At 40.7% G+C, this 72,089-nt stretch overlaps 1 protein-coding gene across 3 annotated transcripts; it reads left to right on the top strand.

Moving 5' to 3' along the window:
- Nucleotides 1-35,061: 35,061 nt before the first annotated feature.
- Nucleotides 35,062-71,471, top strand: OSTN (osteocrin). 3 transcript variants are annotated; one of them, XM_063441079.1, is made up of 5 exons: nt 35,062-35,142; nt 56,527-56,625; nt 58,099-58,316; nt 67,342-67,438; nt 70,852-71,471. In XM_063441079.1, the coding sequence occupies exons 2-4, from the start codon at nt 56,527-56,529 to the stop codon at nt 67,424-67,426; spliced, it is 402 nt and encodes a 133-aa protein (XP_063297149.1). In that variant the 5' UTR covers nt 35,062-35,142; the 3' UTR covers nt 67,427-67,438; nt 70,852-71,471. The 3 variants fall into 3 exon arrangements, with proteins under 3 accessions (XP_063297149.1, XP_063297150.1, XP_063297148.1); XM_063441080.1 differs by having other exon boundaries at nt 35,067-35,124; nt 58,138-58,316; XM_063441078.1 differs by having other exon boundaries at nt 35,067-35,124.
- The last annotated feature ends 618 nt before the right edge of the window (nt 71,472-72,089 follow it).

Genomic DNA, 72,089 nt, shown 5'->3' with positions numbered 1-72,089 from the left:
ATTGTCCGGGGCTCAGAACTTGCTGTATTTTGGTGACATTAGTCCCTCTGAGTCCCGATCTGTGATCCAATAAAGAATCTCTTCCTTCCTGAAGAAACCTGTGTCCATCTCTCTGTGCTTTGCTTCCGTCAGTTTCTCCGGTATCAGATACTCGCACTGAGATAAAAATATATGTATGTAGGCCCATGTGTGAATGTAGGTGTGTATTTTTGCAGAGTCACACAGTCCCAGTCCCACACACAAAGCTACAGACAGCCACACACAGGTACAGGCAGACATAGAAACATAGAATGTGACGGCAGATAAAAACCATTTGGCCCATCTAGTCTGACCAATTTTCTAAATACTTTCATTATTCCCTGGCCATATCTTATAGCTATGATAGCCTTATGCCTATCTCATGCATGCTTAAACTCCTTCACTGTGTTAACCTGTACCACTTCAGATATTATTTTTAAACCATTGCCCCTCTTATTTAAGGCTATGTCCTCTTGTTGTGGTAGTTTTTCTACTTTTCAATATAGTCTCCTCCTTTACTGTGTTGATTCCCTTTATGTATTTAAATGTTTCTATCATATCCCCTGTCTTGTCTTTCCTCCAAGCTATGCATGTTACACACACAGGCAGTCACAAACACAGTTAAAGGTAGACACACACACACACACACACACACACAAACTCAGTTATTTTCACTTGCCCATTTTTCCTGCTTCCAACACATGAAATGTAAAAACTGAATGTTCACTAGCTGCCTTATATATCCAACCCCTTGACAGGTGCGATTGTAACAATATAATCAAAGTTATTAACTTTAACCCCTTAAGGATGGCGGACGTGCTATGCCGTCGTTGGGGTCCTGGCTCTAAACACTGTCGGTCGGCATTGTACGTCCACGCCGTCCTATGTACTTACCAGCTCGCCAGCGATCGCGATGGGGGACTTTTTGGCATCCCAGGCAGTCCCCCTGCTACTGATCCGGCCCTTCTGGGTCATATGCGAGGACCTCACGATCACATGGATGGAATAGCTGTCCATAGCAGTGCCAGCAGGGGGAGTGCCTGGAATGACAGGTAGTACCCCTACTGCCTGAAATAAAATGAAATAAAGTTTTAAAACAGTTTAAAATTAAATAATATATATATGATTTAAGTATATATATATATATATATATATATATATATATATATACACATAACACATACATACACAGTCTAAGTGTATTTTAATATTAATATATGTTTAAACGCTACTCCCCCTTCTTACCTTCGCCATGGTGTTTCTGTTCACCCGTCTCCTCAGGAGCCTGTACTTCCGGTTCCGGCCTCCATTCTTATTTCCCGTCAGTTTCAGCATCCTCCATTCGTGGAAGTTTCAGTCGAACTGCAATCAGCGTTCACACAAGCGAAACAAACTATCACAGTAATCGGCGAGGATAGCCGCGTTTGGGCTATTCCCGCCGTTCGGGTATATCTCTCTATTCATGATCGAACAAACAGACACACGATTTACCAGACCTGCTATACCAGGTCCATTCGTTAGTTACATCAAACATGAATAATTTGTGCACTTTACTGATACATGATTTTGATTAGTGAATGGGAAGATCACTGTATAATACATTATACTGAAGAAAAAAAACAATACAGCTGGCAACTGTTATTAAGAGGGGGTTCTCTCATAGATATTCCAAAGTTAAGACTAGGTTTACTAATTATAATCGACAAGTTACTTATGGTAGTTATGCAAAGATACAGGTTATCTATTATCTGGTACGTTAACCTTAGTAATTCATCATTCTAATACTGTTATAATCATTAAGCATGTAGAAGGGATTCATATCAAGTTTTGGATGGCATTTTAAGGATATCCTTTCCTTTCTTGACATGCTACACCTCAATTTCAGATTTCCTGAAGGTCATTTTACCATATAAGCTGGGTTATTGGTTCATTATTTTCTCCTGTTTTTCTACGAGCTACAAAAAAAAGCCAAAAAACATTGCGTTCACATCTCTCTCTACTAACTGCCTCTACAAGGCCACGCTTCATCCATAACAGGTTTACCAGGATACGGGGGCTTGATTCCCGCCTTGCCTTGTTAGGCCATGGCTCCACTCAACAACTCCATCATACGTTATCCAAACTCACTATCTGTCAACTAAACAACTTGATTATTTTTTCACTGCTGGCATCAGGACTAACCACAAGCACATCTTGGTCATTCCACCCTCCTCTTTCCATCAGATACTACCACGCTTAAATAGCACAGCATCATCATGGAATCTCTGGACTTTCTAGCACGCTCGGGTGCGAGGTTACAATATTATCAGCACTATTATTAAGAAACTCCACAATACTATACTTAGATTTATCAATTTATTTTTTCTCTCCTTCCTTTCTCTCTACTTTTTTTTGTAAGTCTCATAGGGAACCTTTTGGTCACAAGAAATCACAATTTGTGATTGGCTAGGTACGTTGCATCCCCCCTTTATCAAGCCCCCGTCCATGGTCAGAGAACTGGCTGGCCTCACATTCACCCACCTTGCGGGTTTATATTTAGGGCCTCACCTGTCATGGCCACACGTTTTTGGATCTTTACTGTCACCGAAAGTCCAACACCCTGCCACCACACTATTGGCTCAAGCCCAATGGCAGGGCCTCACCTGTCACGGGGTAGATAGTTTTTTGCTTCTTCACTAGTTAGCCAGCCAGTTCTACGTAGCTCAATGGGGTGTCATTAATCAGACCATTGTTGTTATGTTGTTCTTTTCTTGCAGTATGTCCCAGGAAGCCAGCATAGGAGAAGAATCATCACCCCTAGCACACCCAATAGGCCTAGTACCCCTGTGAATTCCAAGAACCCTCCACGCCAGGCTCATTGAGATCCTGGACTATCCCCAGGATCTCAGCTAAATTGCGCCCGGAGGGAAATCCCCTTCCCAGCTACATCAAGGAAAGTGGAACTCTTCAAGCTGCTCACAGCTCATCCTGAGGATCCTGAGTTGGGTACCAGCTCACAGGGGCAAAACTCAAACATACAAGGAACTCTAAACACCATCTTGTCATCTCTTCAGTCCATAAATGACAGACTGGCAAAATTGGAAAATGCCAGCCTGACTCACATAGATCCTCCTCCCATTGGATCTACACAAGCACTCACACCTTCCAACACACAGGGTAAGACTCCTGCCTCACCTTTCACCCTCCCCCTCCACATACGTAGTTACCCCAGCTCATATGGTCCCCCAGCTCTACATAAGGACATTCTAGATGGTAAAAATGTAAACTTAGTCTCTTTGCTAATTGATTCCCAAGACGTTGTGGAAAACAGAGCATACAATTACGGTGATTTAGCTGTTGTAATGAAGGCTAGAGACCCATGACTCAACAAAAAAACTCAACATACTCGAGTTTGTCCTAGCCTTCGGTATTTACAGGGATGTTGTGTGCTCTGTTTATCCACAACACCAGGAAGAACTCATTTATACATTCCACAAGTACGGGGTTTTTATGTTTATGACTACCACAAGTCTGTGTTGGCAAAAGCAGCTGCAACCCTGGCCCAATTTAACATCCGCACTGACTGGAGCCTGTTGGACACAGAACTCTTTTGCAGGCATTTTGTAGGCTTGGTGCCACCGTCTTGTGCAGTCTGCTCATCCACCTCCCATACCACCAATTTGTGCACCTCTGAAGCCGATTCCCTCCTTATGCTCAAACCACCCACTCCCCGTAGGTACTTTATAATGTCCTCCTAAACAGTGGATGATCTTATTGGAAAGGATGTTCAAAAGGGTTTCATGATAGGCCCCTTTCCCTCCCCTACTTTTCCTCCAGCGCACAAATCCAATTGGGATAGCCAATAGTAAATACTCTAAAAAAAAAGTGTCTTATCATTGATCTGTCGGCTCCTCATTCGTCTACAAACCCATGCCTAAACTCCCTCATACTGTCCACCGAATTCTCTCTACACTATAACACCATGGATAATGATATACAGGCAACCTTGAGAGCTGGTAAAGCAGCAGGGCTCAGCAAGTCCAATATCACCAATGCTTTCACGTTGCTACCTATCCATCCCTCTTTATGGCATGTTCGTGGGGTCAAGTGGAGAGAGAAATATTACTTCGCTACCAGACTCACTTTCTGGGCAAAAAGTAGCCCCGAAATCTTTGACATGTTTGCCGAAACTCTCTGCTGGCTTCTCCTCAGCATCACTAGGTGCCCCATGGTGATACACTATGTAGATTACTTTTTAATGGTGGAAAGTAGCAATAACAATCCTCTAAGTCTAAAGAGCACCACAGCACTATTTGCAACTCTAGACGTTCACCTATGAAATCCACTGAACCCACCACCAGACTTAATTTTCTAGGTATCATGCTGGACCAATACCATGCAGTCAAGTCTCCCCGAGGATAAACTCCTATGCATCCGTGAAGACGTAAACAGGTTCCTACAACTAGGAACTTGCACACGGAAGGACCTACAATCTTTGTTAGGTTCATTAAACTTTGCCATGCGCATTGTCCCCCAGGGGAGATCATTTATTTCTAGGCGGCTACGCTTATTACCAGGTCTGCCCGATGGCAATACTGGTCATTTAGATCCTACGGCAAAGGCAGATCTGGTCATGTGGCAAGAGTTCCTCAAACACTGGAATGGGATTTCAATGTCCATTCCCCCGATATCTGACCAATCCCCAATCTTTTGGATGGATGCAGTCGCTATCACTGGGTTCGCAGCAATCTACAAAAATCACTGGTTGAGAGATTGCTGGCTGAAAGAGACACTCGATCTACCTTCCTTGCGCGAGACGTCTGCATTATTTGAAATTTACCCGATAGTAGCGGCTGCATTCACATGGGGTTACAGGGTTAAATATAGTACTAGTAAAATAAATTATCTGGACTTTCTACCTGGGTTATCAGGCAGGTCCTGCAAATTGTAATTATTAAAATTACTTAAATATATAAAAAAAATTACATATATATATATATATATATATATATATATATATACGTATGTATATGTATATATATATATAATTTTTAAAATTATATATATATATATATAGTGATATATATATATATATATATATTTATGTATATAGATATATATTATTTTGTTCTAAGTGTATTTTGATATGAATATATATATATATATATATATATTACTATCAAATTACAGTTAGAACAAAATTACACACACACATATATATATATATATAATTTAATTTTTTTATTTAATTTTTTTCATTTTTAAATGTATTTATATATGTATTTATTTTATATATATATTTAATTAATATCATAATATCATTCTACGTGTATTTTGATATTAATATATATATATATATATATATATATATATATATATTCGTCATAGCACGCCTGCTGTCCTTTAGGGGTTAACTGTCAGTTGTTTAAGTGTTGTGGCTGATCAGTGTAGATATAGGGCCTTTACCACTGTGTTCTGAAAATCTTTCATCCCTATATAGGTAAAACTGGTTGTAGTGACTTTATAAGTATTTTTTTTATTCTTAAAAAATATATATTGAAATCTTCCCAAAAATGCACGTTGTTTTTTGTGTCCTATCTTGTTGAGAGTGGCAGCAGATCTGGCTCTGAAAACAGATTAAGGATATATTTAGATATTTATTTCATTGTTGCGGTGTTTATCTTTTCTTTGTTCACGTTACTATATGTATTTGTTCATTTTAGTTTATGTTTCTTTTTTTTTTTTTTAAATGGTCATAATTTTTATAAGAATTCCAATTCTTAAAGGTTTGTCTTAAAATATGCTCTGCAAATTGTAGCTACAGTTGCACTTATACGAGTGCACATTAATAAAGTGAGCCATGACTGGCAGAATTTAAAATTTGCTAAATATATCTTGTTTAATTACCTAAAGGGTTACTCCAAGCACCATAACCACTTCAGTGCTTTAAAATGGTCATGGTGTTTTGTTCTGAGTTTCAGTAGAAAATGCTGCACATACAGAGATAATTAACTATGGTGTAAGTCCACCACCGACATTGTCATTAGATGCCCGTAATGAGAGCTAAGGGCTGCTAATGTTAATTCTGTGTTTAGATTTTAGATGTTTATCCTTCATCAGCAAAGAGGACAAATGGTGTCATGCCGCCACACCCTCCATGCTGCCCTAAAAAGGCCTCCTTCAAACATATCTCTATGACAATCCTCCGTCTTCAGCAAGGGGAAGAGGCATCATGGAAGGAAGATCAGGCTGCAGAACTTGACCACGGCGAGAGTATGTTTTCCATTTATTTACTTATTTTAAAGTTGGGAGGGGACCAAGCCAGAAAGGCTTACTCTACCCATGACCAGTGTTGTATTGTTATTTCGTTTGAGTAATCCTTCAATTAAGCTTAGTTTTTAAAATGTCAACTTGTCATTCTTTTATCTTACTACATGTCAAAAAGCGTTTAAATTGCTGCAAAAAGCAGTGATCTGAATGTTCTGGTAAATATAATTGTGCAGTAATGATTCCTTCCTTTCTTTCAGCTTAATCTGATACAGGTTGCAACCATGATTTATTGATGAGAACCCTGACATAACTGCATATTTTTAACAGGCATGCATGATTTAATCTAATTTACTGAGTTTGTAAGCACTACTTCCACTGGTAACAAATTCTAAACATTGAGCTTATATGGAAGGAATAAAAGAAGCAGTGTGTTTCATGGCATGGCACTGATTATTGATGAGAATTCTCCTCAGATGTACCTACATTTCAACCGTTTGCTTAAAGGGCTTGCTGCTGTTACACTGTAATCACCTGTAATACAATAAGTTCATGAAGTGCTTTAATCCAATGTTTGTCTTTGTTTATCTAAACACGTTACCTCATTGTTTAAATTATTTTACAGAAATGAAAAACAGAAACACGGATCATGATGACAGATGCCAACCAATTAGCCTTTCACAGTTCATTCACTAAACTCTAAGTTCTTTGAATAGAACTAAGATTTGAACATTATAACTTTGGATATTGACAGAAAGAAATTTGATTAACAATACATCACAATGTAGCTCAGTTAAAGGAACACTCCAATCCCATAACAACTTAGTTTCTTTGAAGTTGTAATGGTAGAAGGAGTGCCTAGGCCAGAAGTAGGCAACCTTTTAGTAGTACTGTGCAAAATCAAAACATGGAAGTCCCACGATGTGCCGGTCCTGCAGTTGTTTTGTAATGTTGTATTTGTGCGTATGTGGGATATTAGATTGTATAATGTTAATGAGTAGTTTGTGGTATTGTGTATGATACTTAAAATTGTGGGCTGCTTGTGCAAATGTCACATTGTGTGTTTGGTGGTGTGTGTATGTGTGGAGCTGCTTGTGGGGTTTTGTGCGTGTTTGTGGTTTGAGAATGGTGTTGTGTTTGTGTGGGCTGTTTGTATTATTTTTATGAGGGGAGGCCTATTCTGCATCTCTGTTTATATTTAGCAGTGTGTGGCTTCCCTGGGGTACAGTGGGGACCCGGCTGGCAAGGTACAGGTCAAGAGCAGGAGCTGCGAAAGCTATTTGATAACTATTACTAGTAACAGGGGCACTCTAGCGTTTGGAGTACAGGTTTGTATTCCTAACGCTATAGTGTTCCTTTTAACACTGCAAGTTGTAACCCGTCAGCACTGATTCCCTCAATCCTCCTCTTGCTACTGCTCAGTACAGGAATGTTTTGCCTTGGCAACCAGTGATAGCATAAGAGAGTTAGTTGGCACTCTCAGTCAGGGCTGGCCCGTCCAGAGATCGCGCTGGAGCCATGGCTCCAGGCGGCACTCTGACAGGGGCGGCATTTTGCCAGTCCTTGGCAGTGGTGCAATAGCACTGCACAGGTTGGGAACCTGTGTGAGGGTCCGTCGGGTGGCTCATGCCTTTAGGGCCACCGGATGCACGTTTGCAATGAGGGACCCAGTCGTGCGCTGCAGCGCTTTAACAGCGCAACCGGTTCCCTTCCTATCCGCATGGAGAGCGTATCGCTGTCACTTCCTCCCTGCTCACACAGAGCCAGCCGCGCGGGAGGAGGAGAGCAGTAAGGATGGGGCCGGATCAGCAGAGCAGGCCCCCAACTTCCACCAGCCACAGCCAGCAGAAGGTAAGAACCTGCTGGGTTGCTTAATTGTTTTAATGTGTGTTTATCTGGTGTGGATATCTGTGTGTTTGTATGTGTGTAGTGTGTGTTTGTATGTGGGTATCTGTGTATCTGTGTGTAATGTGTGTGTGTGTATCTGTATGTACATATGTATGTAGTGTGGGTATCTGTGTGTTTGTATGTGTGTAATGTTTGAAGTGTGCGTTTGTACTTGTGTCTCTGTGTATGTGTACTGTGTGTATTCTTTGTGTGTACTGTGTATGTGTAATGTGTGTCTGTATGTGTGTAGTGTGTAGTTTGTGTATACTGCATGTGTGTAATGTGTATCTGTGTGTATAGTGTGTGTATCTGTATGTCTGTGTATCTGCATGTGTGGCAATGTGTGTATCTGTATATGTCAGTGTCTGTATGTGTCTGTGTGTATGTCTGTATATCTGTGTATCTGCAGGCGTATCAGTGTGTCTGTACATCTGTATGTTTGTCAGTATCTGCATGTGTGTCTCTTTTTGATACATATACTGACACACATACAGTTGCACAGACATACTGATTCACATGCAGATATACAGACACACAAACACTTCCACACATGCAGATACATAGACAAACAGATACAATCACTGACACACATACAGATACAGACACACAGATACAAACACTGACACATATGCATATACACAGACATAGTGTATAGGTAAGTGTATTGGCTGCAGTGCACACACAGACACAAGCTACATCCCCAGCATACACACAGACACACACTACATCCCTAGCACACACAGACATATACTACAACCCCAGCACACACACAGACACACTACATCCCCAGCACACACACAGACAAACTACATCCCTAGCACACACACAGACACACACATCATCCCCAGCACACCCACATAGAGACACTACCACTGCAGAAGCATATATGGTTTTTTTTGGGGTGGGGGAAGGTAGGGGGGCAGCATTTCATACTTGAGTCCAGGCAGCACAATGTCTTGGGCCGGCCCTGCTCTCATCTGATTCTCTTAGCCCATCATCAGCAAACTGTTTTGTACTGTACAACAGTGAGCAGAGAGGAGACATGAGCAGAGATGATTAGCACTTTAGGTAGAAAACTTCAGGATTAAACCACTCAAAAACAGTTTGACCTTTAATGGTTAGACAAAGCCCAATGACTACAGCCTTCATAACAGTTCTATTGAGATTACATTTTTATTGGGGCTGGAGTCGGAAGGAATTGTTCCTTTAATTTAGGCTTAATTTCTAAGAAAATATTGAAATCTCAGTTCAAAGGATGCTATAGTGATGTAGCTACAGAATTTTAAAAAAAACTCTACCAGAAAGAGCTACTATTTGTTCATAACAGTTTAGGATTTATTAATTAATCTGAGAATGGTTATGGATTCAGAAATCAGGCTAAAATATCCAAGCTTGACTATAGATGGTTTGGAGATTTCTTTCCAAAACAACTAATTTGACTTACATTTTGCTTGCATCTCATTACCATTTACTTTTTGTTGAATACATTATCTTGAGGTATCACATTAGATGCTTCCAAAATAAATCATTTAGTCCAGCTCAACTCAATTCCTTTGATTTGACTTAATTTGAAGCATTAATTAGTGCGGGGGAAAGAAACAAACTCACAAAAAGCCCAAACACACTCCCCTCAATAAAAAAACCCATATCATTAGATTGAGCCTAGTAATATTTATTCAAGTATGCTTGTGTAGCTCAGTTGTTCTACATCCTAACCACTATTTAGGGGGTACAGGAGCAAGAACAATACAAAGTAAACAAATTCTAGCAATTCAATGACATGTTTTTTTTACACGTGAAAAGTGTTTACAGATGCAGCTCTGGGCAATTTGGCAAGTTGTCCAATAAGTAGCAACCTGTTTGTCTACTCATAATCATTCTAAGTATTTGTGTCACAAGTCATTTATGAGGAAAAATCAAATAAGAATAATAGAATACATTCTTCCAATGCTGGAATAAACAAGTTTGTGCAAAAGCAAATAAAAGACAAACAAGCTGGGATCATGAAAAATATCTATTCTAAGTAAAGCAAAACAATGAGTTCCATAGAGTTCCTTTGCCCAAATGAATATGGCAGTCTTGATGTTAGGCTCACATCACTTTTCTAGTGCTATTCTCTTCTTTGGTCCTGTAAAGATTGCCACTTGGATGCCAGAGCAATGTTGAATGAACCCTTTTCAGTAGTTATAGTTTTACAAATTAGAGCCATAATTCATTCATCTTCAACAATGTGTCATTTTTGGTGACATGTTTTTTTTTTGTGCCTTTGCCATCGATCTGACAGATCATCACTGACCCATATTTTAACCATGCTTCAGACTCAGGATTTGAACATCTGTTCCAAATACAACATCTGACAAGGACTATCGACAGCAAAGAGATAAACCTTGATGGAACGTGCCAGTTACGCATTAACCATATGCTGGGGATTGACACTCCAAATGCAACAACATATCCTAGAATGATGCTAACTTGGTAAATATGATGTCAATGTTATATAAACTCAATGTATTTCACTCTCTCATACACACATTTGGATTCATGTACCCTGCTATATAAACAATGAGCAAAGTATTTTGATATCTTTAGACATGCAAGACCAATTAAAAAGTTAATGTAAGCCACACCTAACTTTCTCCTCCCTCCGTCACTATAATGAGAGGTTTACTTTAGCAAGAATCCAAATCTCGAGTTAGAATGGTAGCTGACATTGGACTTTGAATCCACAACTTTGGTCCTGCTTTCCAGCAGTTGTTACTATGGACACGAGTTATTGGAACAAACAGAGGGGAAAGGAGATTCGGACATGAAGATAATTGCAGTGTTATACTAGAAATATCAGTGAAAAATAAACTAATTTAGAAATATGAGTATTTTGACTTGTGTTATATGCAGAGGCCAAAAAATATTAATGTATCTGTCCAAATGTTCCTTTGAAACCACTTTTAATTCCTGGAAGTCCTTTTCTAAAAAAGCAGAGTGGTTTGGGAATACAAAAAGTCAGTATACAAATCAGCATCTAAATCAGGAAAATAAATGTCAAAACTTGAGATTAGGAAAGAAAAGTCATGAACCACTGCCAGAGCAAAATTTCTGTGATATGACAAAGAAGAGGTATTCGATTTAATAAGTTCTTAATACAGTTAACATTTGGAACTCATAATTCTAGCCAATTAGCTCCATATTGCTAGAACCCACCACTTCCAATTAGGTAAAACATTAAAGAAATAACTTTATCACCTACATGTAATCTTGTTAGCAAAATAGTTTTGGTAGTAATATACAAAGACATTGTATACAAAAAGCTGTTTTAGGGTGTTGATAGCAGACAAGATTGTGAAATCAACTCCAAGAAAATAAATGCCCCAAAAAAGTGGACAGATGATCAATTCCACTTCCTGTCCAGAGGTTGAGACAGCACTGAATTTTACACCTTCTTTAGCTGTTTTTGCAGCTGTGCTATTAAGGCTGACTGGACTACAGAGGACACTGGCCAAGGCTGCTGATACTCATCTCTCCTCTGCTCAATAAGTCAAATTGTAAGTGCGCAAAACAGGTGCCCACTAATGGTCAGGTGACAGCTTGGGAAATATGGCCCTTTTAAATATGTGTTTATGGAAAGATTAGTACAAAACATAATTCTGACCCACTAGAAGTTGAAACATGATAGGTTTCCATTTTGCAGAGACATATATATGTGCTCCTGCTTGCCAGGTGGCTCTCGACTGAACTGTGCTTAGTGGGTTTCCAGCTAGGGGACCTCTAAAAAAGCCTTGTTGTTTGGTAGTTTCAAAAGGATTGCACTGGAGTACATTTGGCCAACAATCACTACATTAAATGGCACCATTCTATTAAAATTGTTTTTCTACAAGTCAAAATTGTCACAGTCATAGGTGTACATTTTGCCTGTTGTCAAAACAAAATACATACAATGAGAGAAGAAGGGCAAGATTTAACCCCTTAAGGACACATGACATGTGTGACATGTCATGATTCCCTTTTATTCCAGAAGTTTGGTCCTTAAGGGGATCATTGAAGATCAAGGAAAGTTACAATAGAACTGAATAGGTAAGCCAAAAAAGGGTTTAAGAGAACACTAAGAAGGGACTAAAGTTTAACTTTGGACCCTTTAGGTTACAAACAGATTTTGCCAGGACAAAAGGCCACTATGCTACTTGCTTATTAGACTGATGCCATCAACCAGGTCAGCCCAGCACATATCCCCTCCTCAAGACATATACAATAACTCCTGAAAACTGTTTCTGCACTTTATAAGACTTATTATATATATGGGATTAATATCCTTCTGGGCATAGTGATCAAGGAGTCCTTTTTACTTAGGCAGACCAAAAACATATGTGATAAGCAAAAACAGGGTATATGAAAACTTCACATGTGATTTAAAGGGAAAATAGAAGCACACAGGATAAAAGAAACAAAGAAAGAGAGGTAATATAGAAACAAAATCCTGTGCTGAAAATTAAAAGTTATCTTATTTGGGAATTTACATCAAAACATATATCATATTTGGTTGCCAGTGACTCTTTATGCGGCACGGTCACCCCAACTATCATAAAGATGGAAACTTTATGAAATACTCATTTTGACTGTGTTGGATTTTCACTGATATTCCAACCCAGTCACGAGCTATACTGAGATAAAATGGGGACTGACACTTCTAGACATTGGCAGAGCTAGATGTGTAAATCCCCCTTGTGTTTCCGTGCCCTCCGGCAATGGAAAAGACCCGTGAAGGACTATACCACAGATTTCTGGGAGCTAGCTGCTGATACCGGTTATAATGAGACTGGTCTTATAGACTGGGTCTGTCTGAGGCCTTGAAAGACGAACTGGCCAGATTTAGGATACCTACCTCTCTGAATGAACTGATCCTCCTGGTCACCCAATTAGACCGTCGCTATTGGCTCTCTTTATGGAGGGTCCAGCGGTGACCTCTTGTGTACTCGCCTGCCCCATGGTGCCCACGCAGTCCTCGTGGCAGTGTTGCGGTACTCGCTGCTCCTGGAGACCCCCCTCCCGGGTCTTTGGTGGCTTCTTCTGTCCCTCTCACTGCAGAGGTCCGCGGCGAGCACGCCGTCATGGCAAGATGGCGCCCGCCATGCGGAACCGCCGTTCTGCACAGGGAGAAGGAGGAGTGCTGCAGATCCATAGGGGAGGAACAGGTCAGGAACTATGGTGTAAAGCAAGATGGCGCCGAGTCCCTGACCTCTTTATATACCCCCTGTGTGCTCCACCTACTGGTGGGAGGTGGCCGGTCATGTGATCCCAGCCACCTATTTAAACCCAGCACACCTTCCAGTCAGTGCTTGGTTATTTTGCTTATCACTTTTTACCTGCCTATTGCCCTAATTTTCAGCTTATGTTCCTGGTTTCTGATCCATGATTCCCTGGATGATTGCTCCCGCCTGCTTCCTGACTCAACTCCAGATTGATTGACTACTTCTGCCTGCTGCCTGACTGCAATTTGTGTTTACTTTTCCTGCTTCTGCTTCCTGGAATTCTTATATTCATTAAAGGCCTCCACGCCACCACAGACCCTTTGGGACCCTGTCTCCACTTCCAGGTGCTCCTAAGGGTCGTGATAGTAAGGGAGTGCTGCTCCACTGCAATCGGGTTCCATCCGCTCCACGAAACCTCAGGTGGGCGTCCCCTTCTGCTGCCCCTTCTGCTGCCCGGGAAAAAGGACTGGACTACGTTCATTCATTACAGCCTGCGAACTACTCTTCACTCTGAAGCCACGTACCTATCCTAATGACTTTGTGAAGGTTCGTACTACCATTGCTCTACTATCTGGTCAACCCCAGACCTGGGCACACCAACTTTTGCATTCCAATAGCCCAATATTGGATTCATGGGATTAATTTGCTGCTAACTTGCTCTCATTACATGATGATCCTTTGAGACCTTCTGCTGCCCGCAGTACCCTCCGTGCCCTCCGGCAATGGAAAAGACCAGTGAAGGACTATACCACAGATTTCTGGGAGCTAGCTGCTGATACCGGTTATAATGAGACTGGTCTAATAGACTGGGTCTGTCTGAGGCCTTGAAAGACGAACTGGCCAGATTTAGGATACCTACCTCTCTGAATGAACTGATCCTCCTGGTCACCCAATTAGACCGCCGCTTCCGTGAATGGAGAAGCGAGAGACAAACTCCAGCTACTATCCGGCCTCTGGATTTATCTGGTTCTGTGGTTTCTTCTCCTTCTTCCTCCTCTGAAGAACCCATGCAAATAGGCATGATTCGCCGCCCCTTGACTGAAGAACGCAAGAGACGCCACTCTCAAGGACTCTGTCTCTACTGTGGAAAGTCTGATCATCAACTACGGTTCTTCCCATTCCAACCCAACACCTCACCTGGTAAGAATATCATAGCTCCTTCCTCTTGGACTGCTACTGTTCCACCAGCCTCCTCTTACCTCTCTGTTCCACTCTCTCTCTCCAGTGGGGAAATAAAGATCATCCAGTCACAGCCTTCAACGAATCAGGAGCCAGCGGCTGTTTTATAGATCAAACGCTGGTGCAGACCCATCATCTTCCCATGCGACAGAAGGCTCACCCCCTTTCACTATATGTTGTGGATGGTACTCTTATCAAAACAGGACCTGTACTGTACGAAACAGGTCCCATTGGCCTCCTCCTTGGCCAACATAAAGAGACTATTAATCTGGATATTTTGCCCTCACCCATGTTTCCACTCATTCTCGGTCTTCCATAGCTCCACACCCACAACTCGGTTCCAGGGCACTTTAACTTTTCCTTCCACCTTTTACATCACCACTTGCTTGAACAAAACACACATGCATCTGCTCACTATAACCACTGATCCTCCAGCCACTCTGCCATACAAATATAAAGAATTCCAAGACGTCTTCAGCAAAAGAAATGCAGAACAATTACCCCTGAGACGGCCATCCGACTGTCCGATCGAACTACTCCCTGGTGCACCCATTCCCTGTGGACGTATTTTCCCTCTCTCTGAAGCAGAGCTCAAACATCTGAATGAGTACATTTCTGAAAACCTGGCCAAAGGATTTATTAGACCCTCGTCCTCCCCAGCAGGAGCAGGTATTTTCTTTGTTGGCAAGAAAGATGGAGGCCTGCGTCCTTGTGTAGATTACCGTGCTCCAAACGATATTACTATTAAAAAACAATATCCTCTACCTCTGATACCCGAACTCCTAGACAGATTAAGGGAAGCAAAGATATTCACGAAATTAGATCTACGAGGTGCAAACAACCGGGTCCGTATCCGTAAAGGCAATGAATGGAAAACAGCCTTCAGAACACGGTATGGGCACTTTGAATATCTCATCATGCCCTTTGGGCTTTGCAATGCCTCAGCCACATTCCAGCATTTCCTGAATGACATCTTCCATGATGTACTAGATTCCTTCATCGTAATTTATTTAGACAACATCCTAGTTTTCTCCTCCTCTCCCGCTGAACACAACGAACATATGAGGAGGGTACTTCTCCGCCTTCATGAACATGGGCTATACGCTAAATTGGAGAAGTGTATTTTCGATTCAGAATCCGTAAAGTTCCTGGGATATGTAATTACCCCTGGGCAAATCCCCAATGGATCCTCGAAAAGTCACCGCTGTCTTAGATTGGCCAACACCTAAAGACAAGAAGTCCGTACAGCGATTCATGGGATTCACCAATTTCTACAGGCGTTTCATCAGAGGTTTTTCCCAAGTATGTTCTCCCATAACAGCCTTAACTAAAAAACAGGAACGGTTTACATGGACTACCCAAGCTCAAGATGCCTTTACAAAGTTAAAATAACTTTTTACCCAAGCACCTATCCTCATACAACCGGATACTACCAAGGCTTTCTTCCTTGAGGTAGACACCTCCGATATTGCCATTGGAGGAATTATTTCCCAAAGAAGCAAGAAAGATGACCAACTACACCCTGTGGCCTTTTACTCTTGCAAACTATTACCCACAGTAAAGAACTACGATGAAGGTGAGCAAGAACTTCTTGCTGTCAAAAGTACTTTAAAAGAATGGTACCACCTACTTGAGGGAACCCCTTTACCCATAACTGTATACACAGATCATCGCAACTTAGAATATCTCCGTGCTGCAAATAGATTACGTCCACACCAAGCCCGCTGGGCCTTATTTTTTTACTGATTCATCCCTCAGATTACCTACCACCCGGGATCAAAAAATAAAAAAGCTGACGCTCAGTCACGTGTTTATGAAAAAAAACAGACCCAACAGATCCTATCCAAGATACTATTTTGTCTTCACATCAGTTTCTAGCTATACAGATCTCACTCCCAGACCGTATACAAAATCTAGCAGTCCAACCACCTACTACTACTCCTCTGCTAATCCAGAAACATGGACTATGGTATCATGATGAACATCTGTATGTACCTCCCTCACTCCAGTCCGAGGTAATCAGCCAGTTCCATGACACCCTCTCAGCTGGTCACGGAGGGGTCTTCCAAACACTTAAAAACATTAGCCATTATTATTGGTGGCCTTCTATCAAGACAGACATCAGGGACTATGTTCTCTCGTGCAACATATGCACTCGATCAAAGACTCCAAAGACAAAACCAGTGGGTCTTTTACAACCACCTGCAATTCCTCAGGGACCATGGACTGACATAGCCATGGATTTCATCGTGGATCTACCTCTGTCACACAAACACAACACCATCATGGAGATCGTGGATAGATTCACAAAAATGGCACATTTCATTCCTTCCATCGGAATTCCATCCGCTGCCAAGACTGTCGCCTTATTCCTACAACATGTATTCCGTTAACATGGATTGCCTCAAACCATCATCACTGATCATGGTACCCAATTCACCTCCCGTTTCTGGACCCATTTTTGTTGTCACCTAAAGATTCAATGCTGTTTATCCTCAGCTTACCACCCTCAAACCAACGGCCAAACGGAACGCACCAATCAAACCTTAGAACAGTATCTTTGCTGTTTCACTATGCATCTCCAGGACGATTGGCTGTCTCTACTGCCCACCGCAGAATTCTCCTACAACAATCACATACATCACTCCATCAAGATGACACAGTTTTTTTGCCAACTATAGTCTTCATCCATGTGCCTTTCCTGAACTCCCTTGTCCCAACACAGTCCCCGATTTAGCCTCACGTCTAAACAGCAAAGACGTATGTTGCAACAAATCCTGAAATTAGCACAACAACGCTACAAAGGATATGCTGACAAAAGAAGTTACCCAAGATTTCCATACTGTGTGTGGGCATGTTATTGTGTGTGTGGGGGGTGTACTGTCTGTGTGTGTGTGTACTGTGGCTTTAGGATTTTTACCTTTTATAATGATAAAAATATATATATATATATAGATAGAGAGAGAGCACTAAGGGTGAGGGGAGAAGAGAGACCACTAAGGGTGTGGGGAGGAGAGACAATGAGGGGGGGGGGGAGAGACAACTAAGGGGGAGGAGGGAGAGGAGAGATTACTAATGGAAAGGGAGGGAAAAGAGGAGAGTACACTAATGAAGTGGGGGAGAGGAGCGATCACCAAGGGACAGGGGAGGAGAGCTCCATGGGGCAGGGGAGAGCTCTAAGGGGGGAGGGTAGGCATGGGGGGGAGCACCAAAGGTCAGGGGAGAGGAGAGAGCTCTAGGAGACAGGAGGGGGGAGCTCTAAGAGATGGGAGGGGAGAGCACTAAGGAACAGGAGGGGAGAGCACTACGGAAAAGGGGGTGGAGAGATCACTAAGGGACAGGGGAGATCACTAAGGAACAGTGGGTAAGGGGAGATCACTAAGGGACAGTAGGGCAGGGGAGAGCACTAAAGAACAGGAGGGGAGAGCTCTAAGGGGCAGGAGGGGAGAGCAGTAAGGTACAAGAGGGGAGAGAGGCTGAGGAAGGGGGCAGTGGCGTACATACCAGGGGGCCCGGCCGCCCCTGCGACCCGGTATGTACGCACTGGGCCAGCCTCTTCTCCTGGGGGGCCCAGGAGCCGGCCGCCTCCGGGCCCCCCGAGGCTGGCCCTGCTTACACCCGGCGGGCAGTCAGGCTGGCCAGTGCGCGAAGGAGCACTCTCCCCTGAGTGCTTTCTCTTCAGCTCCCTTGCGGACCGCAGTGATACCGGAGCCGGAAGATGACGTCATCTTCTGGCGCCGGTATCAGTACGCAGTGCGCGAGGGAGCTGAAGAGGAAGCACTCAGGGGAGAGTGCTCCCTCGCGCACCGGCCAGCCTGACTGGCCGCTGGGTGACCAGCCCCCCAGGAGCCCAGGAGCACCACTGGACCCCAGGGAATCCCCTCAGCACTCCAAAAGGTAAGGAGGCTGGGGGTATTAAATAAAAAAAAAATGTGTTAGTGTGTGTGTGTGTTACAGTGAGTGTTAGTGTTACTGTGTGTGTTAATGTGAGTGTTAGTGTGAGTGTTAGTGTGAGTGTTAGTGTGTGTGTTAGTGTGTGTGTTAGTGTTACTGTGTGTGTTAGTATTACTGTGAGTGTTAGTGTGTGTGTTAGTGTTATTGTGTGTGTTAGTGTTATTGTGTGTGTTAGTGTTACTGTGAGTGTTAGTGTGTGTGTTAGTGAGTGTGTCTGTTGAGTGTGTGTCTGCTAGTGAGTGTCAGTGAGTGTGTTACTGTGTGTGTCTGTTACTGAGTGTGTTTGTGTTAGTGAGTCTGTTTGATGTCTGTTAGTGAGTGTGTGTTTGTCAGTGAGAGTGTATGTTTTGTAAGTGAGTGTGTATGTATGTCTGTCGCTGAGTGTGTCTCTGTCAGTAAATGGGTGTGTCTGTTAGCTAGTGTGTATGCGTCTGTTCGTGAGAGTGTGTGTGTGTCTTCAGCACTTACCTTTCTCCAGCGCCGGACTCCCTTGGCGCTGGGGATCCCTCCGCCTCTCAGCTCCGAATGCGCATGCATGGCAAGAGCCGTGCGCGCATTCAAACCGCCCATAGGAAAGCATTACTCAATGCTTTCCTATGGATGTTCAGTGTCTTAGAATCGTGAAAGCTCCTCTAGCGGCTGTCAGTAAGACAGCCACTAGAGGCTGGATTAACCCTCAGTGAAACATAGCAGTTTCTCTGAAACTGCTATGCTTTCAGCTGCAGGGTTAAAATTAGAGGGACCTGACACCCAGACCACTTCATTGAGCTGATGTGATCTGGGTGTCTGTGGTGGTCCTTTAAGTGTGTGTGCATCTGCATGCACTGGTGTACATACCGCGGTCGCAGCCCTGCAACCCCTGCGACCAGGTGCCGGCGCCATGTGTTGCGGCCCCTGCATGCGCAGAGTGCTGGGGGGAGGGCCCACGGATCAATTTTCGCACCGGGGCCCCATAGGTCATGTGTACGCCACCGGAAGGGGGGAAAGAGAAGCACAAAGGGGCTGGTAGGACTCAGCCCCTATCCTAACACACAAACTCTCTCTTTCACACACACACAATGCTTCCCTATACATACACAGAAACACACAATGCATCCCTATACACACAGAAACACAGCATGGTTCCCTTACACAGAGAAACATACAATGCATCCATTACACACACACACACACACACACACACACACACACACACACACACACACACTACAACCCTTACACACAGAGACAATGCATCCATTGCACACATAAACACACAATGCATCCCTTACACACACACACACAAACAAACACACACTGCTTCTCTTACACACACACACAGAAACATAATGCATCTATAACACACACACACTCAACGCACCCCTTACACACTTTGTCAGTGTGTGTTTCTGTGTCAATGCGTATGTGTATCTGTGCAAGTATGTGTGTGATTGAACAAGTGTATATCTGCATACATCCCAGCAATCAAACACCAACACTACATGCAAACACACCCATGCAATCAAACGCAAACATTGCATACAAACCTACCCGGCAATAAAACATCAAAATTATATACAAACACACCCCTTCATTACAACACCAATATTACACACAAATGTACACACACATTTAAAAGCCAACTCTACATACAAACATACCGCTGCAATCATAGGCTAGCATTACACCCCTGCATTGAAATGCAAACACTACATTGAAGAACACCAATGCATTATTCAAATGCAAACACTGCATAGAAGTACACCAATGCAGAATAAAAAAATGTACCTTCAAAATCGCAAACACTGCTTATAAATACAACCATGCAAGGATGGGCAAATGGTAGATCTCAAGCTGGCAAAGTATTGTGGAAGTTGTAAGACAGATGTGGTTTTCGCTCATGACTACCCTTGCGCTAGAGGAAGGCCTAAAAACATTCTTCCATCAGAGGCCTCTCTACAAGTTCCGTCACTGGTTCATGCACAGACTTCCCACAGTTGCCAACATTTGGAAAAAAAATCCACAGGCACTTTGATTCCAAGGACAATTTTCTCAAGAAATCACATATATATCAAGTAACACTAATCAACTTTATATATCCCTCAAAATGAACTTTTTGAGGAATGTATGCACACCTTAACGCACACACACTCAGTGATGCACGCTGAAATATTCACACCCACTGAAACATACGTATACATAGAAACATAGAATGTGACGGCAGATAAGAACCATTCGGCCCATCTAGTCTGCCCAATTTTCAAAATACTTTCATTAGTCCCTGGCCTTATCTTATAGTTAGGATAGCCTTATGCCTATCCCACGCATGCTTAAACTCCTTTACTGTGTTAACATCTACCACTTCTGCTGGAAGGCTATTCCATGCATCCACTACCCTCTCAGTAAAGTAATACTTCCTGATATTATTTTTAAATCTTTGTCCCTCTAATTTAAGATTATGTCCTCTTGTTGTGGTAGTTTTTCTTCTTTTAAATATGGTCTCCTCCTTACTTGTGTTGATTCCCTTCATGTATTTAAATGTTTCTATCATATCCCCCCTGTCTCGTCTTTCCTCCAAGCTATACATGTTAAGATCCTTTAACCTTTCCTAGTAAGTTTTATCCTGCAATCCATGAACCAGTTTAGTAGCCCTTCTCTGAACTCTCTCTAAGGTATCAATATCCTTCTGAAGATATGGTTTCCAGTACTGTGTACAATACTCCAAGTGAGGTCTCACCAGTGTTCTGTACAATGGCATGAGCACTTCCCTCTTTCTACTGCTAATTCCTCTCCCTATACAACCAAGCATTCTGCTAGCATTTCCTGCTGCTCTATTACATTGTCTGCCTACCTACACACACACACACACAGACTGACCCATAAAGACACACTAGCCCATACAGTCACACACGCTGACCCATACACAGACTCATTAACCTACACAGACTAACCTATATATGTAAATACTTGCTGACACACACAGTCAGGCACTGACCTAAGCACTGACCCATACACAAAAGCACTCACTGGCCCACACCAGCCTACACACACCCACAGTCTGATGCATATGGACATGCACACACTCACTGGCACTGTAATATTCCTAATGTAAGGACTCACCAGACAAAACTTTGACTTTCAGCTTCTTGTAGATTTTACTGACCAATAAATGGTCTAGAATTTATGTTTGTTTTTTATTTAGTAAAACCTGATTATGGACTAGGCACTCAAGACATATGCCTAATCCCAATCCCAACCATGGTTTCAAATGTGAGGAAGTGTTTGAGGACATCCTTTAACCCCTTAAGGACCAGACTTCTGGAATAAAAGGGAATAATGACATGTCACACATGTCATGTGTCCTTAAGGGGTTAAGCAATGAGCAGCTGGGGGTGCCTGACCTGTTGTCAGGTAATTGTTACAACCCTATGTGTCATGATATGGTGGAAAATAACAAATGGGGTAGGGGCCAACTAAACAGCCTCTTCCCCAGATGGTGATATCCTCTAGCCCAGGGGTAGGCAACCTTCGGCACTCCAGATGTTGTGAACTACATCCCCCATAATGCTCTTACACCCATAATGCGGGCAAAGCATCATGGGAGGTGTAGTCTAAAACATTTGGAGTGCCGAAGATTGCCTATGCCCGCCCTAGCCCAGTGATAAGTGTCCTGGTCCTAATACCCATAGTGTTAGAGATTATAATATCCCTCTGGCCCTATGACCCAACCTTAATCCGTTCTTGGGTGCAGGGACATCACATTCACAGTTGTTCACTAAAGTGTGAATTTAAAGTGAATTCAAAGTGAATTTCAAATTTAAGGGACACTATCGTCACAAAAACAACTTTAATCTAAATGGACACTCCAGGCAGCTAAATATGTGAAGCTTAAAATAAAGCTAGTAATTTAGTAAACTCAAATACCTCTGGTTAGCTTCTTTTTTTTCAATTCTGTGTAGTTTTCCAGCAATAAACTGTTTTGCTGATCTCAGCAGTGAACCCTGCCTCCTTAGCCACCCCCTCTCACATTTCAACATGTTCCTTATTCCCAGTACCCAGTACCTTTTTAATCCAATTAAATTAGAGGCATGACTTTTGCAGTTTAAGGAATGCTCACAGCACAGACTGTTCTGAAGAGACAAGGCTAGAGCTAAGCACTTTCGGAAGTGCCGAACCGAATTGCAGAAGTGCCAAAGTGCTTCAGAGTTCTGAAAAGTGGCAAAACAAGAGAGGGGGGGAAATTACGTGAATTATGTCAGGAATCTAACCCTACCACTAACCCTAACCATTGATGTGTAAGTGGTTGTGGTGGTTAGGGTTCGGGGTTAGAGAATTGCCGAAGTCCTGAATTTCGGAAGTGCCAAATCGAAGTGCCGAATTGCAGAAGTGCCGAATTGCAAGTTCCGAACCTAATTTTGTGCCCATGCACATCCCTGCTAAGCACTAGACGTGCAATTCATTTCGGTCCGAATATGAATTCGGACAAATTTCGGACAATTTGGACATTCGGGTACTTCCGAATGTCTGAATTGCCGAATTGCCGAGGTCCCGAAGTTCTGAAATTTCCGAATTTCCGAAGTGTTGAAGTGCCGACGTTCCGAAGTGCTGAAGTGCCGAAGTTCCGAAGTTGCCGAAGTTCCGAAGTGTCAAAGTGCCGAAGTTCCGAAGCACAGTATTGCCTAAGTACTAATATACTTACCCAGTGAAAGAAGAAGAAAGTTACATTGTAAACAATTTTAAATAAAAAGTATGCAAACATAGCCAGGATTCAGCTGTAAGCATTTGCAACACTTACAACAATCAAGTAACATACATTCATATAAAATGTAAGTTACATGGCCAGTCAATGTAATGACAGGAATGAATAAGTAGATAACTCCCTAATTCTCACGGTATTAGGGAGCTATCTACTAAAAGGTTGAAAGACCTAAATTGGTCTTTCAGCCAAATGTACTAATACTAAGAAAAGATTACTTAGTATTAGTAAATTATGCCCGCGAGTAGGGGCATGTCTATTAAACAGTGAGCAGCCTGTGGGGGCTTGGGTTTGGGGACCCCTAGTCACTTGGGGGGGACATTTTTTTAGCGCCCCCACCCGCCGCTGAGGCTGCTCACTGTTTATTAGACATGCCCCTACTCGCGGTATAGCAAGTAGGGGCGAAATTTACTAATACTAAGTAATTTTTACTTAGTATTAGTAAATTTGGCTGAAAGACCAATTTGGGTCTTTCAGCCTTTTGGTAGATAACTCCCTCATACCGTGGGAATTAGGGAGTTATCTACCAAGTGGCTGCAAGAGAAGTCCCGAGGTGCCGAAGTCCCGAATTGCGAAAATCCCGAATTTCGGAATGCCGAACCAAACCGAAAATTTTCCCCATGCACATGCCTACTAAGCACAGTATATGTAATATAGTCTTTGTTACTCTTTTTTCTTCACTTCTGTTTTCTTTAGTTTCTTTTTATTTCATAGCTTTGTTGTAGTCTTATTCTGTTATCCTTCCCTTGATACTTTCTTTGATATTCCCGCCCCACACTATTCCCAATCACCCTGTATGTACTCTTCTCCCTCCTTCCCTGCAATGCAAGTAATAAATTCCCCTCCAATCCCTGTCAACCAACCTCACTGCCTACTGTTAACCACTTCCCCTTCAGCCCCTGTCAGCTACCCTCTCTATGCACTGTTGACCCCTTCCACTTCCAAATAGGAAGCAGGGAAAAAGCAAAGGGGGAAATTATTATTTTATTATTTATATAGCACCAGTCAATTCCGTAGCACTGTACAATGGGTGACATGGGATCAGGGAAGGAGCAGAAAATCTGATCAAAGTAAAGATTATAACAGGTACCTATAAAGCTAATTTTGGCAAAAAAAAAAAAAGCAACAGTAGAAGAATATGCATTTTTGTACCTATACAGTTGCTGCTATTTAGTGTATAGATCGTACCTGCTATTTAGGAGTTAAATCAATAAATGTATGCATCCCTAGCCACACCTCCCAAAGCTGTGACTGACAAAACCTGTATGAAAATAAAATGATTTCATTTTCAATCAAATATAACTTACTGTAAAAGTTTTTATTTCCTGCTAAGCAGGGGCGGACTGACCGGGTCCGAGGGCCCGGCCGGGAGGGGGGCCCGCCATCAGGGGGCCCGGCGGCACACTTTGAGGGGGCCGTCCGCCCCTTTAAATGCTGCAGCCGCCTGATCGCTCTCTTAAGAGCGCTCAGATGGCTGCAGCTTCTCACCTCCCCTCCCCTGTAACGTGGCCGAGCTGCTCTGCGGTCTGCGGTGCCCGGCCGGAGTGATAGGAAGGTGCACACTCAAGGTGCACCTTCCTGTCAGTCCGACCGGGTACAGGAAACAGAAACTCCTGTTCCGCAGCTCGGCCACGTTACAGGGGAGGGGAGGTGAGAAGCTGCAGCCATCTGAGCGCTCTTAAGAGAGCGATCAGGCGGCTGCAGCATTTAAAGGGGCGGACGGCCCCCTCAAAGTGTGCCGCCGGGCCCCCTGATGGCGGGCCCCCCTCCCGGCCGGGCCCTCGGACCCGGTCAGTCCGCCCCTGCTTAGCAGGAAATAAAAACTTTTACAGTAAGTTATATTTGATTGAAAATGAAGAAGGGGGGTAAGAAGAGAGTGAGGGGGGAGTATGAAGAGGGGGAGGGGGGAGTAAGAAGAGGGGGAGAGTAAGAAGGGGGTTAAGAAGAGAGTGAGGGGGGAGTAAGAAGAAGGGGGAGTAAGAAGGGGGTAAGAAGAGGGGGAGGGGGGTAAGAAGAGGGGGAGGGGGGTAAGAAGAGGGGGTAAGAAGAGGGGGGAGGGAGTAAGAAGAGGGGGAGTAAGAAGAGGGAGGAGTAAGAAGAGGTGGGAGTAAGAAGAGGGGGAGAGTAAGAAGGGGGGTAAGAAGAGAGTGAGGGGGGAGTATGAAGAGGGGGGAGTAAGAAGGAGGGCAATTGCCCCCTCCCCTGTCCGCAGGCACCGTGCGGGCAGCCGGCAGGGGAGCGAGGAAGAGAGGACCCGGGAGCTCAGCCTTCAGCTCCTCTGGGTCCTTCTTGCACGAGCACAGATTACCACGGCAACGTTACGGCTCTCTTACGAGAGTAAACTCTAGCCCTGGAGCTACGGGCTAGAGTTCACTCTCAACACTGTGACCACCAGGGATTCCTGGTGGTCGCAGTGGTGAGAGTGGACTCTAGCCCCATAAACACACTGCCCCCCATACACCCACACACACAACATACACATTTACACACATTGCCTCACACACACACACACATACACTGCCCACCCATACACACACAGCCCCCATACTAACATTGCCACACACATACACAGCCCCCTCATACACACATTGCCCCACACACCCTACACATTCACACACTACACCCCCTCACACACACTGAACCTTTCACACACACTGCACCCCTTACACATTGCACCACTGCTCCTATACCCTACTACAGCCTCATATCCCAGCAGACCCCAGGTAAGTTGTCAAACTGTTCTTAAACGGTTTGACTACTTACTCTGAAAGGGGGGGCCGGCCCTCCTGGCACCATAATGACTACACAGAGCAGTAGTGGTTATTGTGCATGGATTATTTCTTTAAATAATCTACAAGTGCCCCAGTAGCCAGCAAGCCAGACAGCCCACAGGCCAGCCAGCCAGCGAGCACACAGGCCAGCCAGCCAGCCCACAGGCCGGCCAGCCAGCCCACAGGCTGGCCAGTAGCCAGCCAGCCCACAGGCCGGCCAGCCAGCTGGCTTGCTGGCCAGTAGCCAGCCAGCCAGCCCACAGGCCACCAGTTCGGCTTACAGCCAGCAAGCCCACAGCCTGCCAACCGCAGCCAGCAAGCCACAGCCTGCCAGCCAACAGCCTGCCAGCCGCAGCCAGCAAGCCCACAGCCTGCTGGCAGTAGCCAGCAAGCCCACAGCCTGCCAGCAAGCCCACAGCCTGCCAGCCGCAGCCAGTAAGCCCACAGCCTTCCAGCAAGCCCACAGACTGCCAGCCAGCAACAGTAATTAAGGTAAGAGGAGCCAACTTGGCCTAGGTATCAGCGAGCTATGTTGTGTTGTTATATTGTGAATAGGAAATTGGAGAGACCCCCCTCCAGGCCCCATTAGACTCCATTGTAGTCTCTAATGGGACCTGGAGGAAATTCTTTCTAACACACTCTCTAAAGGACACTGAGATAGCCTCTGCTAGAATGCTCCCCCCCTCCATGGTCCATTAGCCCTCAATTGTAGTCTCTACTGGGGCCTGGAGGCGACTGTTTCCAGCAGGGACACTGAGATGGCCTCTGTTAGAAAGACCCCCTTCCAAGCCTATTAGACTCCATTGTAGTCTCTAATAGGGCCTGGAGGGGATTCTTTCTAACACACTCTCTTAAGGACACTGAGATAGCCTCTGCTAGAAAGACCCCCCTCCATGGCCCATTAGCCCTCAACTGTAGTCTCTACTGGGGCCTCGAAAGGATTATTGCACTTTTGTTCCTTGTGTCTAAAGATTGTGTAGAGTGTGGCTGGAGGCGGGGCATGGAGGCGGGACATGGGTGGCGCTTGCTGCGGAGTATGGGTGGGGCCTGTAAGGGTGCCCTTGATTTATTTTGCCCGGGGGCCCTGAGGGTTCTCAGTCCGCCCCTGCTACTAAGTAAATTTAAATCAATTACATACAGGATGATCTTGCAGGGTCTAGCAAGCTAATAACAGTGCAGAGGATAAGAAATTCTAAATTCAAAGGTGTTTGCCCTACAGGAAGTATAAACAGTAAATTACTCTTTATAGGAAGTGTTTTGGAAGGCTGTGTAAGTCACCCAGTACCTGTACCCTGTACCCAGGGCTGCATAAACAAAGTAATTTAACTCTTAAATGGCAGAGAATTGAGCAGACTTGAGACTGCAGAGGCATGATCAACACACTAAAACTGATTATGAGGAACAGCCACAAAACAGACAGTTGTAGCAACTTAAAAACAGACTGGCAAGAATCAGGAAAAAATAGCAGCCATAAAAAATCTTGATGTCTGCTACGTTTGAGATCTTTTTTTTTGTTTTGTTTTGTTTCAAGTTTGGCTATTTTAATGTAAATTGTGTAAGCATTTTCTCATGTTTCATCAACTTACTGTAAATATAAGGCAAGTAAATCTTTCAATTAGACTTTCTCTTTATTCCCTGTCCACATATTTTACTGTCCTATTTTCACATTATACTCCCCTATCTAATGTACAGACATTTTAAAGGTAAGTAAAAACGATAAAAATAATAACTTATATTAATTATTAATTACTAATTAGTAATGCCGGTTCATAGCGTAGGACTGAAACTCTTGAGAAGGCAGTAGGAAATTCAGCAATTTGCCTGTGCTAAAAACTGAAACCACAAAGCATATTATTGTTATATTATTTTTTTGTATTCTTGTTCCAAACAAAAGATCTATTTCCTGTGGTTTGGACGAACTATATCATACGACACAGCTTAATTTAAGAGAAGATCTTCTTACATAATTTCTTGACAAGCACAGTTACTGTCTAGGAGTGGTGAATATGTATTAAAGATGTTCATCGCTTTTTTAGTGCAGATGTATTTTGGTTTGTTAAGCTTAATAAACATTGCATTTGCTTTAATATATTTAATGATAAGGAGCTGTAGCAATGGATGGCAAATTAGCACGGCGGATCAATCTGCTAACCTTATTGGGTGACCATTCCATTAAGAGGCAAAGAAGGTAAATAGTAAACGTGAGATAGACAGAGGAAGGAAAATTTTAAAACAAAGATCTGTGGAAAATCTCTAAAAGTGATGTAACACAGAGCAAAGGCAGGGATTGGATTGTGGAGGCTGGAACAGGGACTATATAATCTCACAGAACAAGCTCTGAAGCAAGAATTCCAGCGAAGGAGGAATCAGCACAGTGAGCAGATAGAAAGTTGGAATCATTTCAACCCTATTCAAGGTAAACGGATCTGGGAAGGTAAGAATGGAAATGTCACAATATTTTGCCATTCAACGTTTATGATGAATTATAAAAAAAAAAAATGTGCAAATAATGAAAATGAATCACAACATGCAACCGTATCCACTGAAAACAGTTGTGATAGATTTTACTAATGTCATTTAAAACTAACAATATCTATCTAAGAATGTATATCTATGCTAAAATTAACAAACACATAAAAATTGATCATTTGCATCTTTACCTAGGATTTAGCATTTAAATAACACATAATGTTAATTTGATAGAATTTTAGTTATTTCACAATTTATGTGTTCATTTGTTTAGTGTAAACCAATCAATTTTTTTCTTCATATAATATTATTGTTCAAAGGGGATAAAAAATATCAACCACAATGCAAGTGATGTTTTTATTTGTAAGAAGAAAAAATATAGTATAATAATATATGAGTCCACAAGGTATTGCATGCATTTGTTTTGATTAATAAATGTAGTAAGCTCTCATTATTCTGTGTGTTGTTTGAAGCAGTTGCTAACGCTTGGTGTGTTATACAGTGGAGCCATATCCATTGTTAAACCACCGTTTAGTACAAATGAGTTAATTTCTATTATTCATATACTAACGTGAGAATTCAAAGGGAATTTCACATTTAAGGCCAGAGTAGCCGAACTAAAAGCATTGCTGGCTTAGAGATTTTTTTCAGTTCAGCTATGTTGTCCTTAAATTTGAAATTCACTTTGAATTCACTTTAATTTCTCAGTTTAGTGAACAATTTGCAGTTCAGTACAAAAGAAGTTAAGAAAAAGATGTCAAAGATTCTAAAAGAGAGTCAATAGTTTAGCATCGCTGCCTTAATTGAACTATTGGTAAACTACAGCCCCCAAGAGAAAATGAGATAATTATAAGGATAGTGGTAGTTGGAGTCCAACAAAACTGTTAAAAATCGTATAAGTAAAATACAGAAAAACTATATTATCAATCAAGACTTGGATTTCTTTACAATTTAGTCTGTTTTATAATAAACACAAGTATTGCTACATTCGTCATCCCTCACTAATGGCCTGTAGTAAAATGTATCTACTCTGGGGGTTTTCCTAAAAAGTTTACTGAGTTTTTATATTTAGACAGAGATTTTATCATTTTGGTAAAATGATGATAATGAGCTGAACTCCAAATATGAACTGTTTTTTTTTTTAGATGGCAGACTGATTTTAAGTCATCATTGTTTTAATTGTAGTTAATTGGGTGTATTTAAACTGCTTTTTAAAATTCTCAAGGAAAAATTTAGCAATAAATAAAAAAAAATTAAAGGGATTTTATGATTCAATATTTTTTAGGTTATATTTCATTCAAACCTACAGTTTTAATGTTCTAAGCAATAGATATGTAAACATGTTTATCTTTCATTCCCTGTTTTTTTTTATTTTCTATATTTTTTAATTTACCAAAACAAGTCAGTAGGGTGATGGACTAAAATCTGTAACATAATCAATACAAGAGATGTGTATACATTCTGTATAGTTACATTTTCAGAAAAATAACACAGTTCCTATCTCAGTAATATAAATATGTAAAAAAAAGAATATTCTTTATTTAAATACTTGATAGCGTCTACATTTTGAAAAACTACTATGTAAATATTCTTATTTTTGAGGGTTTTCTGATCATGCAAAAGACTAAAGTTTGGAACTTTTGGTATGTTTGCATTCTTTCTGTTTACCTTATTTGCACCTTTAAGATTGTTTTAACATAAAGAACTGAAACTAAGTCTAACAGATTGTTCTGTTAATACATTTTCACATGTCTACTCATGCTGTGCAACTATTATGTATACGTGTATAATTAATATATATCAGATATACAAAATACTTTTTTTAAAGGGACAGTAGGCACCATAACCACTTCATATCATTGAAGTGGTTATGGTATCTGGAGTCCTCTGATGCCATCCCATTGTTTAGTTTCAAACCATTATCAATTTATTAACACAGAATGAGGGTCCCAAAGATTTAGCAAATATGAAGTATAACTCTGCATCAGCAATACCAATCCAATGCTGTGGGTGGCAGTGATAGGCTAAGAGCACTCAAGTGACGCTCTCAGACTTTCACTGATACCAGATGCTGCTTTGACTAATGCAGAAATATTACTAGAAAACAGCAGAGAGGGGTCTGGATGCGGGGCGTCCTGGGACCCTCATTCTCGGTCAAACAGATTGAAAACAGTTTAACACTGAACAGCGGGATGATGGCAAGGCTCTAGACACCATAAACACTCAATGAGAAGAAATGCTCTTTTAAATACTGTTTGGGTGTGTGCGTAATACAATTATTGATCCATGAAAGCATATGTATTGGTGGTCTCATTAAAGTGTTCTTTTCAATTATGTGTCATGTTTAATATTAGCTAATTTTGGTTTAGTTTTTCATTTGTCAGTTTTTGTTTAAATTCTTCCAACAATTGTGTAAAGAATTCAAAGCTTTATTTTTGAAAGTAATGTCTACCTGCCATGCTGCTGTTACATGTGACCTTGCACATCATGTGACAGTAGAAACTTCAGGATGGTAGTGTCTATATATGTTTACTACATAAACATGTCTAAATATCATAAATATATCAATTTTTTTTATATATATCTCACAGCTACATCTCTTCCTAAACTGCTTTATTTTGTTTATGAGAATGATTTTAGAAACATAAATTCTGGTCATAAGATTGATGCAACATGTCCTCTGTTTATACAAATTTTATAGAAGATACATTTAATATTAATTATATCTCTTAATCTAAATTAATGCATCCGACATTTTAAAATATACAGATTATGTTTTATCTATATAGGGAGATCAGGTATACAGTAAAAAAAAATAGCCACAATATAAGGGATATCCCATTGTATATATAGACACTATAGAGGAAGATGGATTATGGGATTTTCTAAAGTTTCATTTACAGATTTTGCAACTAATTTTACTTTGTAATATAATTCCAGCTTAAAATTATTCACGCAAGCACAGTGTGAGAATGAAAGCCATTTAAATATGGAACGATTTCTAGATTATAAGCTCTAGTTTATCTCATCATTATTTTGCCCAATAATTAAAACTGAAAGTTAATTATCTACAGCACTCAACAATAAAATAATCAGATTTAAATAAATTACTAACTTGCAGCCATAATTATGATTCCCGAAAATAGAAAAAAATTCAAGACCACCATATTTCAGCCATAGGTGGGTTGGTTTGTTAGAACCGTTAACACGATTTAAAAATTAATCAGACGAAACAAAAGGAAGCGACAGTTAGTCAATTAGGGATAGGAGCGTTTTCCAGCTGACTGGTTTACAGATCAAGTAAGAGAAAGTAACCAATAAAGGGGACAACAAGTGAATGATGATGTATTTAATAAATATAAATATAGATTTATTTTTTTACTGCTCCTCCTTTATTTTCTTTATTGGTCACTTGCCATTTGATCTGTGAATATTATCAACATTTAGTTACGGTCCCCTATTCATCAATCACCTTTATTTCTCATGAATCATCTATTTATTTATTTTTGGTGCCATGGGCAGAATATAGAATTACAAATCAAAACGAACATGTTTGACTTTGCATAGCTCGTTTGTCTTGTGATTCTGGTACATTTTGGCTCAGAGTTTGGTAATTTGACCAATCATATCGTATCTGCCCAAATATGGACTGAAAAACACTGACATTTTATTCTTTAGTTTTAGGTATAGATTTGCTGTGATACATTTTGCTGTTGTCTAACCACAAAGGGTAAATAAAAGTATTTTTTCATAAGGTACTTTACTTTATACAATCACAAGCCATCATGGCTTGTTCTCACAAGGTTTTTGTAACATTCTCAACTGAAAAAAATTTAATGACTTATTTAAAACACGTTTGAGTAATAATGAATCATAATCAATTGCTGTTTTCATTACAATAAAAATTGAAATAAAATTAAATACATATTGTGCACTATATAATGACCAGCTATCTATTGTTTATTAAACTATTTAACACTAGATTTTTTTTTTAATTCTTTATTTTTGTTGTGCATTGCATTACAGAGATGTATGATTGACATTTTTAGCAAAGTAAACAGTATGATATTGTACGTGTTACACATATATAGTGATCGTGATTATGCACATTTTTTTGTTTATGTATACCCTACTACAGCCTCATATCCCAGCAGACCCCAGGTAAGTTGTCAAACTGTTCTTAAACGGTTTGACTACTTACTCTGAAAGGGGGGGCCGGCCCTCCTGGCACCATAATGACTACACAGAGCAGTAGTGGTTATTGTGCATGGATTATTTCTTTAAATAATCTACAAGTGCCCCAGTAGCCAGCAAGCCAGACAGCCCACAGGCCAGCCAGCCAGCGAGCACACAGGCCAGCCAGCCAGCCCACAGGCCGGCCAGCCAGCCCACAGGCTGGCCAGTAGCCAGCCAGCCCACAGGCCGGCCAGCCAGCTGGCTTGCTGGCCAGTAGCCAGCCAGCCAGCCCACAGGCCACCAGTTCGGCTTACAGCCAGCAAGCCCACAGCCTGCCAACCGCAGCCAGCAAGCCACAGCCTGCCAGCCAACAGCCTGCCAGCCGCAGCCAGCAAGCCCACAGCCTGCTGGCAGTAGCCAGCAAGCCCACAGCCTGCCAGCAAGCCCACAGCCTGCCAGCCGCAGCCAGTAAGCCCACAGCCTTCCAGCAAGCCCACAGACTGCCAGCCAGCAACAGTAATTAAGGTAAGAGGAGCCAACTTGGCCTAGGTATCAGCGAGCTATGTTGTGTTGTTATATTGTGAATAGGAAATTGGAGAGACCCCCCTCCAGGCCCCATTAGACTCCATTGTAGTCTCTAATGGGACCTGGAGGAAATTCTTTCTAACACACTCTCTAAAGGACACTGAGATAGCCTCTGCTAGAATGCTCCCCCCCTCCATGGTCCATTAGCCCTCAATTGTAGTCTCTACTGGGGCCTGGAGGCGACTGTTTCCAGCAGGGACACTGAGATGGCCTCTGTTAGAAAGACCCCCTTCCAAGCCTATTAGACTCCATTGTAGTCTCTAATAGGGCCTGGAGGGGATTCTTTCTAACACACTCTCTTAAGGACACTGAGATAGCCTCTGCTAGAAAGACCCCCCTCCATGGCCCATTAGCCCTCAACTGTAGTCTCTACTGGGGCCTCGAAAGGATTATTGCACTTTTGTTCCTTGTGTCTAAAGATTGTGTAGAGTGTGGCTGGAGGCGGGGCATGGAGGCGGGACATGGGTGGCGCTTGCTGCGGAGTATGGGTGGGGCCTGTAAGGGTGCCCTTGATTTATTTTGCCCGGGGGCCCTGAGGGTTCTCAGTCCGCCCCTGCTGCTAAGTAAATTTAAATCAATTACATACAGGATGATCTTGCAGGGTCTAGCAAGCTAATAACAGTGCAGAGGATAAGAAATTCTAAATTCAAAGGTGTTTGCCCTACAGGAAGTATAAACAGTAAATTACTCTTTATAGGAAGTGTTTTGGAAGGCTGTGTAAGTCACCCAGTACCTGTACCCTGTACCCAGGGCTGCATAAACAAAGTAATTTAACTCTTAAATGGCAGAGAATTGAGCAGACTTGAGACTGCAGAGGCATGATCAACACACTAAAACTGATTATGAGGAACAGCCACAAAACAGACAGTTGTAGCAACTTAAAAACAGACTGGCAAGAATCAGGAAAAAATAGCAGCCATAAAAAATCTTGATGTCTGCTACGTTTGAGATCTTTTTTTTTGTTTTGTTTTGTTTCAAGTTTGGCTATTTTAATGTAAATTGTGTAAGCATTTTCTCATGTTTCATCAACTTACTGTAAATATAAGGCAAGTAAATCTTTCAATTAGACTTTCTCTTTATTCCCTGTCCACATATTTTACTGTCCTATTTTCACATTATACTCCCCTATCTAATGTACAGACATTTTAAAGGTAAGTAAAAACGATAAAAATAATAACTAATATTAATTATTAATTACTAATTAGTAATGCCGGTTCATAGCGTAGGACTGAAACTCTTGAGAAGGCAGTAGGAAATTCAGCAATTTGCCTGTGCTAAAAACTGAAACCACAAAGCATATTATTGTTATATTATTTTTTTGTATTCTTGTTCCAAACAAAAGATCTATTTCCTGTGGTTTGGACGAACTATATCATACGACACAGCTTAATTTAAGAGAAGATCTTCTTACATAATTTCTTGACAAGCACAGTTACTGTCTAGGAGTGGTGAATATGTATTAAAGATGTTCATCGCTTTTTTAGTGCAGATGTATTTTGGTTTGTTAAGCTTAATAAACATTGCATTTGCTTTAATATATTTAATGATAAGGAGCTGTAGCAATGGATGGCAAATTAGCACGGCGGATCAATCTGCTAACCTTATTGGGTGACCATTCCATTAAGAGGCAAAGAAGGTAAATAGTAAACGTGAGATAGACAGAGGAAGGAAAATTTTAAAACAAAGATCTGTGGAAAATCTCTAAAAGTGATGTAACACAGAGCAAAGGCAGGGATTGGATTGTGGAGGCTGGAACAGGGACTATATAATCTCACAGAACAAGCTCTGAAGCAAGAATTCCAGCGAAGGAGGAATCAGCACAGTGAGCAGATAGAAAGTTGGAATCATTTCAACCCTATTCAAGGTAAACGGATCTGGGAAGGTAAGAATGGAAATGTCACAATATTTTGCCATTCAACGTTTATGATGAATTATAAAAAAAAAAAATGTGCAAATAATGAAAATGAATCACAACATGCAACCGTATCCACTGAAAACAGTTGTGATAGATTTTACTAATGTCATTTAAAACTAACAATATCTATCTAAGAATGTATATCTATGCTAAAATTAACAAACACATAAAAATTGATCATTTGCATCTTTACCTAGGATTTAGCATTTAAATAACACATAATGTTAATTTGATAGAATTTTAGTTATTTCACAATTTATGTGTTCATTTGTTTAGTGTAAACCAATCAATTTTTTTCTTCATATAATATTATTGTTCAAAGGGGATAAAAAATATCAACCACAATGCAAGTGATGTTTTTATTTGTAAGAAGAAAAAATATAGTATAATAATATATGAGTCCACAAGGTATTGCATGCATTTGTTTTGATTAATAAATGTAGTAAGCTCTCATTATTCTGTGTGTTGTTTGAAGCAGTTGCTAACGCTTGGTGTGTTATACAGTGGAGCCATATCCATTGTTAAACCACCGTTTAGTACAAATGAGTTAATTTCTATTATTCATATACTAACGTGAGAATTCAAAGGGAATTTCACATTTAAGGCCAGAGTAGCCGAACTAAAAGCATTGCTGGCTTAGAGATTTTTTTCAGTTCAGCTATGTTGTCCTTAAATTTGAAATTCACTTTGAATTCACTTTAATTTCTCAGTTTAGTGAACAATTTGCAGTTCAGTACAAAAGAAGTTAAGAAAAAGATGTCAAAGATTCTAAAAGAGAGTCAATAGTTTAGCATCGCTGCCTTAATTGAACTATTGGTAAACTACAGCCCCCAAGAGAAAATGAGATAATTATAAGGATAGTGGTAGTTGGAGTCCAACAAAACTGTTAAAAATCGTATAAGTAAAATACAGAAAAACTATATTATCAATCAAGACTTGGATTTCTTTACAATTTAGTCTGTTTTATAATAAACACAAGTATTGCTACATTCGTCATCCCTCACTAATGGCCTGTGTAGTAAAATGTATCTACTCTGGGGGTTTTCCTAAAAAGTTTATTGAGTTTTTATATTTAGACAGAGATTTTATCCTTTTGGTAAAATGATGATAATGAGCTGAACTCCAAATATGAACTGTTTTTTTTTTTAGATGGCAGACTGATTTTAAGTCATCATTGTTTTAATTGTAGTTAATTGGGTGTATTTAAACTGCTTTTTAAAATTCTCAAGGAAAAATTTAGCAATAAATAAAAAAAAATTAAAGGGATTTTATGATTCAATATTTTTTAGGTTATATTTCATTCAAACCTACAGTTTTAATGTTCTAAGCAATAGATATGTAAACATGTTTATCTTTCATTCCCTGTTTTTTTTTATTTTCTATATTTTTTAATTTACCAAAACAAGTCAGTAGGGTGATGGACTAAAATCTGTAACATAATCAATACAAGAGATGTGTATACATTCTGTATAGTTACATTTTCAGAAAAATAACACAGTTCCTATCTCAGTAATATAAATATGTAAAAAAAAGAATATTCTTTATTTAAATACTTGATAGCGTCTACATTTTGAAAAACTACTATGTAAATATTCTTATTTTTGAGGGTTTTCTGATCATGCAAAAGACTAAAGTTTGGAACTTTTGGTATGTTTGCATTCTTTCTGTTTACCTTATTTGCACCTTTAAGATTGTTTTAACATAAAGAACTGAAACTAAGTCTAACAGATTGTTCTGTTAATACATTTTCACATGTCTACTCATGCTGTGCAACTATTATGTATACGTGTATAATTAATATATATCAGATATACAAAATACTTTTTTTAAAGGGACAGTAGGCACCATAACCACTTCATATCATTGAAGTGGTTATGGTATCTGGAGTCCTCTGATGCCATCCCATTGTTTAGTTTCAAACCATTATCAATTTATTAACACAGAATGAGGGTCCCAAAGATTTAGCAAATATGAAGTATAACTCTGCATCAGCAATACCAATCCAATGCTGTGGGTGGCAGTGATAGGCTAAGAGCACTCAAGTGACGCTCTCAGACTTTCACTGATACCAGATGCTGCTTTGACTAATGCAGAAATATTACTAGAAAACAGCAGAGAGGGGTCTGGATGCGGGGCGTCCTGGGACCCTCATTCTCGGTCAAACAGATTGAAAACAGTTTAACACTGAACAGCGGGATGATGGCAAGGCTCTAGACACCATAAACACTCAATGAGAAGAAATGCTCTTTTAAATACTGTTTGGGTGTGTGCGTAATACAATTATTGATCCATGAAAGCATATGTATTGGTGGTCTCATTAAAGTGTTCTTTTCAATTATGTGTCATGTTTAATATTAGCTAATTTTGGTTTAGTTTTTCATTTGTCAGTTTTTGTTTAAATTCTTCCAACAATTGTGTAAAGAATTCAAAGCTTTATTTTTGAAAGTAATGTCTACCTGCCATGCTGCTGTTACATGTGACCTTGCACATCATGTGACAGTAGAAACTTCAGGATGGTAGTGTCTATATATGTTTACTACATAAACATGTCTAAATATCATAAATATATCAATTTTTTTTATATATATCTCACAGCTACATCTCTTCCTAAACTGCTTTATTTTGTTTATGAGAATGATTTTAGAAACATAAATTCTGGTCATAAGATTGATGCAACATGTCCTCTGTTTATACAAATTTTATAGAAGATACATTTAATATTAATTATATCTCTTAATCTAAATTAATGCATCCGACATTTTAAAATATACAGATTATGTTTTATCTATATAGGGAGATCAGGTATACAGTAAAAAAAAATAGCCACAATATAAGGGATATCCCATTGTATATATAGACACTATAGAGGAAGATGGATTATGGGATTTTCTAAAGTTTCATTTACAGATTTTGCAACTAATTTTACTTTGTAATATAATTCCAGCTTAAAATTATTCACGCAAGCACAGTGTGAGAATGAAAGCCATTTAAATATGGAACGATTTCTAGATTATAAGCTCTAGTTTATCTCATCATTATTTTGCCCAATAATTAAAACTGAAAGTTAATTATCTACAGCACTCAACAATAAAATAATCAGATTTAAATAAATTACTAACTTGCAGCCATAATTATGATTCCCGAAAATAGAAAAAAATTCAAGACCACCATATTTCAGCCATAGGTGGGTTGGTTTGTTAGAACCGTTAACACGATTTAAAAATTAATCAGACGAAACAAAAGGAAGCGACAGTTAGTCAATTAGGGATAGGAGCGTTTTCCAGATGACTGGTTTACAGATCAAGTAAGAGAAAGTAACCAATAAAGGGGACAACAAGTGAATGATGATGTATTTAATAAATATAAATATAGATTTATTTTTTTACTGCTCCTCCTTTATTTTCTTTATTGGTCACTTGCCATTTGATCTGTGAATATTATCAACATTTAGTTACGGTCCCCTATTCATCAATCACCTTTATTTCTCATGAATCATCTATTTATTTATTTTTGGTGCCATGGGCAGAATATAGAATTACAAATCAAAACGAACATGTTTGACATTGCATAGCTCGTTTGTCTTGTGATTCTGGTACATTTTGGCTCAGAGTTTGGTAATTTGACCAATCATATCGTATCTGCCCAAATATGGACTGAAAAACACTGACATTTTATTCTTTAGTTTTAGGTATAGATTTGCTGTGATACATTTTGCTGTTGTCTAACCACAAAGGGTAAATAAAAGTATTTTTTCATAAGGTACTTTACTTTATACAATCACAAGCCATCATGGCTTGTTCTCACAAGGTTTTTGTAACATTCTCAACTGAAAAAAACAATAAAAATTTACAATTCTTATTTTTTTATTATTATTACTATTATTATCCTTAATCTAGATGTCTAGCATAATTACATAAATATTCCATAATTATCTTAGCATCACAATATACCACAATGAGAGACATTCAGTGGTGAAACACAGAACAGATGTTCACGACTGAATGTCTCTCATTGTAGTATACACTCAGGAACTACCCCTGCTTTGTCTGAGATTGTCAGGAAGGGAGAAAGCCTAACATGCAAACCTAAAGGAAACAGTTAAGGAATTTTATGGGTTCTTTATCTAACTGGGGTCTTCCAGGTTGGTCAACCATCTCTTTACCTAAAGAATCAAACAACTTGTTAATACACCTGGTTGGGAGAAATCATCAAACAGTAAATCCAATAAACAGCATAAACACACTTTCAGGTAACAAGCACCACAACATGGAACGTAAACAAGGAAAACCAGGAAGTATATATACCCTACACTGTTTTGTGATTGGTTACAGAAGGCCATGATGTCACAAGTGTGTATGCATCATCAAAAAGTGGCACCTTTTAAAATGTTATATATGATGTCATAATGAGGCACCAGGAAGCAAGGGATGAGTAGGTACACATCAGAACACAGAAGATACATACTTTTTTAATAGCATGGTGCTGCAAGGGACAGCTACCATGACATTATCATCATTCCAGGACCACACCCTGGGCGGACAGGACCAGGAATTGAAGGAAACCTAGCATGGCACCTACAAAGCAGGGGCATTGATATCAGAAGCCCAAATCCAAGAGCCTTCTTCTTGGCTGTAAACCTTCTAGTGTACTAAGAAAAGAAAAGTCCATCATAAAGTCTATAAAAGATGATTCCATAGCTTTGTGGGAATAGGTAAAGGTTGCAGTAAGCAACAAGGTACTTGATGAAAAGCCTTGGCTTGGGTTCATACAGAACATTGCAAGACTCTGTAACTTCTCTTTGGAAAGAAGACCACCAGAACTCATGGGGAATCAAGTCAACAGTCTTATTTTTGTTCTGCAGTTTTGGTATCATGTAAATGGTTAAGGACATTAATGCTGTCCTCAAAAGGGACACATGGAGGAGCCTGTGTTTGTGCCCTCTGAATATTCTCCAGTAAAGTACTAGAAAGAACTGTTCTGGTGATAGCTACGTTTCTATCATGAGGTAATATTGGTGACTTGTCTAGATCATTAGATTCAGGATAATCTAATTGCCAGGATAGGGAATCAGCCTTGAGGTTTATACTACTTGGTCTATATTTAATCACATAGTTATGGTGTGATAAGAGACCACCGTGCCTGTCTTGAATTCAACCTTTTAGCTTTTTAACAAAGAAAACATGTTATAACATGTATCATGACTGGTATATATGAACCCTCCAGGAGGTGTTGAAAATTCTTTAAGGGTGAGAATAATAGTCAGCATCTTCTGTTCCCTATGTCATAGTTCTTTTCTGTCTGTGTCAATTTCCTCAAAAAGAACCCACAAGGATGTAGAGGAGACTCAGGAGAGGTCCTTTGAGAAAGCATAGCCACCACTCCAATTTCAGATGAATTCACTTTTAGAACAAAAGGTTTATGAGAATCAGGGTGGACAAGCAAAGGAGCAGGGCAAAAGACTTGTTTTCAAAGCCTCTTTAGACCATTGTTTGATATTAACACTCTTTTTGGTCATGTTGGTGATAGGAGCTTTTATCTTAGAGAATCCCTGAATGAACCTTTTATAATAGTTTCCAAAACCCACAAATCTTTGGATAGCCTTGAGTCCCAATTGTAGAGACCATTCTAGTACTGTCTTTAAATTCTTTGGGTCTATTTAAAAATACTTTCCCAGAAATAACATAACCTAAGACATGTACACTAGTCTGGTCAAATACACACTCACAAATTTGCAATACAGACCATTCTCAAGGAGTATTTGAATTTGGGGTGTTTCAAAAGCAGGTAAATGTACACTGGTGTCATCGAGATAAAAACGGGTACTCATAGTGATCACTCTCATAATCCTTACTAGACTGGATGCACCTCTTAAATTAAGTTTAGTGGACCCCTTAAGATGGTCAAGAGTTTAGTAATGAGTGGAACTGGATACATGTTTTTAACAGTGATTTTGTTCAAACTTCACTAGCCTATGCAGGGTCTTAGATCACTTTGCTTTTTTGAAAGAAAAGCCTTGCACCAGTGGGTAAAGAAGACCATTCAATGAATCCCTTTTAAAGTGTCTCCTGGATGTAATATGTAATTAAAAACCCACTTCTTCATAAAAGCGTATCAATTAAACTGTTAATAGCTACCGACTGATTCCTCTCTTGCAACTGTCATTAGTCTAATACTATCCTTACCTTTTTGTGTCATTTTACCCCACTCCCTCTAGCATGTAAGCTCATTGAGCAGGGCCCTCAATCACTCTGTTCCTGTGTGTCCAACTTGTCTGGTTACAACTACATGTTTCGTCGTCCACCCATTGTAAAGCGCTGCAGAATTTGTCGGCACTAAATAATAACATAATAATAATGCACCAGGAAGGTAGGCATGAATAGGTGTGTATCAGATCACAGACAAGGCATAATTTCTGTGATCACATCGTGCACAAGAGATAGGTATCGTGACAGAGAGCTCTTATCCAATCCTAGTCATTCAATTACTTTCACTAAGAGGAATGCACATATCCCATAAATCTATGAGCATAAAAGGTGTATGGGATTCATTTTACACCATAGAGCTTTCTGTAGCTGTATAAAGTGCAACTGCACAACCACATGTATCGTCATTCAGGAGACATTGCAATTTCCTTTACATTTCTAAAATTGAAATGAGGTAACTTAAAAAGATACATAGAAGTTGTTTAGTCTTATTTCCATGAATTAAACTACTCAACCATGGCACTTATGTACATGCCATGCATGTGTGCATCTGCTATACAGCTCTCTCATAGAAATGAGTGTACACACTTGCAATTTAGGTATGTGTATAATCCCTTGAAAAATGCAAAATATCACTCAAAATTGGTTGTTTTATGTAATTTCTGTTAATGACATCATACAGCAGGATTTCAAACAATTATGGTACCTGTGCTTTTGAAGCCCTTCGGGCTTATTTAAAACACATTTGAGTAATAATGAATCATAATCAATTGCTGTTTTCATTACAATAAAAATATAAATACAATTAAATACATATTGTGCACTATATAATGACCAGCTATCTATTGTTTATTAAACTATTTAACACTAGATTTTAATTGGAAATAATGGGTCCCACAAATGGCATATGGAAGAAAAAACACTCTAAAGCAACATAAAGATAATAAAGAAAATAGCTAATTGTGCATGTAGGTAATTTATAGCCCAACACAATCTTGAGTCAAATAAACATTTTGTGTTGCTACAAATACTCCATTGATTGATGCACAAATTCCATAAATATAATAATAAATAAATAAATTGTAAAAATGCCCCCAAACAAATATCAATGTAGAACTGTCATTTACAATGAATATGCAGAACTTTTTTTTTTTTTATTGTTAACTAGATCAAATATATAATCTGTCTTTTGAGCTCCTTCTGATATCTGTAATATCTTTACATTTTTATAGCACTGGGTGTTATAAACTGGTGTAGATATAATGTTGGCTTGGGGAAGTACCGAAAATGCCCATTCCATAATTGGTTTTCCAGCGCGAACACACACACAAAAACACACACGCACATATTTAACTCACTAAATACCAAAATTGCTAAAGTTAACACAGTACCTTACTATTGTAGAGTGTTTACTGGTGGCAATTCCATTTCTAAAAGACAAGAGTGAGAGTGTACTTTGTTTTACCCAAATAAAAACTGATATATTTAATTCAAGATAGCTACAAAATACATTCTTGTTTTTTTTTATTGTTTTTTTTTTCAATTCTTTATTTTGGATGTGCATGGGAGTTAGTAAATGAACAAGAGACATTTGTACATCAGTCAGTTAATGACTAGCATAGACATGTCTTGCAATGAGCACGTTTTTTCTTTTTTTTTTCCATCAGGGATCTATCTTATACAGAGCTAACATAATAAAAGTAGAGCAAACAGGTTAACAAGAGCCCTGTAACGAGTAACATCATTATGTCAAAGTGGGTGTCATCGGGTTGGGTAATGAACCTAATGAACGGTAATTGACATATATAGGCCTATAAAGTAAAGCTAGTTTCCAATCTGGGATGTGCTGCATTTTCGAGTGGGTCGGTACGTGTATACAGCCTAGTCTACCCAGGCTGCATGCTGGTTGGCAAGTTGAGCCAGAAGACAGGCTTTAATGCTAAGAGAAAATGCAGGTGAGTGCAGTACCCATAACCAAGGGGGCAATAAGGTGGGGGGGGGGGGGGAGTTGCGAGGTATTTGTGCAGACTTTGGCAATCGTATATACATGAGTGCTGCATTGAAGAGGTTAAAGCCTACAGCCAACAATGTATATTACATTATATTTATCTGCTTGCATTTCTGTTGTACACAAAACTATGTGTTAAGATTTTCTCCCCATATTCTCTTGGCTTTTGTTTCTGTTTTGTTTTATTTTCAAAGCATATGGAACCAATGTTTTGTGGTCTGTTCACCTCATCATGAGTCATTCCTTTACAGTAAATGGAAATTCATAAACACACAATTGTTGAAAAAAAACTCTTAATGTTTTTGTTTTTTCTTCAGGAAATTGGTCACACAACAATGCTGAGTATTGTGTGAGGGAATTTCTTTTTTACTCTTTCGCAATTCCAGGTGTTAAGATTTTTGATGTGAAATCATTTCTTAAGATGTATGGTTGCGAACTCAAGGCTAACATGGCTTATTGCTTATCCATTGTTTATTTGGAGAACATTGTTATCAATTTGCTTGCATTTTAATTAAACAAATTCCAAAAGCGCTTTCAGGATAAATGATTAATTTCTACAAATAATCAATAGACTTGTGCACAAATCCCTTCTGCTGTGTTGAACGAATCAAATGCCTGTCAATTCATGAATGACCGAATCGATTTATTTAAGATTCATTCAACCATAACTTGATGAGCATTTGGTTCATTCAGCGCAGTTTGAAAGGCATATGTGCACAAGCACATTTAAGCAGACTCAAAAAATATTCTAGTTTGCCAAACTCCCATTTTGCACAGTTGGTTTCAGAATTATGCTTAGCATGTACTCTTTTTGAGCAATGTGCACTCCACCAAACAAGGTACACTTATTACTATTTGCTGTTTCTCTAATGGAATATGAGAGGATTGTGCAAGTACTTTCAGGGTCATTATAATTAGCTCTTGTGTCACCTCTTCATTAAAGGACCACTATAGGCACCCAGACCACTTCAGCTCAATGAAGTGGTCTGGGTGCCAGGTCCATCTAGGGTTAACCCTGCTGCCATGAACATAGCAGTTTCAGAGAAACTGCTATATTTACATTAGAGTTAATCCAGCCTCTAGTGGCTGTCTCATTGACAGCCGCTAGAGGCGCTTCTGTGCTTCTCACTGTGATTTTCACAGTAAGAAGACGCTTGCGTCCATAGGAAAACATTGAGAAATGCTTTCCTATGGACTGACTGAATGCGTGCGCGGCTCTTGCCGCGCATGCACATTCGGCGGATGACGTCAGAAGAGGGAGGAGAGTCCCCAGCGCCGAGGGAGCCTGGCACTGGAGAAAGGTAGGAATTTAACCTCTTCCTCCCCCTTCAGCCCGGTGGGAGGGGGGTCATGAGGGTGGGGGGGAAGTAAAAGGACTCAGAACAACAAATCTTCCCGGATTGCCCCAGCAACTAATGCATGTGTCTAATAATATTAACATTATTAGTGGCCAGTGTGAACCAGTTATCTTGAAATTACTTCTGTCACATTTGCTTCAAATGTTGCTTGGCAAGCAGGTTTTTTTTGGAACACACAATATAATTTAGTGAGAGAAACCTCTAGTCGATTCAATACACTGAATCAGTACTTTTACAACTAGATTTCTAAACACCAAACAATGCTTACAGAAAAAAAACAATAAAACCAGTCTTAACGTGTTAGTAGCTTTACCAAACTAAATATTAGTTGATTTGAAACTATTTCTAAATATGTTGTAACTTGAAATTAATATGTTCCCCTCTCACAAATGTAAATATATTTTTTGATAAATAGAGGATAAATGCCCTTTCGGATTGTCATCTTGATTTGCTATAGTTCGATTTCTGAATTTTACAATATCTCAATAGATATGTAGGATGTTTATTATATCATTTAATAATATAATGTTTATCATACCAGTATGGTTCACGAATGTGTCATTAAAACCTTTCTTCTATGCTATTAGCTTCAAAGCTGCCTTAAATGAAGTTTTATCTTATTGGTATATAACATGCCTTGTTATGGCAGAAATATGTTGTTCTGTCTCTCTTTTATATCTGTGTTTCACTTCAGCAAGCAACAAAGACTTGACAGGCTGTAAAGTATAGTTAGAGCTACAGTATAAATAAGTCTAGTACTTAGGAGGGTAGATAATCTAATATAAACTACTAAAACATAATTCAGATATAATACAAAATATGACTAGAGGAGCAATAGTGAGGGATCAGTTAACCAGAGGAAAAAAAATAGAGGATTTTTCTTGTTCTGAAATCATAAAGTATGAATTTAAGGATTTATACGGACATATTTTCCTTGCTTTTGTTAAAGTGCTAATATTTTTCTTGCTTTTGTTAAAGGGCCATCAAGTGCTTAAAAGTGTAGAATCTCTAATTCTGACTGAAAAGATGTATTTTCAAGATCTTTTTTTCAGAGAAAAATAACTTCATTTGTAATGCTGAGGAATGCTTAGTTTGACATGTGTAATGTTTTAATAGTTTACATACTATTGATAGTGTTTGCTTTTGTTGACTAGAGAGAGTGTGATTTCTGACTCATCTTCTGTTACAATAATAGGAAATAGCGCCACCTCAAGGTGGAAATGCTCTGAACCACTAAACAGCGTTTTCGACTTAGTATTGCTTGAAGTCGTCTTACATTTACATAATATTTATTTCTGAATCAAAGCTCTATCCACATGCGCATAATCGTTTTCTTAATTAACTTGAAGTAAATGGAATGATAGATGTTTTTCCCTCTTACATACATATTTAGAAATCCTTTGAAGGACTGGATCACAGTCTGCTACTTGGGATACGTTGCAGACGGACAGGCGAGGTTTACCCATAGAACCGCAGCTATTATTGAAAGAGTCAAAGGAGGTCACAAGTTAGGATCTCCCCAAAAATACCTTAAATAACATTAGAACTAAAAATATACACTTCCCCCTAAATCACCTTTAACCTCAGCATTTTGTTTTGGGCGCCAGTATAAGGAAATCAGAGGCAGCAAATGATACTCCTTCCAAAATCTCCACTCGTCTAATTTCAACCGCTTAATCAAGTGTCTTTTGTGTGGCAGGTGCTGAAGTTTATTTATGTTAGTATACCATACTCTATTTTTAGAAATTTGGTCTTAGGGATGAATAAACCCAAGCAAGCACATTAAGCCATATTAAATGTGTGTATTTAGGCTGCCTGTTTATTTTTACATCCTCACGTCCAAATAATCAGGATGTGGTTATCGAAGAGGTGATAGAGACTCTTTATACTTCCACATGCATGCAGCCATAATATTACTATGTTCCTGCACATTCTATTGTAGGGGTAGATTGGGCCTGATTTTGAGAAATAGCCAGGCACACAACCTGACACCAAAATCATACAAATCTTATCCTTTTATGGGATGTTTTACAGAAAGATAACCTGATGTTTTTAAGTTCAGTAATATCTAGATATAAACCAGAACTATGTTGTAATCTATAATTTATGTTGCTAGTTTAGCTGCCTCAGAAAGCAGCAATATATAAGAGATGAGAGATTGTAAGAAACAAAATAATAATAATAATACAATAAAGGAAAAAGATTGGGCCAAGAGAGATTATATACAAATATACAGCATGTTGTTCTGTAAGGTCCATTCTTCAGCTTGAGATTCCATGAATTATGATTACCTCTAAAATGTGTGCTAAATACTAGGTGCATTCATTTTCCGACAAATCATAAAAGTTATGAAAAATGTGGTTTTAATTTTGTGAACGAATATTGATCGATAAATTGATCCGAATGACAAACTGAACGCAGAACAAATTCAGTTCTGCATCATGCGGATGTACAGCTCAATGTTTCGGCAGTACAGGGTCATTATCAAGACACAAGTTATCTCTATATATATCTATATGTACACACACACACACACACACATTTATACACTATATATTTCCTGATCAAACATGGCAGCACTTACTCACGGTGTTAGCTCCTTCCCTCACAGCAGGAAGGACAGAAAATAGAACTCTGAAATTTGTATATATAGATCCACCCCCTCCTCAACAGGCAATCTTTTCCCCTGTCCTTCACAGCAGTCTGGAAGGAGTTTGTTTAAGCAGGCCAAGATTTCTAATTTTATGCTTACCAGGCCAGTATTTTTGTGGCCCAGCAAGGGTTCAGCCTTTAAGCCCTGAAGAGCCAGCAACAGCACATATCTATGAGTCACTAGCCTGGTTATCCACTTTTGTGACAGAGGGCCTGACCCAACTCTCTCCCTCAGGGTATGAAAGCGATCCACTGCATAAATGAGACCCAGCTGGGGTTCAGCCTCTTATACCTGAAGACCCAGCAACAGCCACCTCTGAGTCGCCAGCCTGGGTACCCCCTTTTGTGACTGGGGGTCAGACCCAACTCTCTGCCTGAGGGGATAAAAGTGATCACCTGCATGCATGAGGCCAAACTGGGCCTAGGGCCCTTTTCCCTAAAGACCCAGTAAACAGCACACTCACTATGTCCAGGGTTTGTTTTGAACATTCCCCCACTTGTGATAACGACTGGCATATGATGTATAATAATCCGTTTTGCATTTGAAACATACACATCTTTAATTATCGTGTAATATTTCAGAGTTTCATATGTAATCATTTCAGCATATTTCTTTAAATAACATTTTTTTAAGCATGCAGCTTGTAAATTCTTTAAGCACGCAGCTTGTACATTCCCCTTTAGGGGGTTGTTGTGACTGCCACCTTTTGGATTCATTCATTCTTCATAAGGTTTAACAAGTGCCTGAAATTCATTTAATTAATGAAAAGTTTAAAATGTTTGAATCAATATTCGAGTGAATTTCGGACGCACAACAATATGTCAAAAATATTGCCCATACCAATCCAGAACAAAAATGTCCCAGGCATGTCTCTGCATCACATTCTTGAAGCAAAGGAATTGCTGATAACAGGCTAAGTGATCAGATCTAACGTTTCAGCACACAGATATCTAAATTGCCATTTGAATTGCTAACCAGAAGTCAGCTTTTACACATAGCTGTTAGTGGCATTGGCATTCATACACATATGGTGGTGCCATGTAATGCATGACGGGTGCATAGTCGCCATATGGGCAAGGGGAGGGATATATGCAGGGCCGGTGCAAGGATTTTTGGCTACACAGGCGAAGATGAATTTTGCCGCCCCCCCCCCACACACAAGTAAGATGTATCTTTAGCGGTGTCTCATATCCGGCCTTTTGAAATCCCCATGTAGTGTATTGTACCCCCCTTTAGTGTGTCTTACACCCCCTTGTATGTCTCTTACAACCCCCATGTGTATCTCCTTTCCCCCCCCAGCCCCTTTGTGTGTCTTTCTTTCCGACAGCCCTTTTCTGTGGGTCTCTCCCATCAGCCTGTTTTTTGTGTGTCCCTCTTCCCCTCAGGCTCCTTTGTGTAACTTTTCCCTCCCAAGCAGTGGCGTACATACCGGGGTCGCAGGGGTCGCTGCGACCGGGCCCGGCCCACCAGGGGGCCCGGCCGCCCTGCGACCCCGGTATGTATGTCACTGGGCCAGCCTCTTCTCCTGGGGGGCCCAAGAGCCGGCCACCTCAGGGCCCTGCTGTCACCCGGCTGGCCGGTCCTGCAGGCGCGCAAGGGAGCACTGTCTCCTAGGTGCTTCCTCTTCAGCTCCCTCGCGCACCGCACTGATACCGGAGCCGGAAGATGACGTCATCTTCCGGCTCCGGTATCAGTGCGGCGCGCGAGGGAGCTGAAGAGGAAGCACACAGGAGACAGTGCTCCCTCGCGCGCCCGCAGGACCGGCCAGCCTGACTGCCCGCCGGGTGACCGGCCCCCCAGGAGCCCAGCAGCACCACTGGGCCCCAGGGAATCCCCTCAGCTCTCCCACAGGTAAGGAGGCTGGGGGGATTTAAAAAAAAATGTGTTTGTGAGTGTTAGTGTATGTTAGTGTTAGTGAGTGTGTGTGTATGTTAGTGTGTGTTTGTGAGTGTGAGTGTATGTTAGTGTGTGTGAGTGTATGTTAGTGTGTGTGAGTGTATGTTAGTGTGTGTTAGTGAGTGTGTTAGTGTGTGTGAGTGTATGTTAGTGTGTTTGTGAGTGTGAGTGTGTGTTAGTGTGTGTGAGTGTATGTTAGTGTGTGTGAGTGTATGTTAGTGTGTGTGAGTGTATGTTAGTGTGTGTGAGTGTGTGTTAGTGAGTGTGTGAGTGTATGTTAGTGTGTGTTTGTGAGTGTGAGTGTATGTTAGTGTATGTTAGTGTGTGGTTGTGAGTGTTAGTGTGTGTGAGTGTATGTTAGTGTGTGTGAGTGTGTTAGAGTGTGTTATAGTGTGAGTGTGTTATAGTGTGAGTGTGTTATAGTGTGAGTGTGTTAGTGTGTGAGTGTATGTTAGTGTGTGAGTGTATGTTAGTGTGTGTTTGTGAGTGTGTGTTAGTGTTAGATTGTGTGTTAGTGTGTGTGTTAGTCTTAGAGTGTGTGTGTGTGTGAGTGTATGTTAATGTGTGTGTGTGTTAGAGTGTGTTAGTGTGTGTGTCTGTTACTGAGTATGTTTGTGTGCATCTGTTAGTGAGTGTGTATGTATGTCTGTCACTGAGTGTGTGTCTGTCAGTAAATGTGTGCGTCTGTTCATGAGAGTGTGTGTGTCTTAAGCACTTACCTTTCTCCAGCGCCGGACTCCCTTGGCGCTGGGAATCTCTCCGCCCCGATCCGCCTCTCACGCATTCAAACCGCCCATAGGAAAGCATTATTCAATGCTTTCCTATGGACGTTCAGCGTCTTCTCACTGTGATTTTCACAGTGAGAATCGCAGAAAATCCTCTAGCGGCTGTCAATGAGACAGCCGCTAGAGGCTGGATTAACCCTCAGTGAAACATAGCCGTTTCTCTGAAACGGCTATGTTTTCAGCTGCAAGGTTAAAACTAGAGACCTGGCACCCAGACCACTTCATTGAGCTGATGTGATCTGGGTGTCTGTAGTGGTCCTTTAAGTGTATGTGTTTATGCATGCACTTGCGTACATACCGCGGTCACACAGGTCGCAGCCCTGCGACCCGGTGCCCGCCGCCATGTGTTGCGGCCCCAGCCCGCACAGAGTAAGCGCGCGGGGGGGCCCACGGATCAGTTTTCGCACCGGGGCCCCATGGGTTGTGTGTACGCCACTGCTCCCAAGCCATATAGACATAGATATATAGCTACACACACACATACAGGCACATAGTCACAGAAATATGCAGGCACACAATCAAACAAACACAGCCATACAGGCACACAGTCATACAATCAACACATACAGGTACACAGACATACAGTCATACAGACACACACACAGAGACATGCAGACACTGGCATATAGATAAATAAAAACACAGTTATACAAACACAGACATACAGAGACATGAAGATGCAGGCATACAGAGACATAACGAACAATGCATACAGAGACATATATACACAGACAGTCACACAAAGATATACAGAACAAGGCATACAGAGACATATGGATACAGTCATACAGCGACATACAGGCATACAGGGACATTCAGAAACACACGGACACAGTCATATAGAGACATACAGACACAGACAGACAGTCATACAGAGACATGCAGACAGGTATACAGAGCAGGGGCAGATCCAGAACCTAATCTTGGGTGGGGGGCGGGGGTGGTAGTGAGTTTTAGTGGGGTAATAGGGGCTCTAATTGAGGAGTTAAGGGCTGTAGTAGGGGGACAGGGGCTGTAGTTGAGAGTTAGGGGCTGTAATTGGGGGCTTAGGAAATGTAGTGGGGAATTGGGGCTGTAGTAGGGGGTTAGGGACTGAAGTAGGTTGATGGCTGCAAGTGGGAACAGGGGCTGTAGTGTGGGGGATATAGGCAGCAATTTGGGGGAGAGGGGCTGTAGTGGGGGTAAGGACTGTAGTAAGGGAATAGGGGCTGTACTGGAGCTATGGGGTAAAAGGGAGTGGAAGGGATGTGAAGTAAGGGAGTTAGAGGCTGTAGAAGGGAGTATAGGGGCTGTGGTGGGAGCAAAGGGGCAATGTGGTTGGAAATGGGCAGTAGAGGGGGGACACGGGGGCAGTAGAGGGGGACACAGGGGCAGTATGGTGTGGGCACAGGCTGTAACGAGGGACACTGAGGCAATAAAGTGGTGTCACAGGGACAGTATGGTAGGGGGTAAATGGGAAGTAGAGGGGGGGACAGGGGCTGTTGAGGCGGGTAGAGGAAGTAGAGGGGGGAGACAGGGGCAGTAGAGGCGTGTGAAAGGGGGGCAGAGGCAGGGGGCAGGGGCTGTAGAGGGAAATAGAAGTGCTGTAGAGGGGCACATGGGGCAGTAGAGGGGGCAGGGGCTATTGAGGGGCTGTAAAGGGGGCAGGGGTAGTATGATGGGGCAGGGGCTATAGAGGTGGCAGGGGTAGTATGGTGGGGGCAGGGGCTATAGAGGTGGCAGGGGTAGTATGGTGGGGGCAGGGGCTATAGAGGTGGCAGGGGTAGTATGGTGGGGGCAGGGGGGAGTATGGTGGGGGCAGGGGGCAGTATGGTGGGGCAGGGGGGAGTATGGTGGGGCAGGGGGGAGTATGGTGGGGGCAGGGGGGAGTACGGTGGGGCAGGGGTAGTATGGTGGGGCAGCGGGAGTATGGTGGGGGCAGGGGGAGTATGGTGGGGGCAGGGGGAGTATGGTGGGGGCAGGGGGAGTATAGTGGGGGCAGGGGGAGTATAGTGGGGGCAGGGGGAGTATAGTGGGGGCAGGGGCTGTAAAGGGGGCAGTATGGTGGGGGCAGGGTCTATAGAGGGAAATAGAAGTGCTGAAGAGGGGCACATGGGGCAGTAGAGGGGGCAGAGGCACTATGGTGGGGCAGGGGCTATAGAGGGGCTGTAAAGGGGGCAGGGGTAGTATGGTGGGGCAGTTTGGAGGGGTAGGGGCTGTAGAGGGGGCAGGGGCTATAGAGGTGTCAGGGGTAGTATGGTGGGGCAGGGGCTATAGAGGTGGCAGGGGAGTATAGTGGGGGCAGGGGCTATAGAGGTGGCAGGGGAGTATAGTGGGGGCAGGGGCCGTATGGTGGGGGCAGGGGCCGTATGGTGGGGGCAGGGGCCGTATGGTGGGGGCAGGGGGAGTATAGTGGGGGCAGGGGGAGTATAGTGGGGGCAGGGGCCATATAGTGGGGGCAGGGGGTGTATGGTGGGGGCAGGGATAGTATGGTTGGGGCAGGGATAGTATGGTGGGGGCAGGGATAGTATGGTGGGGGCAGGGGGAGTATAGTGGGGGAAGGGGGAGTATAGTGGGGGCAGGGGGAGCAGGGGGAGTATAGTGGGGGCAGGGGCAGTATAGTGGGGGCAGGGGCAGTATAGTGGGGGCAGGGGCAGTATAGTGGGGGCAGGGGCAGTATAGTGGGGGCAGGGATAGTATAGTGGGGGCAGGGAGAGTATGGTGGGGGCAGGGGGAGTATGGTGGGGGCAGGGGGAGTATGGTGGGGGGCAGGGGGAGTATGGTGGGGGCAGGGGGGAGTATGGTGGGGGCAGGGGGAGTATGGTGGGGGGCAGGGGGAGTATGGTGGGGGCAGGGGCTGTAGAAAGGGGCTGAAAAAAAATTTGATTTAAAAAAAAAAAAAAAATGCTACAAGTTCTTCCCCCACCCCCTCCCAGAGACTTACCTTGGTCCAGGAGGGAGAACCTTACCCTTGGTGGTCGGATGGGATGGGCTGCACTGGAGGCTGGAGGCTGGAGGCTGGAGCTGCAATCAGGACCGCTGGGGAGTCTGGGAGCAGTAGAAGTCCCGCCCCCTTCTGACATCATCAGAGGAGGACGGCTGACTTCACTGCCAGGCTCCTGTGTGCTGGCTGCAGGGAGAGAGGTGAGATTAAAAATCTGAGTCTCCAGCCAGAGGCAGCGGATTTGGATTTTTGTGCCCCCCTTCTCTGGCGCCCTAAGGCGGCCGCCTGTGCCGCCTTATGGACGCACCGGCCCTGGATGTATGACTTGAACCCAACCCACCCAATAAGACACTGACACTTAGGGTTATGGGTTAAATTGTCCACAACTTTAATGATAAGATAATAATAAATATATATAGGGTCATTACCTGCCACGCCCCAACTCTCGCATCATCTTTTCCATATTTACATCAAGGTAATGACTCACCACACAATACATTTCCAATATCCAACCATCATATTATATATAACATGTAACATATCAACATTGATCAATTTCCTGGTAGGGGTATACTGAGATACCCCTACACCACCAAGGTTCTGAGCCACCAATGGACTCTGAACACCACCGAGGTTCTGAGCCACCAACGGACTCGAAACCTACCAAAACATGTACAAACAGTGTACCCTTTTAACCAATTAACTAACTCCCCTTACTCCTCTCTTAACTAAGGCCCATTATCCTTAATGTTCCTTACCCCCCCCCCCCCCCCCGCTTTGACCGAGCGGGGAAAAAAGGGAGAGACCAACCCTGCTAGGTAAGAAATTAGAGTGAGGGATCCTTAAATGGCTGCCCCTTTATATCAGCCAACCCCCAAGCACTGCTCTGCCAATCCCTTATTGCTCCCACCCTTTGGCCCGCATCCTAGCCCTGTAAGGGCCCTATTGCCTAAGCTGTGCTTTCTCCATGGGCTTCAGTTGTGACTGAATAGCTTGTGATGGCTAAGAATTTATGGGAACTATAATATCTGTAATAACTGTATATCTGATACTGTATTATCCTTAGTACATGTTACAAATTAAATAAATCACAGACAGATAATTGAAAGCATTAATTGTTGGGCATTGAAGTGTATTTTAGGCCACATTTAAAACAGTTGAAAACAGACTTGTAGATTGTTTTTCAGTTTGGCTATTATGGTCTAAAACAAAAATATGATCTAGGAGTGTAGTATGGCACAATACCAAAAGGTAAAATAGTTTAACCTAGTGCAGCTTTCACTAACTTTTACTAGCTTGGGACGTAAACAAGTGCTTCCCTACTTGCTGAGTGACCAGGGAAGAAGTGAGAATGTGTAGTGATGATCATACAAGGGAGGAAATTGTGAAATAGTTTAACACAGTAAAGTAAGATGGCATCTGGTAATTCTAGACCCCATAACACCTAAATTAAGTGGCCCTCTAAGATGATATGTGCCACACAGAGTGCATTGTATTATGTATTTAACAAGATTTGTACATACAGGACCTCATATATCTTGTACTAGTCATCATAAGAACAACTATTTCCTAAAGATCCTGCAATAAAACATTAAATATGTAACATTTCTTTAGAACATATTTTACTATCAAGAATACATTGAGATTTCTATAATTTGAAAGTATATAATTGGTTGCGGAAAATGCTATCTTGTTAGAAGGTCAAATAGCTTGCTGTTAAAAAGCTGTATTTCCTATCTCTTCCAGGTCACGAGGAGCTAGGTATTGTTAAAATTATGCTTTTCCTAAGAATTATCTTAAATTATACTGAGTGATTTCAATATTATGCATGTTTTTGGGATGGGGCCTGACAGCCGACTGAAACGGATGCACTTGGTTGGAGCTACACAGAGAAAACATGTAAATAAGCCTATTACACGACAAAAAAAGCCTTATCTTATAAAGCTAAATTTTAAAAAAGCAGCTATCTCTCCTGTGGTACACTCTGCCAAGGGTATCACCGTTACTGATGGGCATACCCTATGCTAGACTGCTCTGTGGCTTGCAGACATATCCAAGGCTGGTGACATGGCAGATCCCCTGCCCGGGTTTTGATTTCAGCATTGAGACCTGTATATATCCCGGTACCCACTGCTGTAGTACCAAAGCCTTCTTTAGGTGACTGGTGGTAGTTAAAATGGAAAATCAATGCCTGCTCTACAAGATGGCCATTACCTTGAGGCCTACTGCTCCACATGCTTTCACACAACCGATTTCCAAGGTGGATTTACTTCTACTGGCTTTTGTCACGCTGTGCTAACAATTCTGGGAAAAGCTCAACAAGTGACTACATACTGAGACACAAAAGAGCCAATTCAAGGCCCACCAGAATATCTTCATATCTCCTAATCGATGATGTAAAGCAAAGTCTATTCTGAACATTTCCAGTGCAGCATCGCGGACGATGAGATGTAACTAGTTGAGACTGGTATTCAATTGCCAGAGTCACCTAAGCTGCTATCCATACGGGGTTGAACCCCCGTGCAGAACTCACACCATTGGAGGGCTTTAATTCTATATCGGAAGACAAACATGCTGGGAAGACTCGGTGAACTAGATCTGGTCACCAGTTGTTGTGAGCATTCTGCAGGATTGCTGGTGGAGTGCACCTATGCAGTTGGCTGGGCTTGTGGGGTTCTGTTGGTAGCAACTTTCCCATCGCTGGCATTGGTTGAGTAGGCCACAGACCCCCTTATACAATAATAGATTGGAACTAGAATCTAACTTTACCATCAAGGCAAAGTACCATGTTTTATGCTTAGTCTAGTGTTAACCTATAAACCATTTCCCTAACCTATGCAATATTATTTCACTCATTTAATCCTACTTTATTAACTCGACTTAACTTTAACCTTTAAAGTTAAAATTTCAATTTCCTTGCATTAAAGTACTTTTAATGGTTTCCTTGCATTCCCATGTTACTGTTATTCTCTTTTAATATACAAAGCGATATGTCTTTACATGCTGGTATTGTTTGCTTGGAGTAATAACGTGATATCTTAATTTGTACTGTGATTTCTCATGTTACCATTATATCAAAATTAGGTTTACAATCTGTATTCTACCATTTGCATTTCTCAAATGTTTCTAAATGTCATGACCTCTCTTTCCTTATACCTCATTAAATATATGTTTGATTACAAATATATATATATATATATATATATATATATATATATATATATATATATATATATATATATATAGCATGGTTTTTCCTTTGATTAACCCCTTCATGATTGAATTGTGTTTTTAAGTAAATGGGATAAAAAGTGTCACCTTTTTTTGACGGATGGGATGACTGGGATGCAAAATATCAAAGATGGTAGTGAAGGTAGTGAAGGGGTTAATTCCTGCAATGGAAAGTAACTAATTACTCAACAAATGAACACATTGTCAGTCTGTACAGAGGTATACTTGTTTGACTTGTCTCTTGATGTACATGGGTCACATTTTCAATATATGCTAACAAAAATATATTTTCAGATGCTAGAAGTGAGCCATGTAACTGTCTGTCTTGTCCTCGCTGTCTGTCTGCTTCAATGGACTGCTGGGAGGGCGATTCTCACTGAGGCTTCTACAGAGGTATGTAAGTAATAGAAAACTGCTGTTATACTGCTGGGCAACAGATTAACCAACATTAGCCAGTCATTATCCAGTTAACATGTATAGCTTGGAGGAAAGACGAGACAGGGGGGATATGATAGAAACATTTAAATACATAAAGGGAATCAACACAGTAAAGGAGGAGACTATATTTAAAAGAAGAAAAACTACCACAACCAGAGGACATAGTCTAAAATTAGAAGGACAAAGGTTTAAAAATAATATCAGGAAGTATTACTTTACTGAGAGGGTAGTGGATGCATGGAATAGCCTTCCAGCTGAAGTGGTAGAGGTTAACACAGTAAAGGAGTTTAAGCATGCGTGGGATAGGCATAAGGCTATCCTAACTATAAGATAATGCCAGGGACTAATGAAAGTATTTAGAAAACTGGGCAGACTAGATGGGCCGAATGGTTCTTATCTGCCGTCACATTCTATGTTTCTATGTTTCTATTATCTCTGCTGCTTGACAGTTTGGCCAATATTAACTAACCATCAATTCTAATTTCCATTTAGGCTCACTGCTGCAAAACAGCTTAGCCAGAACTAACTAACCATTATATACATTTTCACTAATCACCTATTTAAAAAAAAAATTTTTTAGAAATAGGTATCGGTTAATATTAAAATAACGTGTATGCATTAAATCAGATGCTTAACTGGTGATTTGCTAATTTGACTACATTAAGTAATTTTAATTAGTTAAATAGTTAAATACAGTTCCCATCACTCTCTAAATCACCCTTTACTACTGCTATTTGCTAAGAAAATGACCACCAGAAATATTGTTTTGTTTTTTATAATAGCACATGCATGCATATGTGTCCAGACACGCAATGCGCCCAATGTATACACTATACAGGATGTATAATATATGTGCAATGTGAGTACATATGGGATAAATGGATAAGTGCAAGGATTATACAGTACGTGAGGGAAAATGTCAATGTTACTTATAAAGTTAGTTACTTATATATAGTAATCTGGGTTGAAAAAATACTACATTCCAAAGCGGAGATACATGTACATGTATGAAAACAAATGCTATTTTAGCAACTACATGCGATAATTCTTGGAAATTTTCATTTTGTTCCAGTTTGGCCAACATTTGTTGTGTATTAGCATATTAGCAATACTGTTAGCAATACAGACTAGTATTCAATGAATGCTAATCGTGGTTGCCTCAATGGCAGTCTTGATGTGTCTTCACTGCCACCTTGAATTCTAAGTCTTTTTGTACTAATCTTGTCTTCTGGTTAGAAATTATATGTTAAATATGTCTTTATTTTATTAGTACTTGTCTATCTGTATCAAATATCTCATAGCGAGGTAGAAAGAAATGCTCTCTCAAAAGATCTGGCTTCTTGGAGAAGTGTTTTCGATAAAAATCTATATTTAGTATAATACTAGTTGTTTTTCGATTGAACGCGCAATATGCATTTAATTTTACAGTCGTTTCACTCTACAATTGTTTTGGATGTGGGTTCACAGTCAGTATCCAGTGAAGAAAAGTCAGCAGCAGACTTGGCAGCTAAGCTCCTACTTCTAGATGAACTGGTTTCTCTGGAGAACGATGTGATCGAGACCAAAAAAAAGAGAAGCTTTCCTGGCTTTGGATCTCCTCTTGACAGGCTTTCTGCAGGTTCCATCGAATTAAAAGGAAAACAGAGGTGAGTTTATGTCATGTAATCTATTAGGGGGTTATGAACTAGTGCATCTCTCAAGTAGTTTATTTTCCTAGACATTTAAATGCCAACCAATGAAAATGCACACATCATTCTGTAACTGAACTACTCCATAAGACGCACCTAGTTTTTAGAGGAGGAAAACAAGAAAAAAAAATTCTGAATCAAATAGTGTATTAAACTATTTAATAAACTATATCATAATAATATTTCAACCATGTAAAGTGAACAGCAGTCAACAGTGACATTAAGAACAATCACACACACACACACACAGCCTGTTACACACACTGGCTGTTACACACACACACACACACACACACACTGGCTGTTACACACACTGACTTACACACACACACACACACACACACACACTGGCTGTTACACACACTGGCTGTTTCATATACACACACACACACTGGCAATTACACACACTGGCTGTTTCACACAGACACACACACACATTGAGAGGCTATTACACACACACACACACACACACACATAGGCTATTACACACACTTACACACACATACTCACTGGCTGTTACATACATTGGTTGTTACACACATACACACTGGTTATTACACACACACACACACTGGCTGTTACATACACTGGCTGTTACATACACACTTGCTATTACACTCACTCACTGGGTCATATATACACACTCACAGTTTCCTATCATTGCTCCATGCGAATCTCGCCAGGTGTTGCTGCCCTTCTCTCTCCCACAGCACTCGCTGCCAGGATATGACGTCAGGTATCCCAGCCTTCAGCTCTTAAAGAGCTGCAGCGCTGCTCGCCAATGCTCCCATCCCCTCTGAGCTGGACACATATCAATGAAACACGGCACCACAGCAAATGGCCACGTAAAAGATTCACTCGGGCATTCAGCGAATGACCGGTGGGAGAGGGGTACTCTATGCTCCCACCTCCTCCCGGTCACCTAGACAGTTTTGGCTGCCTGTGCCGCCTTATGGTAGCGCCGGCCCTGCACACATTCGCTCCATAAGATGCACAGACATTTCCCCTTACTTTTGAGAAGGAAAAAAGTGCGTCTTATGGAGCGAAAAATATGGTATGTTAATTTAGTAAGTCACCGGTGGGAGCAAGTGGAACAAAAAAGTTGGTTTGGGCACATCCAGTAGTTTCTTCAGCAGGTAGACTTTATTATGGAGTACATAAATTTACACAACGTTTTGGCTTCCCTGAGCCTTTGTCAAATACAGTTTCTGTACTCCATAATGAAGTCTACCTGCTGAGGAAACTACTGGGTGTGCCCTAACCTACTTTTGGGTTCCACTGGATTTGTCTGGGCTGGGCCCCTGCCTGTTTTGGAGCACCCTAGTGGAAGTACTCCCGGAAAAAGTACAAGACTGGTGAGAGCAAGGACATCACTTTTATCATACTGTATGTAGGTGCCTGCAATAGATTGTTTACTGTAGCAGCACTGCTTTTCATGAAGTAGGAGAAAAGAAGATAAAAATTTGGGACCAAGAAGAGTCCAGTTATGATGTTTTGCAAGTTTTATAAACAATACCAGAGATTAGTATAAGCGCTAAAAGATCAACTATAAATGAGTAGAAAAACAGGTTGCAAACACTGATATTAAGGGATACCCTCAACCCTTTACTGATGATCAAAGAACAAAACAAAACACAAATACAGGTTGCGCCAAATATAAAGTCCAATAAGTCTACAAATGCTTGGGGATGTTAGTATAATCCTCACCAGGGATATATTATGTGGTGTAGATCCTCAGGGAATGTTCCTCTCCAGGATATTTGATCAAGTAAGTATTTAACAATACAGATGTGCCAGGCACAATAAAAAATAGAAATAACTTAAAAGCGTAAAAAGTGTAATAAATGGTCAGACACATAAAATAATGTCAAACACACTTTAATGCTAAAAACTAATTTTATAACAACACAGCGCAATTCAACAATGGGGGGGTAAGGGGGATATTCCACAACACCGTCTAAATTGTATATATATATATATATATATATATATATATATCAATATCATGATATGTTACTATGCCTTTAATGTTTCCTTCTCTTCTCTAAGTTACACTGATTTGGCAGCTTTGCAAATACTTAGAAGCCTAAGTACTCTGGCTGGATTTCCTCTTTGCCTCTTGAACTCAACAAATTGCATTTTTCCAATGTCAATAAACCTCTGGCACCAGAAAGGCTAGGTTTTTGCAAACATCAGTAGAGCTGCAGCAGATATAAATCACCACAAGAGGGCGTCCACACTTTGCAGTAGCTCTCTTCTTCAGTAATATTAGTTGATAATTATAACTTTTCAAACCCATGAAAATAAAAGACCATCAGGATTATGTACTAAAGTTAGAATTCAAGGTGAATTCAAAGCTAAATTAAAAATTAAGGCCAGAGAAGCTGAATGGAACGCATATCTGACTTACAGACTTTTTCCAGTTTGGCTACTTTGAATTTCAGTTTGCCATTCACTTTGAGAACTCACTTTAGTGATTACCACTATATATGACTAATACTGACTGACTCATACACTGGCAATGTACTTAATGAGGAATGTATGTTCCCTGTAAATGACAACCTTTGTGCTAGCTCTGTGCATAATAAGACTGTGTAGTCTTAACTGAGTCATACAGGCTTGTTTAATAGAGTACAAATTCAAAGTGAGTTTGAAGTGAATTTAAAATTTGAGGTCAAAGTAGCCGAACTGGAAGCATAATTGTCTTAGAGAATGTTTCCAGTTTGGCTTTTTTTAGCTTGAATTTTAAAAATGCACTTCAAATTGACTTTGCTTTCTCGCTTTAGTAAATCACCCTGTTAGTAAAAAAAAAAAAAAAAAAAAAAATATGAACAGATCTAGATTTGGCTAAACCTAATATTATTTTTTAAAAATGTGATGAACTTTTAAAATGATTTTGTTCAATATATTAAAAATATAAAACATATTTCATGTGTAGAGGTTACTTCCCTTGTATTTGTTTACTGTTTTTTTTTTAATGTTCTAAAAATATAACATATGGTTTTCCAAATCATACAACATGAATTCAACTCAAGACTTTAATGTCCCTTTAATACATTAAAAAAAAAAAAGAAAAAAGAAAGAAAGAATTTTTTTCTTGTACAATGACAGCATCATGTAATGGATATTAAGTCCTTCTGTTTTATATCTTTATGTCAACAGCAACATTTCTCCATACAATCTCTATATTTCCCCAGCTTAGTTTATCCCCCCCATCCCAACCCCTTCCCAGGCCCCTGATTTCTTAATTTAGTTTAATGGTGTCACATCTAGGGATACTGGATAACTGCCCTCTGGCAGAATAGCTTGAGTGCGTCAGTAGATGTGCTTACAATTTGCACAGGTACTAGGATCCTGCTGAGAGTGCTTTAGTTGTGTGTTGGTGGGCCACCTGCTACAAGGACAGTACCGGTGAAAACAAAAATCATCATAGTTTGACATAAAACAGCCAGCAGCCATAAGAGTGAGAGCAACACAAAATAACAACTTGGCATGCATTGGGCAGCTCAGAGGTCACTAGTTGAAGAAATCATTTATTTGTTAAATTAACAGGCTAGTGTTTATAAATATGTATAAGGAATCTGTGATTTAGCATATTTCTTGTAACTGTATACAGTACAGCTAAAACAAACACATCTATCTCTACATAATTCATAAGTTGGTCTCCAGTGGAGTTTAAAATAAGATCCAATTGTACAACTCATTAAAAAATGACATTGAATGTTCACACTTTGTTCTCTAGAGTTAGTCATTTGAATTATACTTTCCAAAGAAGAGTCACAGAAAAAGCAGTTCTCGAAAAAAAAGCTGAAACTGTCTAATGAATGGTGATATAGATGAATAAGACTATTGTTAAAATACTTTTATTAGCAACCTCTGGATGATGGCATTTATGTTCACTTTTATTACTTGTACATACACTGCCTGGCCAACAAAATAGTCATCACTAAAAAAAAAGGTCACACACTCTAATATTTCTTTGGACCACCTTTAGCTTTGATTACGGCACACATTCGCTGTGGCATTTTTTCTATAAGCTTCTGCAATGTTACAAGCTTTATTTCTGTCCAGTGTTGCATTAATTTTTCACCAAGTTCTTGTATTGATGATGGGAGAGTCAGACCACTGTGCAAAGCCTTCTCCAGCACATCCCAAAGATTCTCAATGGGGTTAAGGTGTGGACTCTTTGGTGGTCAATCCATGTGTGAAAATTATGCCTCCTGAACCACTATTTCACAATTTGGGCCCGATGAATCCTGGCATTGTCCATTGATTTTTATTTATGTATTTATTACTGGTATTTATAAAGCGCCAACAGATTCTGCAGCACTGTACAATTAGTGGAGAACGAACAATACACAGACAAATACAAGAGGTAGAGAGAGCGCTGCCCGTAAGCTGATAACTAGCCAATGAAGCTCTTTTATACAACGTGCTTAGCTAGATGGAATAACCTGGTCATTCGGTATATTCAGGTAGTCAGCTGACCTCATTTTTTGGGCACATAATGTTGCTGAACCTAGACCTGACCAACTGCAGCAACACCAGATCACAGCTTTGCCCCCACAGGCTTGTACAGTAGGCACTAGGGATGATGGGTGCATCACTTCATCTGCCTCTCTTCTTACCTTGATGCGTTCATCACTCTGGAACAGGGTACATTTGGACTCATCAGACCACATGACCTTCTTCCTTTGCTCCAAAGGCCAATCTTTATGCTCCCTAGCAAATGTAAGCCTTTTTTCTGATTAGCCTCACTGATTAGTGGTTTTCTGAAGGCTACACAGTTGTTTAGTCCCAATCCCTTGAGTTCCCTTCACATTGCGTGTGTGGAAATGCTCTTACTTTCACTAATAAAAATTAGTTCTACTGTTGTTTTTCTACAATTTTATTTCACCAAACGTTTAAGTGATTGCTAATCACGATCAATCAGGATTTTTTTCCGACCACATTTCTTCCTCGAAGATGATGGTTCCCCACTATACTTCCAGTTTTTAATAATGCGTTGGACAGTTCTTAACCCAATTTTAGTAGTTTCTGCAATCTCCTTAGATGTTTTCTCTGCTTGATACATGCCAATGATTTGACCCTTCTCAAACAGACTAACATCTTTTCCACGACCACGGGATGTGTCTTTCGACATGATTGTTTAAGAAATGATAAGCTACTCATTGCATCAGTTGGAGTTAAATAACTTGTTGCCAGCTGAAAGATAATCGCCCATGCAGTAACTATCCAGCAGGAGGCTCTTACCTATTTGCTTAGTTAATTCCAGGTTGCAACTTTTTTTTTTTTGGCCAGGCAGGGATTTTGGATTTAAAAAAAAAATTATATTCTGTTCTTAACACTTAAATAAAGACAGTAGACATCAAAAAGAGGAATCAAATGCATTCTAAATAAAAATGTTTTACAATCATGTCAATGTTTAAAAATGTATCTGGTCATCACTTTAGTCATCTGCAAGTTTAGAACAGCAAAAGGTATAAATATAAACTCATGTATAGTGTTTTGTTTTTTTTTGCCTTACTCTATAGAAAAGGAACATTCTTATATCTCATTTTGTTTGTGCAGATTGCCATATATATGTTGTATAGAATAATGAGGACAGCTTTCCTGTATAGTTTTTAATATTTGATTTAAAGCATATCAGAAAGATTTGTGGTTCATAGTATATCATGAGGATAGGGATATAGCGATTAAACAAGAACATTGTAAAAGAAAGGACCTTGAATCCTGTAAGCCAAGGTAGCCAAACTGTAAACAATCCAACCCAGTCTAGAAATGACTGCAATAGTATTGCTAAAGATTTGCAGGTTCATTAATCCGCTGTCAAACAAATTATTAATATTTACAATCTTCTGTCCCATCCACTACAATTCCGTGTTCACATAATGCGTTCCATGTTATTATACAGCAGAAGCTTATCATAAACATTTTGAATGTTGCATTTGGTTTCAGACAAATTTTGATTTGTACAAATTTTGGGTGATCAGTGAAAAACTCCGGAAAACTAAATGGACAAAGCACAAAACAAATGAAACAGACAATGGATGAACCAGTTTGTTTGTTTAATGATTCATAGTTCTGTCCGCAGCAACAAGAAAAAGAAAGAGGGTGTAAAACTTCCCTCTATAAAGTCTGGAACTTTCGGTTTCATTACTGTTCTCTTTTCTGTAAAAATATGAAATAGTTGGTAATGTTTTCATGTTAAAGGGACACTCTGTGCATCATAACCACTATAGCTCACAGCAATGGCTGTAATGCATTGATCCATTGTTTGTCTTCCCCTGTCTTTCTGTCAAAACATAGTTCATCAGTTTATCAAGCAGTGGCGTACATACCAGGGTCGCAGGGGTCGTGGCTGCGACCGGGCCCGGCCCACCAGGGGGCCCGGCCGACCTGCGACCCAGGTATGTATGTCACTGTGCCAGCCTCCTCTCCTGGGGGGCCCGGGAGCCGGCCACCTCAGGGCCCCACTCGCGCACCGCACTGAAACCGGAACCGGAAGATGACGTCATCTTCCGGCTCCGGTACCAGTACGCGGTGCGCGAGGGAGCTGAAGAGGAAGCACTCAGCCAGGGAGAGTACTCCCTCGCGTGCCCGCCAGCCGGGTGACACCACTGGACCCCAGGCAATCCCCTCAGCTCTCCCACAGGTAAGGAGGATGGGGGGATTAAATTAAAATAAAATAAAAACATGTGTGTGTTAGTGTGTGTGTGTTAGTGTGTGTGTGTGAGTGCGTTAGTGTGTGTGTGTGTGTGAGTGTGTGTGAGTGTGTGTTAGTGTGTGTGCGTTAGTGTGTGTGTTAGTGTGTGTGTGTGTGAGTGTGTTAGTGTGTGTGTGAGTGTGTGTTAGTGTGTGTGTGTGTGAGTGTGTGTTAGTGTGTGTGTGAGTGTGTGTTAGTGTGTGTGTGTGAGTGTGTTAGTGGGTGTGTGAGTGTGTTAGTGTGTGTGAGTGTATGTTAGTGTGTGTGTGTTAGTGTGTGTGTGAGTGTGTTAGTGTGAGTGTGTTTGTGTGTGTGTGAGTGTGTGTTAGTGTGTGTGAGTGTATGTTAGTGTGAGTGTATGTTTGTGTGTGTTAGTGTGTGTGTGAGTGTGTTAGTGTGTGTGTGTGAGCGTGTGTGAGTGTGTGTGTTAGTGTTAGAGTGTGTGTGTATGTGTGTTAGTGTTAGAGTGTGTGTTAGTGTGTGTGTGTTAGTGTTAGAGTGTGTGTAAGTGTGTGTGTGTTAGTGTGTGTGTGTATTAGTGTTAGAGTGTGTGTAAGTGTGTGTGTGTGTGTGTGTGTGTTAGTGTTAGAATGTGTGTGTTAGTGTGTGTGTGTTAGTGTTAGTGTGTGTGTCTGTTACTGAGTATGTTTGTGTTCTTCTGTTAGTGAGTGTGTGTCTGTTAGTGAGTGTGTATGTATGTCTGTCACTGAGTGTGTGTCTGTCAGTAAATGTGTGCGTCTGTTCATGAGAGTGTGTGTGTGTGTCTTAAGCACTTACCTTTCTCCAGCGCCGGGCTCCCTTGGCGCTGGGGATCTCTCCGACCCGATCCGCCTCTCAGCTCCGAATGCGCATGCGTGGCAAGAGCCACGCGCGCATTCAAACCGCCCATAGGAAAGCATTACTCAATGCTTTCCTATGGACGTTCAGCGTCTTCTCACTGTGATTTTCACAGTGAGAATTGCAGAAAATCTTCTAGCAGCTGTCAATGAGACAGCCACTAGAGGCTGGATTAACCCTCAGTGAAACATAGCAGTTTCTCTGAAACTGCTATGTTTTCAGCTGCAGGGTTAAAACTAGAGAGACCTGGCACCCAGACCACTTCATTGAGCTGATGTGATCTGGGTGTCTGTAGTGGTCCTTTAAGTGTATGTGTTTATGCATGCACTGGCGTACATACCGTGGTCGCACGGGTCGCAGCCCTGCCGCCATGTGTTGGGGCCCCAGCTCGCGCAGAGTAAGTGGGTGAGCGGGGGGGGGGGGGTCACGGATCAGTTTTCGCACCGGGGCCCCATGGGTTGTGTGTACGCCACTGTTCTCAAGCCCTAGTTGGCCAAAGCCAGCACCTCTACACTTATCAGTGTAGTGGATTATCAATCCAAAACCTTGCAACACTGGACTGCAGTGACAGGCTGTGGCCACTGAGGGCAGGTGATCCCAGCTTTTGCAGAGTATCATTGCCATACAAGGTTGGAGTCCTTTAGACAAATAATGCAGAAAAGCAGTTTGATAGACATCTGGATGACAGTAGCCATAGATTCATAACTGTAGTGGGTATGGTGCTTAGAGAGACCTTTTAATATGTGTATGTTTCCTCCTTCTGGTGCTAAGGTAATTCATAGATTGGAGATTCGTTTTGGTTTGAACTGCGTGCAAATTTGGGGTGATCGGGCGATTGGTCAAATTCCTGAATTCCGAGGCAAAATTTATCCAAATAACAAGCAGATCAGAAAGCACAATGGTTGAGCATGTCTGTTTCAGTTTGTGATTCTGAATTATGTGCCCCAAAAAATTATTGATGGTAAAAAAAAGATGAATGATGGTTAGTGGACAGTCACTAAATGTTATTTTTATTTTTTCACAAATCAAGTGAGAAGTGACCAGTAGAGGGAAAAATAGAGGAGCAGTAAAAAAGAAAACTCTATTTATATATTATATATTAAATATAAGTAATATAGAAATATAGATTATTTCCCCCTGTATTGGTTACTTCTTCTCATGTGATCTGTGAATCAAATACTGAAAAATGGCACATGTTAGTGTAAAATATATACAAATGTGAAATAAAAAGGTGAAAGCTGTTTATTACTGTTATAAAAGTGAATCATGTACATTTTGATATAGAGCATAGGTTCCAATTAGCCATTTAGTTCCAACTGAACGTGTGTACTACGGGGTTGCACTAAAACTCTTGATCTTGTGAATAATGTTGTTTTTTTTTGTTTAAATTAGTATAATCTCATAAATTCATTTTATGTTTGTTTTGCTTTGTTTTTGCAGAAAAGTGGTAGATCTTCCAAAAAGAAGATTTGGGATTCCTCTTGACCGAATTGGGGTGAATCGCCTTGCTAATACCAGAGGTTAAAGAAAATAAAAAGTGAGTTTGGCTTACAAAGATATTATATTGCCGATTCTAAAACATGCACTTGCTATACTATAATTATTTGTAGTCAAAGACAAGCTGTTGATTGTGAGAGAGCTGCGTTTATTAGTGAAGAATATGTAGTATCTGCTCAACCCTCACTATACTTCCTCTGTTGTGTTGCCTTGTATAGACTATAAGAACTTAGTGGCATGATATCCTGCATCATCACATTACATGACTAATTGCAAATCTAAAATGGGGAAGAAGAGAAACCTGAGATATTGGAAGAAAAATCTCAATGTTTCTTCTCCCTATTAGAACAAGGTAGAAAACGAATTGGTAATTTGGAGCTGTTTCACTCTTACACATAAAAAAGAGGTGGAACCACCTATGGCAGGATAATTATTAGCAAAATCTAAATATAGACACTTGGAAAGTAGACTGCCTCTCTTTAGCAAATCAGTGGTGCAACAAGAATATAAACTAAAATCAAATGTGAAGGGTGCATATTCATATGTATATAGATTTGTTAATTTGTTTCCTCATTAAGAACACATAAAAACATTAAAGGAAAATCACACTGTGTACAGATACACATATAGTCAGATATCCGGCAATAACACCAGCATGTGTATAAAATAATTATTTTGCAGATATCTACACCCCCTTGTGTCTCTTTTTACAACCCTGCCTTGCATGTCTCTTTATGTGCCTCTTACCCCCTCCAGACCCTTCTTGCAGCTTTTCTCCTACCAGCTACTATGTGTGTCTCTTATTTCCCACAGCCCCTTTGTGTGTCTCTCCCCCAGCACCTTTGTGTGTATCTTTTTCCTCTCGGCCCCTTTTTCTTACTCCCCCTCAGTTTATTTGTGTGTCTCTTTTTCCTCTTCTCCAGCTCCTCTCGGTGTCTTTTCCTATCCTTCCCCAGCCCCTCTGCATCTTTCTCCCCACATCCTCATTTGTGTGTCTCCTTCTCCCAGCCCCTTTTGTGTGTCTCTTCCCCACCAGCAACTTTTGTGTGTCTCTTTCACCCATCCCCAGCCCCTCTGCGTCTCTCTTTCTTAACCACAGCCCATCTTTGTGTCTCATTCTTTTTCCCAACCTCTCTATGTTCCTCTTTCCCCAAGCCCCTTTTGTGTGTCTCTTCCACTCCTTCCTTTGTGGTCTTCTCTCATCTCTCCCCTCCTGGCGTGCCTGCTTACCTCCATGTAGTGTGGCCTTCCTATGTTGACGGCACAAGCAACTTATACCCTTAATGGAAGTGAATTAGAGATAACGACACACAAGAAGGATTTGTTATAGACAACAAACTATTCAACAATGTGCAATGTCAATCAGCAGTGGCTAAGACAGTATTGTCATACATGAAAAAGAGCATTAATTCTCACGATGAGAATATCATTTTGCCTCTTTATAAATCGCTGGTAAGACCACACCTTGAATATGCTGTGCAATTTTGGGCACCTGTTCTAAAGAACGATATTATGGCACTAGAAAGAGTGCAGATGAGGACTACAAAATTAATAAAAGGAATGGCTATTAAGAAAGATTAACAAATGTAAACCTCTTTAGTTTAGAAAAATGTCACCTCAGAGGGGATGTGATAACTTTATACAAATATATTTGTGGCCAATACAAACCATTGTATGGAAATCTATTCAAAAACAGGACTTTACACAGGACACAAGGTCATGCATTTAGACTGGAAGAAAGAAGATTTAGTCTAAGGCAAAGGAAAGTGTTTTTTACTGTAAGAACAATAAGAATATGGAATTCTCTGCCTGAAGAAGTGGTTTTATCAGAGTCCGTACAGATGTTAAAATAACAACTAGATGCATACTTGCAAAAACTGAATATTCAAGGATATAATTTTTCAATCTAGGGTAAATGCTTCTTGATCCAAGGATTAATCTAACTGCCATTATGGGGATTTTTTTTTCATAGTTTGTTGCAAAATTTGAAGTGCTTAAAATTGTTTTTGTTTTTTTTTGCCCTCTTTTGGATCGACAGCAAAAAAACTAATATGAGGAAGGCTGAACTTGATGGACACATGTCTATTTTCAACCTATGTAACTATGTAACTATGTAACTTTTGGTGACATCGTCCCTGCCTGAGATGTGTAGTGCAACCTTTTAGTGCACCTTTATTCTACTGTGGGAGTTTGCATATAAAATATGAACAATACTTTTCATTAAGGGACCCAAGAAAAAAAAGTGCAGGTCCAAAGTAATAGCAGAATAATCTTTGCTATCAAGAGACACAGTGGGGGGTTAAGCTCCACACATTTACCAGTCCCCCTTGTGGGCTGTCATTATTGAATGGTGTAAATGATACAGCTGGGGATGGTAAGCAGTTTCTCTCTGAAATAGTCTAACCAATATGTATAGTTTTACCTGATCAGTGAATGAGAATCTACCTTGGAGACTAATACATTACCATTCTACACTACATGGCCTCTTGATTGTTTCAGAGAAAAGTTGCTTACCATCTGTTGCACCCGCTTCCACTTCCTTTAATAGCAACAAGTAGAAACCACACTCTAAAAAAATGTTCTCTAAAATGAAATGGAACGACTGGTCTGGTGCTTGCAAAGATTGGAAAAGGAGGTGTAGAAAGAAGAAGTAGGAGAATAAATATAGCAATGTAGCTCAATATTGTATAAAAGTATAGAATTTTACAAAATCCATACAAAACACAAGTAGTATAACATGTTATCAGAATGTGACAATGCACACAGCATGTGTAGATACACAGATTCTCAACAGTTTAAAGATTCTTGCAGAGATTGGATCAGCAGCAGCAGAAGATTGAAGAATGGAGATTAAAGGGTTCATAATTATTAACAATAACTAATTAAAACATTTAAATAAATCTTGGAGAATTGTTAAAGATTTGGTTAAAAGCTACAGAAAGATATGCTTAAAATACAAATTCACATATAGTGCTCCCATTATGAGGATCTTCCTTACGCAAAAACTCTGGAACATCCGGAGGTTTATTTACTGAGGGGGTCTATTCACTAAACTTCAGATAGGGGCAAACTGGGAAGATTTAGACTAAATGTGTGAATTTAGAGTGAAGTTAAGATTTCAGGTCAAAATAACACTTTTAAAAGGAAATGTATAGAACAACAGAATTAGTTTTTTCACCCACCAAGCAGGTGACATAAAGGCATGTAAAGTTTGTCTTTACTGAGCTGGAGAAATTTAGAAGCAACAACTCTATAAGGAAAGGAATACGTAATTGTTTCCTTTATTTTAACTGTTTTGTTTTTCTCTTTTATGTAAACTTCTCCCATCATGGTTAATGTTCTCAGAAATTCCAATTAGTAAGAAATCCAACCTGCATGAGCTATGATAGGTTCTTTGGCTGTCTTGTGTTATTGAATGTTTTACCTCTCCTTTTTCCGTTTTTCTTTTTACAGGTACACACACCCTGGATGATAGATGATACATCTATGGTTGCCACAAAAACACTGCTGATGCCTCAGAGAAGATCCTGCTGTTGATTTATGTTGCAATGTTTAATGAATTGACCATCTATAAATCTATTTCACATCCTCTGTCAAAACAATAATAGATTCAATCCATCAGATCAGAACTTTTACTGCCAGGGTGTGTCTGCTCCGATCACAGGGTGCAATTCTGTATATAATGCACTGCATGCCAATACTTCTCATTTCTAAAATGAGCAATTTCAAAAATTATGTTTTAATATTAACATGACGACAAAGTAAGAGAAATTAAGCAGCATTTTATGGTTTTATGTTATTGTCTTTGTTAGATTGCAGCTGAAGTTATTTGTACTGAGGAATGACCTTAGAGCACTTGTAGTTATACCGAGAATGTCAGTGCTCATTCTATCACCCCAGCAAAGAGCATTAACCATTGCACCGTATCTTCCATTGCCTGCTAGCCTGGTTTTATGAAGCTACATATTATTTATGGAGCTGTGATCCCACTTATCACTTTGTAAAAACAACTGTCTGTGTTTAACCCTTTACATACCAGTTTGGGGTTGTCTGTTTTATGACCCCCTTTAGCAAACAGTGGGTCAAACAGTATCGTTTATAGTTGCAGAATGATCACTCATTCGTTGAACCATTACAAGGTCAGCAAAATTCTGAGTTGGTACTATTTTTCTTCTGGTCCCGATTTCTGCTGCTTCTGGAAAAATCAAAGTAAAAAACAACCCCATTGTTAAAGTCCTTTTTAATGTCTCTATAATACACTCTATCGTTTCCTGTTTATAAACCTGTCATTCTTCAAGGAAAACCTATCAGATCCAGTTTTAGGGTCCGGTACAACCGTCCAGAGTTATGTCCTAGGTAACTGTCCCCAGCAAGAGGCAGTCTATGTAGTATATCATTAGATGCACTCTCGTTGTGCTGAGTGGTGTCAGGGTACTAAAACTGCCCTTAGTGGGGCCGGTATGGGAGGCTATAGGTCAGCATAGCATGCATTCATGCCAGACTGACTTCCCCCATTGTAGAGCACACCATCAGCTTTATGGGCAATCCTACCCCTCACCCGGACTAACATATCTCTTTGCCACCGCCCATCATCACCCTTTTCATGGCCCTGTCATAAATCACCACAGGTCAATTTGTAAAGTATAAAAACCATGTGCAAAGTTGTAGAAGTTCAATTATCCACGAGTTAA

Source organism: Pelobates fuscus, chromosome 2 (genome assembly GCF_036172605.1).
Source record: "Pelobates fuscus isolate aPelFus1 chromosome 2, aPelFus1.pri, whole genome shotgun sequence".
Taxonomy (NCBI): domain Eukaryota; kingdom Metazoa; phylum Chordata; class Amphibia; order Anura; family Pelobatidae; genus Pelobates; species Pelobates fuscus.
This window is presented reverse-complemented; position numbering and strand designations above follow the sequence as displayed.

Coding starts and splice junctions, on each gene's coding strand:
- OSTN (XM_063441079.1), top strand. CDS start 56,527: ATGCTAGAAGTGAGCCATGTAACTGTCTGTCTTGTCCTCGCTGTCTGT. Junction 56,626..58,098: donor TCACTGAGGCTTCTACAGAG/GTATGTAAGTAA, acceptor TTAATTTTACAG/TCGTTTCACTCTACAATTGT. Junction 58,317..67,341: donor GAATTAAAAGGAAAACAGAG/GTGAGTTTATGT, acceptor TTGTTTTTGCAG/AAAAGTGGTAGATCTTCCAA.